Raw genomic sequence first — 72,089 nt, 5'->3', positions numbered from 1 at the left:
ACCTCTTCTTCTTCTTCTTCGTCATGTGATGATGACTCCTGATCAGATTCTGGACCGGGTGGTGAATTCATTGGTTCTTCATCTCGCTTCACCCTTTTTGCCTCCTTTTTGCTTGTTCTCTTGCGTACAGGGGCAACTGATATTGGTACGAATTGGTCCTCTGGTTTGGCTGCAGTGATTATCACTGTGGTTTGAGTAGCAACTGTACTTGTTGCTGGGGGTGGTGTAGCTGCTGTGCTTGGAGATGGGGTAACCGCGCTGTCTGTTGCAGTTGAAGTTTGAGCAGCTGCTGTACTTGCCACTGGGGTAGCTGTGCTGTTCATTGCAGCCAAAGTTTGAGTAGCGACTGTTGCTTTGCCCTCAAATCCGCCGACATTCTTTTCCTTTTGAAGGTGCTGGATAGTGTTGAACAAGGCCCTGTATGCATAGGCCAAGCCCCAGCACGTTCCCGTGATTTGTCCATCTCTGGTATGGCCAGAATGACCACACACCTCATTTAAGTGTTTTACTAATTCTTCTGGATTTTTCAGTTGTTTGGTAGTGAAATTCCAAAGTACTGGAGGGGCCCACTGACCTAGATACTTCCCCATACTATCCCACACACGCTGCCACTCATGGCTGTCCAGCCTCAGGGAAAATCTCTCGATCCTCCTACATCTTCGTTTGACCCCAGACAAGACCCAAACCTGACTCTGCTTAACTCTTGAAATCAGTAGTGGGCAAAACACACTCTGTATGCGTGTTAGCATGGTGATTCCCATCACCATCAGCAAACAAGTCTCAACAGCATTAAAAGGCCATTCAAAAAATTCAAAACTCTCAAATGTAAATGGTCTGGGGGGATGACTGGGAGGGTAAAAGGATGTCTCCTTCACAGGTTGAGCACCTGAGAAGGAGAAAAAAGATGTGTAATTGCTAAGCACCTCCATCATATACCTCCCAAAGTATAAAGGTGGTGACCACACTGGGAACATAAGCCAGATCAGTTTCATGATCAATGATTCTATTGTATTACAAGTCATTACCATAAAGTACAATGGGACAAAAACCTTAGCCCAAGCTCCACACTTGAAAAACACTAATACAGCAAATACCGGATGGACGTAAGATACGATATACTGAAACTGTGAGATCAAGAGGAACAACCTTGAGAGCCAATAAATCAACATTGTGACGAGTGACTATCAATCCAGTCAGATCTGTTCTTATCTCAACCCCTCGTGCCCCATGTTGGGTGCCAAAAAATAACTGTCGTGGTTTAAACCCAGTCAGGTAACTTGTTCACTCACTCCCAGTGAGTGGTGCCGAGCTGACAACAATAGAGGTCCGTCCGTGTCCCCCCCCCACCGGGGCTCTCCCCTTCCCCGCTCCCAGAGGAACGGGAAGGAGGATCGAGAGAGTGCAACTCCTACGGGTTGAGACAAGAACAGTCCAGCAACCAATGTACACAAATCACCACCGCTACTATCAGCTACAACAATGATAAGGGAAAATAACAAGGGAAGAGAATACGATACCACCGGCCAAGAAAACGAGTTCCACCCAGAAGCCCGTGTGCTTCCGGGTAACTCCCAGTTACCCCCCACCCCGGGCATGACGTGCTGTGGTACGGAATACCTCCCTGGCTAGCCTGGGTCAGGCGCCCCATCTCTGCTTCCTCACAGCTTCCCCTCCTCCCTGGCAGATCATGAGCCTCACAAAGTCCTTGCTCAGGGTAAACATCACTTAGCAACAACTGAAAACATCGGCTTCACCAACACTGTTCTCAGGCTGGAAGTCAAAACACAGCACTGCACCAGCTACCACAAAGGAAAAAAACATTACTGCTACTGCTGAACCCAGGACAAGCCTGTAGCACTTAAAAGTAATATGTCTTCTTGCAACACATTTCTGAAGACTTTTTTGGGTCCTAGAAAACCCCTCTAAGCATTTTACCCGTTTTAAAGGTACCTTCTGCAGAGCATATGACCATTTTGCTTACTGCAACTGGCACATTAAATCAGCATGACAACACTGCTTTATCCAAACTCTATGAATAAACACAAAAAATGCTAAATTGTCATGGAGCATTGTAACATGCTATATTTCTAGTAAAAAAAACAGAAGTCTGATCAAAGCCAATTAACGAGATTAGAGTTAAATGACTTACATGCTGTAATAAAAAAGTCTGCTACAATGTTCAGTCCTGTTTATCTCCAAGGCTTTCCCATAAACATCTTTTGCCAAAAAGCACTGGAATGACCTCCAAGACAAGCTGCTTAACTTGACTATACTCTTGCTTCTATTTTAATTAGACTTGAAGAGGTAAATATTTACTAATTGCCCTCTGGGTAAACAATTAGGAAGTCTTGGTCTGCTTTACTAAAATAAAGTTCATCTGGCAGTACGTTCAGATCACAATCTAGACAGGTCTATCTTAACTTAATGTCCTCTTCCTGTGCCATTTTTTGAAGCAGAAGTTTCTGATATGTGAAGATTAGATATGTATGGAAGGAATGCACCCAGAAGGGCCTCAGAAAGGGCCACTCCATGCTGAGGGTTCCAGCTGGAATCTGATTTCAGATATTGCTGGTTTATCCTATCCATATGCATTCTCTCAATACCCACTGCTCCCTGTCACAGCCAAGTGTCCACCACTGCAATTTTTAAGCTAAGTTCCTCTGTTGGCTCATTTAACAGTGCCAGGGCACCTTGCAGGCTGAGGGGTAGGGAGCTGAAGGACATGGAGGAGGCATGTCCCAGCCCCATCCAGGAGTAGGATAGCCAGGGGAAATGAGGATAGCCCAATCAGGAGAAAAGATGCACTACCACATGCAACAGCTGTGTGTAACCTTCTATTTTTCATATTCTTTCAGTTTGTCCAGATCTGTGCAGATTTTTTCCGTGATGCCCATGGTGAGATTCCTACAGGAAAATCAGTTCTCTTGCCAAGTGTAGAGACTTGTCAGGCTGTCAGGAAAAGCAAATCTCTTCAAAGGAAAGATCACAGTATATTTTTTTACTACTCACTTCTGAAACAGTGCAATAGAAGAAATTTTCCATATAAATCTCATACTAAGCCACATGCCTGAATTATGGTAAAGCTGTGAGTACATTGAACCATGCTTTTACAATAGTACCTTATCCTTATGAAGAGCTATTGGCCCATTTGGTCTGAATGCCGTAACAGATACAGAACAGATAGATACAGAAGCAGCAGTATCTATCTGAGACATGAACAAAAATTTAAACAACTTGTATTGAGGAATATTTTAAAGGATGTCACAAGTGCTTAAAACAGCTAGATAGATGGGTATTATGCTTGCTTTACAGTTATTCAAGAAAAAGGCATACTTGCATTAGAAGGAGTTTAATAAAATTATTTGCTCAACAAGAATATTGCTTTAAGAAGGAATTGTGAAGTTGATTAAAGGACAGAATAGAATTAAATACTTTCAACGTTAGGCTAAATCAATAAGACATTCCATCTGGAAAATTGCATTAATTTTATTTCTAGTCTGTCTTAAAAGTTCAGGAAAAAGTGAGAGATTATGAGGAAGAATGAAAGGAAGGATTTTTTAGTTTAAAGCAGAAATTAACAAAAGAAAGAGAAGGTAGAAGTAGAGGTATGTAAAGAATAATTGGAGAATGTTACTGAGGAAGCATTGTAAGATTTTGTCAGACTTTATTTTATGGAATTTCTAAGCAAACAGTTATTAACACAGATAACAGGAACTACCATAAAAGACATAAGATTGAATGAAAATCTATTTACCTATGTTTCAGGGAATACCTCAGATAACAATCTAGAGGTGGCAGAAAGTAATTTCTCCTATTTTTTAAATAATCTTTTAAATTTGTAACATGGACCTGATTATAATCGGTTATGATGTATGTATATATCTATACATATATGTATGTTAGCAGAGTGATACAAATGAACAGAAAGGTGTATATCACCTTAGTGATTTAGGGCCTTTCACAAAAAGTTTGAGGTTCTAAGTTTATTTTCTGCTTTCCTGGTTCTTTTTGGATCATTTATATTTTTCTTGGATCAAGTATTAAATTAAATAGAAAGGGGAAGAAACAGTAACAAAAAAAAATCTAGATGAGCTAGGTAGTTAATTTTATCCTACGCTTATATACAATATAGGATAATAATAACTGCATGTTATACTTACAGGATTTCTTTTAGTCTAAGAACAGAAGCACAAGACAATATCTGATGCATCCTAGTATGAAAGACATGCTATTAAATTATCAGTGCAATGGAATCCTGTGACACTGAAAAGAAAGACAAGAAAAAAAGATGACAAGCCTTGTCAGGGTTTCTCTAGTGACAAGGGATTTCTCTCCCTGATGAGATAAAGACATAAAGGAGATGCTAGTGAAGACATTGTCAACATGATTTTATTAATACATTTAAATGACTGATCAGAGAACAGAATAGTGTGCTAAACTGTATTAGAGTCAAGTAAAACTTTTACTTTCTTTTCCTTTTCAAATATCTGTTAAATGCAGGTGCAAATAAAATCCATATTAAAATATTTACGTACTTGTTCCAGAATAACCTATCATCTTCTATATTGTGGCTTCTGGTCACGTTTGTATTGGTTTGGGGATTTTGGGTGCAAGGGGGTTTGATGTTTCTTTTCCTAGAAGCATACAAAAGCCTGCAGCCAAAACCAGTGCTTGGTTGGTAAAAATGCATGGAAATGGATAATTTCTCTCTTGACACAGTTTAAGCAGACATCTGGGTGGAAATTAAAAAAAGGAGACACTAAAAAGGATCACAAAGCGGGTCAGTAACAAATCTTTGAGGAGAAACCAAGTGTCAAGTCACCAATGCTAGGGCTTCTAGGCAAGAACAGCCTACTTGGGAAATTTCATTGATACCTACATACTTTTTATCAAAATCCACTCAACTGAAATAACATTTTACTCTAACTCTCTTAAGCCAATCAGGCATGCCAAGATACTTCACAGCTTGAAACTGTGGTAGAATTCTGCAGCTGCCTCCAAAAAACACCAGGGAAGTGTCTATGTGTTGAGGAGTATAGGGGCAGTTACAGTTCTCCTGTGTGAATATGAAAAACGTCTCATGATTGAAGCTCTTCCCTTGACTGCTGATCCAGCCTGTGACCTGCTCTTTGAGTAATCCTGCCTTCTGCCATCCTATTGCTCATTATTCATCTCCTGCCTGGGGTTTTAAAGTTTTGGTTTGGACAAGTGATCATGTATCAATAGCCAAAGAAACATATCTGTGGTAACCCAGGCAGAGTTTGGGTTCATTTTCCTTAAATAAATTGTTACAGGTCTTGTGGAAGGGAAATACAACTATCTTCATTATTGGACTTCCTCCATTTTTTCTAAATTGTTCAAAGCAAAATCTTGCATCTGAGAGTGCATGGGAAATTACTGTTGAAGTCAGCAGGAGATTTGCATATGATTTCTATATGACCCAATAAGGGTGTAATGTACTTGTGTTCTGGTTTTGATTAGTTAGGGATGGTCCATTTATAAAATGAATAGCAATTCCAAGGACAGAGGTCTTTACGCATGCAGAGCAAAACTTAAGCCAAGTTTTCAAATGTGTTTTATGTCTTTGCTTTTACCTTCTGTATTTCTTGTTCGTCAAAAGTAGAAGTGCCATATTTCATGCGTTGTGTATTTCCAACTGTGCCCCAAAGCAGGCACATGAAGTCATGAAGAAATTTGTTCTTAAATGAATAGTTATAGAAAAGTGTGCCATTTTCATAGAAATATTTTCTCCTGATATTGTAAGAATAGAAACTCTCATTCCAGGTCTTAAATTCAAGATGCAACTCATATTGTTGCTATAGAGCATGAATCAACAAGCATATTCATTTATGGTGTTTCTTACCCAATAATTTGATACATGGTATGATTTATATACCAATCTTATTACACATAAGTGCTAAATGTAATTCATATGATACATGTTTCTCTAGTCTCCTTAAAAAAGAGTTGAATTGACCAACTGCTACAACAAAAAAGTGATATTTTTATATTCATATAGATATTTTACAACTGTTTACCCTTTCTCTTGCCTTGCCTGTTTTGAAGATGACATAGCTAAAAATACTGGAATGGGAATTATAAATTGAGCAGTAATGTCATTAAGGGTCTACATTATTTTAATTAAAATCTTTCATCTTCAAGAATTTTGAAGTAATACATGCTTTTTATATATTTGCATCTTGCCAGTAGTGCTCTCATCAAAGCCTGTGTCAATATTTTCTTTGATGCCAAAAAAAATGCAGTGTTTGTCTTCAGGAATCCCAAAATATTAAACTTGTGTGAGAGAGGGAGGTGAACAAGGAAAACCGAGTATAAAGAAATGTATTTGCAATGGAAGGAGCAGAAGTTCATCATGAGAATTTTTTTTCTGGGCTAAATGGCCTATTATAGAAGCTTAAGAAAAGACTTAAAAACAAGGTAAGCACTGGATAATCTTTTTGCTCTTCTCTCACAGTTTCTGGGAATCATCAGCCAAATGTCTTCCTGACCCAAAGTCTTTGTCCATGTTCCTGTGTTAATATCCGCTAATGGATGTGTTCACCACTAAACTGCAGTTCATTTTGAATGCGTTATACTTTTACCCTCGATTATAAACTGTAGCAACAAACTGCACTTTGAAGTAATGCAGCATGGAAAAGTACTCCTTTGCTCTTCTTTTGGTTTGAAGGGCCAAATCTGGGGGGAAAAAATCATACGTACTCCTGTGAGAAGGTTCTATAACTGTACCTCTGCACCTTAACTTTATACCATAATCTTTCTTTTCAAGATTTGAAGCAAATGAAAACAGTGTGTATTTGGTCTGCTGAGATGGAGTTAATTTTCCCCATTGCAGGCTTCATAGTACTGATAGCTGGAAAGATGTTGATAATGCACCAGTGTTTTGGTTATAGCTGAGAAATGCTGTGTCTCCAATATTTCCCCCTCCCAGCAGGTCTTGGTGAGCAAGATCTTGGGAGGTGACATAGGCAGGCCAAATGACCCAAATTAACCAAAGGGATATTCCATAGCATATGATATCTGCTCAACAATAACAGCCAAGAGACAGGAGGAGAGAGGGAGAAAAAATTTATTACGATGTTTGACTTCTAGAGCAACCACTCTGTGTACTAAAGCCCTACTTCTCGGGAAGTGGCTGGACATGGCTGATAGATGGGAAGTAGATAATAAATCTGTTCTTCACTTTCATGCATGGCCTTTGCTTTTGCTTTATTAAACTGCCTTTATCTTGACCCATGAGTTTTTTTCCATCTTATTTTCTTTCCCCAAGTCCTGCTGAGGAGTGGAGTGACAGAGTGGCTTGGTGGATACCTGGCATTGAACCAAGTTCAGCCCACCACATGGTGATATATCCTTACTGCAGCTTCTGTCATGAATACTGCAAATAAGAATGCTGGGTTAGAGTTCAAACCTGTCAAACCACACTAGTGGCATATGTGCTTAAAATAAAGCATCTCATATCAAGCCACTTAAAACCATGACTTATGCAAGTTTGAAGTGAGTTAGATTCAGTAAATCTAATAAAAGGAGATAATATGGCAGTGCATTGCCTGTTACAACAGAATTTAGCCTCTTAGTTCACTGGTGAGAAAGGACTTAAGATACATTTTTTGCTATAATACTGTAGAATTGGAATAATTGTTAAATTAATAATGGCCTAGCTACTGTTCAGAGGCACATCCAACATGACCACCATTATTTTTCCAGTTCTGAGGCACATCCAACATGACCACCATTATTTTTCCAGTTCTGAACTCCATATCAATGTCACCACATCTTGCATTTGTGGAACAAAATAAAAAAACTGCAATCCTTTTTTCCTATCTGACTACAGTTGACAAAGTCCTTTTTTCTTTTCAGGCTATTAAATACTGTCTCAGTTGGTGGAGGTATCAGAAAAGATTAAACATCTGATTCTCTTTTTAATTTTTTGCATCTCTCCTTCTGGTATAAATCTGGTCTAATACCTGTCTCTAGTGGCTCAGGTCTGAATTATTTTTTTATACTATTCTTGACTGAAATCCTCTGTTCCATACTGCTCATTTAGTGGATCAGTTTCTTTCCATCTGAATGCAAGATGGTTGCAATTCTATGGCATTCTCTATTTGTAAAAGGTAGAGCTTTCAGAGCTGATAGAATTTTTAGAAACCTAAATATGTACTATGATAAATAGAACAGTCATATCTCTCATTACTAGCAAAAGGGTGGCATAGAAAAAATGAAATAATTACAGATTAAATTTCCTGTAAATCACTGTTCTTTATTAGTTCTGAAGATACCAAATGTTATAGTCATAAATTTACTTCTCACAGAACAAGTCAAAACCAAAAAAACTTGTACCATTAATATATTAGCCTATACTTTTATCCTTATAGACCTATTTAATACAAATTTGAGGTTAGCACAAATGACACCATTCTACAGATGTAGCTCTAACTCAGTATGTGGTTTATGCTGAGCCATTAGAGCTATTAAAGCACATTAAGTAGTGTAATAACATGAGCTGTGCCTCCTGCATTACTGAAATGCTTCTCTCCTTAATACTTTTATGGTGGGATTCTGTATAATTTATTACTGTGAAGCTGAGCTCATTTCACCATTGCATGTCCAAATACTTTGGCCTTGTTTGGGCTGATCCTAAGTCTCTGAATGAAATTTGTTTTGATCAGATAGCTGTCTTTGACGGAACAGGTGAGGACATCTGAATTATGAAAGCCCCTGTTACCACTTTACCAGGTTGCAATCTAAATAAATACTTTATTATTGCTGTATTGAGTGATCTTAGATTAATAATTCTGAAAAAAATATCGGAATGCTTGTAACTGATTAGATTCTTTGCTTCACATGTTTTCTGCATTTTGTTGTTTAGTTTGTTTCTTAAGAGAGGCCATGACTTACACTAAGATCATGGAGAGACAGAGTGAGCTTAACCAGAAAAACTGAATTGATAAAAATTTTCCTAAAGAAGCTTAGCAAAGAAGTGCCAGCATCAAAATGAGAACTTCCCAAGTTTCAGTTCAATCCTCTTCAGAACTGCAGCTGCTTTTTTCAGTGGTGTACCTGCCACTTTTATAGTTGAGCTTTTTGTTAAAATTGATGAGCTGTAAACTTTCTATGGAGTGCTTTACTGGGAACTTTAATATTGGCCATTTTTTTCCTGAAATATTGTTGAATGTCTGAGATAAACTACTGACAGATAACAGTATATTATACCTGTCTAATGGAAAATCATTTCATCTGTAAGGTCATGGTGTTTTCTTCTGTTAAATAAAGCCTCATATCCAGCCTTAGCAATAGTGTAGCTGTTATGTTCTATTTTGTCATAGAATAATTGCATTACAAAATTGGAAAATATTCAGTTGCTTTCCATTTCAGCACTGGACTGCACTTAAAAGTCAGTGAGCAAAATGATTCTTAGTGAACTGACATTCAGTGCCCAGGATAAAATGCTACTTTATAGATTTCTTCTTAAAAGTATAGAAACAATGTAGCTTATAATATGTCTTAGGTTATCTTGGCAAACTTTTCAGTTTTTTACATTTTTGGTGCTGTACACTACTGATTAAATTGAGACTACAAAGGGAAATAGGCCTTCCTGTGTCCAGCCTTTCATGTCTGTTGCTCTTTCACTTAAAAGGCAGTGATACCAAAGATCATGTTTTAAAGAATGACATAACATGTAACAAGAAGGAGCTTATTATGTGTATACTTTATCCACCTCTTTTGTTCGTCAAGAGAGAATTTACCCTATTCATAGTTTACAGGGTCAATAAAAAGCAATTTCCTTGCAATGCTGTTTATGTTGAATTCAGTAATTGTTTCACAAAAACTCAGAACTCTGATGTTCTAAATATACTAGGCTTTATATCATACCTTAAATAGGTATAATATACCTTAATAGTTAAACATAATATTAAAGGGAAAGCAAAATATCTTCCAAAAAGAGCTTACCAACAGTAGGTCATGGAAGAGATTTTCTGAAAAAAAAACAAAACCAAAAAACCCAAAAAAACCCCAACAAAAAACAACCAAACACAGACAAACAAAAACACCAAACCCAAACCACAAACCACAAACAAGCAAACAAAAACAAAACCAAACAACCCCCACACACACACAACAAAAATACACAAACCCCCTAAAAAACCTAAAACTAACCAAAAACAAAACAAAACAAAACAAAACTACTGCATTTTCACACAACGAATGCAGCAGTTCTCTTCCCCCAGATTGTCCTGTAGGGGATTCAGATGTGCCACATAGAAGACCATTAAAGAATATACAAGTTAAGGAAGAATTGTAAGGTATCTGGGGAGCTAAGAAAAAAGGAGATGGCTCTGGGGACTGTTGAAAAGAGAAGCATCAGGCTGAAGACTATGTACTACCTGAGTTCCTCAAGGAATAGGGTTTGGTTTCATTAATTATTTCACAAAGATATTAAAAGGAACCTGAGGAAAGTCAATGGTGTCATAAAGCTGGGAGCAGTGTCAGTATCAGAGAGAATTGAGACTGTATATGCAGAACGTGTCAGACAACCCTGAAGACTCATGCAAAATGCTAGGTCATGCACTTGGCAGAATTTTATGTTACTGTACACTGAATATAAATGAGTAAGAGGAGGATGGGTTAATGACAAGATGTAGCTATGAAATACAATGTAGCTATAAAAAGGCAAAAGCAGAATAATCAAGGATGATGCCAGGAAGCTTTTAAGGCATCTTTGGGGTGGGAGAACCATTCCTTTTTATGATTACTGGTAGAAAAATGTTGATGCTAATTTTAAAGAACTTTCTGAGACTTCATCTGAATTACAGTTTTTTGTTCTCAATATACATACTTAAGAACAAATAACTCTATCTGAACATGTGTTTATGGTCTATTTGTGGTCTAATGCTTGACCAAGGTGAAAAACAACTACAAACAAATTAATCAAGCCTGAAAAAAAAAAAAAAGTGTGCTATCTTGATGTTTTGAAGATGCTATGCAAGTAAAGGAAGAATTAAAGTTACTGGTGCAACAGTATGTGGAAGTGAGCACTGGTATATTTTAACACAGAAACTAGAAGGAGATTCATATCAGTCACAGCACTTGACTAACCCATGTCTTTTAAGCTGCATGTAAGTGAAAAGCAGTTTAAGTGCAGCTTTCTGCTGGAGCTATAACGTATAACCTGCAACAAGGCTATTCTGGTGTGATGACTGCTTAATACTCCAAATCCCTAATTGCCCATTCCTATAAGACAGCCGGAACCTATGGATCCAGCACTGCAATGATAAAACTGTGTTCCCAGCCAAGCTTCAGCTCACTAATCAGAGCTGTTTTTTCTCTGGCCTGTGAACAGTCTTGGAATATCTTCTCCACAGAGGTTTCTGAGGTATGCAGGGAAGAAGAGCTATGATAAAGTTACACAGTCTCAAAACCAAGACATCTTATGTCCTTTGGGATCTAATGTAGTGAAATGAAATATATAAATGTTATCTGGTACTGAGCTAAGTTACATATGTGTTTTGCTGTTCCTGAGCAGCGACGTAACTGACTGCAAGTGTGACTGAAACAGGGTAATAAATAAAATAATAGGAAAAAAATATTTCAGGAGGTTCTGAGCTTTTTCAGTCATAGAAAGGATACCATGTAATGATGATGCATACCCAGACAGGGAAAATTCCAATCTGCCTTTTGATGTTAAGTGGGGTTATACCTGAACTATACTATACTGATGTGAATAAGAGCTGGAGTATTAAAGCAGGTTTTAGTATTTGAATAGAGTAATAAACCAATTCATGGTACTAGTAACTGGAACTGGAACTGGTAACAACATGTAAAGAGGACTTTGCATTTTCCTTAGTTGGACTACTGAATGATTTGACCCTTCTATACATTATCTGCTCTCTATATGTTTGTATGTGCTTTGTTGCTTCATATCAGTTATTCTATTAATAACCAGGATAAATGACAGCTCTGGTGTACAATCAAATCTGTTGTTGAAAGTATCTGATTGAAAGCCCTTGTGCATGCAGGAGACCTTCTGCAGAAGGCTGGACGCCTAGTTTTTAAATGTCTAAACATAACTGATCTTACTAAATCATAACTGATTGACTCTGGGGGTTGTTTGCATTCTGGAAACAACACAGAAAACAATGAAAGACAAACAGAGATGAAGAGAAATACCATTTAAGCCAGTGTGCTAGGTTTTTAAAACAATACATTCTTTTACCTTTCATTTTACCAATATAGTCTAACTTTTAACCAGTTTTTTTATTTTTCCTGGGTGCAGTGGAGTACTGCGCTATGTTGTTATCCTCTAAGCTTCAGAAGGAAAAGAGAAAAGTAGTGAATATCTGACAGCAGCTACACTTATTTTTGATAAGGAACCCAAAACCTATGGAAATAGTAAAAAGCCTTATAAAACAAACAAACAAACAAACAAACAAACAGGAATTCATCATCTTAAAGTGTTCTGGTTTGAGCTATTCTACATCACATACAGTCCAGATCTCACTAGCCTGGAGTCTATGATAACTTTGTATATTCTGAAGAATTACAATTTCCCATACAGAGTTTAATGGGCTTTAACTCCTTTATCCACTGTAAGTTTTCCTCACACTGCAGGATCATCTTACATTTACAGTGATCTGGCGCAATATCCTCACCCACACCCAGTGCTCTCCTCAAAGCTAATCAAGAGCTGTTATTTATTGCAGGACCATACCTACCACATGCTGTAGGAAGATCACGGGGGGCAGACAGAATTAGCAGTAAAGCTAGACCTTGTGTCCCTCCTATTTTCTAGTGGTTCTACCAGGGGTGAGGAAGGAACCCAAGGAACACTGGACATGGTCTGATATACCAGCAGACTCTTACAGCAAACTGGAATTTCAGTAATGAGGCAGGGACACCTGCTATAACTATGTAGCCCAGCAAAATCTTAGCTAGCCTAAATGCTACTAATCTCTGTAAGGTTTGTTGCCTTGTAACTGCAACATAACACACGTCCTAGACATATATTTGACACCTGCAAGCCAATAGTGAAGGAAAAAAATAGGAAATGTAGTTTTCTCTGTAGTTATAGAAGCTGGCTTTTTTTTTTTTTTGCCAAACTGTTAAATCTGGCAAATTTACCTTAGAATAAACGTCTATAATACCTACACAAACTGTAATAAATCCAAGAAAAAAGTCATCGGAGAAGGAGGAAAAGTACATTTGCCAACTATTTCATTTTCTCCCCATGCACTCCTCATAAGTGAAAAAAAGCTAGTATCTTGAAAGCTTATGAGTTAAATGTCTGTATCCCATCATGAATGCTGTTATTGATTCTTCTTGGTAGCAAAGTGAGTGAAGCAAAGCAAGGATTCGAATGTAAAACAGGTGAAATAGTTTTTGACACCTACTTCACAGTTTATTTTACACCGATTCAAAAGTAGCTGGGTCTCCAATGCCATTAGTGTTGCTTAGATGAATGGGCATTGCAAAAGCAGATGGAATTCTCTGATGACAAGTACAAGGTAATGGGAGGGAATAATTTGAACTGCTTACGCACATTTCTAGATTGTAAATTAACTCTAAGCAATTACTCAGGAAAAAAAAAATGGGGATCACAGTGGAAATTTCTGGCCAATATAGTGTACGTGTTAAAAAAAACAGGAAGTAAAATATTGATATGTATGAGAAATTAAATAGAAAATAATTTAGTTACTTGTTTATGGGCCTGGATTTTTCCTAGTCACCATGCTATTTGGGAATCTTCCACACAAGTCATTAATATTAAGAATTATCTGTGGAATAAAATGCTCTATTATGTGCCTGGGCTTCAGGTATTTGTATGTTTGTGCTTATTCACATGTTCATCATATGCTCTCACAGTTATTTTGCAATGAAATAAGGGATAAAAATTTCACTCTTCTATCAGTCTGGTTGGTATGCCATATGCTGTGACAATGCCATATAAATTGTGCATACACCTCAGCTTTAAATTAGTTGTTTGTTGTAATTTTAAGGACAAAAGGGAATCAAATGTCTATAATTTGTCAAGAGAGTGAACCAAAGGAAGATTTACACAGCAGTGCATACTGCAGATATAGTGTGAATTACAGAATACAATATTTTGCACATTTGGGAAATATCCAGTAACGTATTTGTTACAGCTGAAATTGACAGATGTATCTATTTTAAAAAAGACTTGAGTTTTCCTGGGTTACCTTAAATCATCAGTGTAAGAAAATAGTCTCTATGGAGATATTCTTGTTACGGCATCATCTGCCTCTTCTCCCTCTTTCCCCTTACTTTAAATAACATGATTTGTTTTTTTTTGGTGTTTAATAAAAAGAAGAAAGACAAAACTAATTAAAACAGGATAACTTGGTACGGATGCAAGAATGAAGGGGACCTTCTATATTATCAAGTCCAGTTCCTAGTTACACAATTATGATCAGAATGGTAAATAAAATATGTCCATAACTGTTCAGTGTTGCCAAGGAATCATTCATGCTTATTTCACGATGTTTTTTACTATCCAAAGCAGACTGTGTAGTAGGAATAATCCTCAGTTGTTGGAAACTCTCCAACTGTCCTGGGAATTATTTAGGAGTGTGCTAGAAGGTCTGGATCAAAACAGTGCCAGGAACCAGTTTTATAGTGTAGAAAAGTTACTTCACATGCTCAAGAGAGTTTCTTGTTATTGTATCAATAACTAGGGTACCAGTAACATCTTTATAAACTGATTTAACTGTATTAGAACTACCAATTGTTTGCTCTTCTCAGGTCTGTTGTGAGGTTGTTTTAGAAGTTTGTTTCTTGAGCAAATAAAAATCTTTGTTTAATTTCCATTATAAATTTATTCCTATCTAGTATATATTCCTTAGTTCTTGATAACAATGCTATACAACAGTAAACTAGATTATGCTTTGTTTCAGCAAAGTCCGGATTTATGTAAGATAAAAGGAAAATCAGCAAGATCACAAATTCAGGATCAAGTTGGTCTACGTTACATATTTGACTAAGGCTGCTTCCAACACTTCCTGTAAGTCAACATAGTAATAGTTAATGGGATGCTTTGTATCATTATGGTCAAGGAGAGTACATTATCAAACCCTGTGTTTTTTGTCTGGGCTTGGGGACCCTAAAGACATAATGAACAATGATGAAGTTAACTATTTACTAAAGAAATCTATTTATCAAATCTATTCATGAAATAGTTTCATAATAAATGATCATTGTCTTTTATTTTGAACAGATTTAGATTCCAAATTATTAATCATGGCTACATATAATTTACATGGATTTCAAAGTGATAAAACTGAGTGACTGAGTCCTAGCTTGAGCATTCATTGCTCATTTGAATACCTCAATTAACATCACTGGGACATGGATATGATTAAATGCCACTCAGTATGTAGAATCTTGTCCTTTGAAACTTTGACAGAAATTCGCTACAGTCAGTTTAAACTGGTATGAAAAAATGTGTAAACTATCAATTTAAAAACTAACTGGTAATCAAAACTGGTCATAATTTGGTGAAATCATTTTCCTCTCTGATATATTGTACGATCATTCATATATCAGCATCTGCTGAAAACACACTGTCTTGGTATGTGTTCTGACTGTTCCATTTTCTGTAATATGAAGAAAACATGAATATTCACACATATTCATGCACATAAATAGCTTTACCTTGGCCTCTGAGTTAAGCTAGGAAAATTTGAAACATAAATCTGAAACTTAATCAGAAGCAATTCTTCTGGGAGTAGGACTCATGGCTCAAAAGGTGCTATCCCCATAACCACAGAATTAACTCAAATTGTCATTATATGCATGTAAGTATAGATTTTACACCACAACAGCTGTGACATTTTGGTTTAAGCAAAAATAGAAAAAAAATAAATTTAGTTTTGAAATTTAAATTTAGTTTTCTTTTCCAAAGGAAGCTTTTTCTAGTTTCCTTCAATTTTCCTTCAATTTTATAATTTCATCATTTTGCTTCATTATACAGATGTAGGAGGAAAAAGGGAAACTTTTTCAATGAGCTGAAAATTAAACTAGCTGCTGAGATCCTCATCCACCACCACTGGAGATCCAGAAGTCCCTGCCAACTGAAGAAAAAGGCTGGAACTGTAAAGCTGACTGGGTACCTTACAGTGCAGTATAATAAGGTCAGGACAGTGGATATTCAGATTCTCATCTCCCTGCATGTCGATGCTTCATGTTCCCATTATTCCTATAGCTTCTGGTTATTATTTCTGCTTGCTTTCCCTCTGTATCTCTCTCCTGCTGTGTTACATTAGAAAACGAAAGTGCATGCCAAGTTCTCACAAGGCCCTCATCCTCTGGTTTTTGCCTCAAACAAGAAAAAAAAAGAAGTGCTTTTCATAGGGATGTGAGAATCATGGTAGCTACAGCTGAATATTTTTTTATGATGATCATTTTAGGGGCTGCAAAAGAACTGTGTATTTTAGTCACGGAAAAGGAAGAAAAAAAATCTTGTCTTCCCTCAGTGTTTTAAGACTTCTGGTGATTTTGTAAAAAAAAAAAAAAAACTAAAACAAAGAAAACAAAACCAGTTCCAAAAGGACTATCTATCTTTACTTAGCCCCTGAAGAAATTTCAACTTTATTACAATGTAGTTTTTCTGTTCTTAAAAAAAGAAAAATCTAATTTGATCATGTCTAATTATTAGAGAAGTTTAGCAGAGTGGAAGCTTTCTGAAATTACTTGAAGATTTTGGAAAAGCTATTGTAAGGATTGAAAGCTGAAATAATGTAACTTCATGAAAATTATCCTTATTTATCACCCTTTAAAACAAAAGACTGAATGTAGATGTGTCAAGCATTTTAAAATACTGATCTTTTTGAGAACTATTTGTTCTCAATTGTTTAGAGGGTAGCATGTATTATGAGGAGTTAATTTGGTATAGCAAGCGATGTAGACCATGAAGGTCATGAGTCACCTTGTAATGTGCCTATTCACATTCTGATGGAAACTATCTAAACTGTGTCTATAGAACCTGGAGTGCTGACCCTGTACCAGCCTTTAGCACTTTGACACAAAATGGGATTCATTTGATGAAATTTACTGTTCTGAACTGATCAGCCCATGATCTTTATAGTCTGTGAAGATCTAGTCAATATACTCTGTGCAGTCCCAGGTGCAATTCATCTCCTAGGTAAATATCTGTCTGAAATAGGTCAGATGAATCACATCCCTAAGGCATCTATTTCTCTCCTTTGACTATTAAGAGAGATTTAGGTCACTGGCTGTGATGTTAACATCTGCATTGTGGGTGTTGAAAGGCGGGTGAGACAAAATCCAGCCAATGTTTTCTGCATAAATTAACTTACCAGCCTGTGTTCCTTTTCTGCAGTTGAAAAAGTAGTTGAGATAAATGTTCACCTACCTGCCAGAGAACTGTTACTCTTTGATTGCCACAAAACTCTTATCCGGCTTCCAAAGAATAAAGCAAATTCTTTTTACAGAGGACATTTCTCAGACATGCTGGATAGCAATTCATGCTTGACCTTACTTTAGGTCAGTTCTGATTATTCGTGTATTTTATGGGGGTGATGAACTGAATGTTCATGATTGTAGACTTGATGAACTCGAGCAATTGAGTGATATGATAAAGCTGATCAAGATTCAAGCCCAGTGAGCAGCTTGCTTCTCAGGTGCTCTTGACCTTGAGGGGAAAATATGTGCTGTGCAAGAAATGAAAGTAAAAAATAATCTGAGTGACCAGTGAAAAAAGCTGATTTTCAGGTCTCCTGAGCACAAAATTCGTCAATTCAAGGGAAAAATGCAGGAAACCAAATGAAGATGTTTTCAAAAGTCTGTAAAATGTGTTTCCACAGTCACTGAAATGCCATAATCATATAGCTATTGGCTGACATATTACAAAACACAGTCAAAATTGTTTGCCTACTTTAATTACATAGTTCCCACATGAGTTCTTTTACATAAAAACTTAATTCTCCACTTCATCTACTCTGATAATCCTCTCTAGATATCTGAGAGATTTTTATCTTCATATTTTTCAGAGAGAAACCCTTTTCAGTTTCTATACTGAATAGTGGTTAGTTAATTTCTTAGAAGCATAGAGGAAGTTCTGCTGGGAAATTGGAATGAACAGGGCATAATGACTCTCCTGACCAGACCAAGCACAATTGCCTGTATATAGGGAGCACCAGAAAAGGGGAAAAAAAAGAAAAGCTTAGAAGAAACGGATGAAATAAAAGTTGTCACCAATGTGGAAAATCAGTGTATTAAGAACAATTGTTTTCCACAGTTCTTTCTTGGAGGCAAGTAGGTTGATCTCAGTGTTAAGATTTCTTGTATGCATTTATCACTCTCATCACAGCATAGTGGATTATTTACTTGAGAATAGCTACTGGGTGGTATGGTTTGTAACCTGCACTACTAGTTTTCTTTATTAACACTACTGACTCAATGTAGATACAAAGAATAATGTAGTTATGAATAACTAACAAAGATCATATTATTACCCTTGGCCCTTCATGAGTTTACTATGACTGTCCTGAAAACCCTCCTATCCTTTTAAAGATGTTTCTGATGTGACCTTCAAACACTAAGAATGTACAGAAAATTGATTGTAAAAATAGACTGAGTTTTGATAAGAAAAAAAAATTTTTTTCAAGTAATTTGTGATTTTCCAACCTCATCTTTCTTACCCTGTTCCGTTTAATTTTGATCAGTTTGTATCCTTCTCCTACTCTGTGTCACTCTTATTCTCTACTGCTCTCTCATTGAGGTCTTACACACTGGATTTCTAGACAGAGTAAATTTTAGAGCATCTTACAAATCCCTCAAGGTGTTTTTTTACCAGTGAAAATCTAACAGATCATTCATGACAGCAGCACACAGCAGGTACCACCAGAATTAAGGGAACATTTCAAAAAAGCAAATTGCAAGTCATGATATTCAAAGACTCTAAATTACTTAGACACATCACAGAGAGGTGTGTGCGTTGTGAGGAGAGGATGTTTGTTTCTCTTTAAGTCATTTTGGTTTTATAGGACCAGAGACTGTTTTTTGGCTCCTGCCTTCTCACTTCGTACTGTGGGGTCAGTAGATATAATTTATGATGTGCCTTCACAGGTAAGAACACTAACTGTGGTAGAGTGGTCTGATCCATATCATTTGTTCTATTTTTAACATATCTAAATGTGATCGTTACATTCCTTCAGCTGAGATTTCCTCAGATTTCTTTGCCACAAGCATTTGGCTGTCTTCTGAACTTTCAACTAACTGTTGAAAGATCAACTAACTGTTTTATATGAAAAAAGTCATGAAACACAAAATTACTATAATGAAGATGCATTGCTTCTCTTTGGGATTTATGTCAGCAATTTTATCCAATTTGTTTAGACATATAGTGCTAAAATGACAGCACACCCCCAAAGAGAAATTACTAGAGAAAAGATGATCCTTACATGTAAAAGATGAAAATAGGATAGCTAATTATCTAAACACGGAGTCACTTCTTACCCTTCAAAGGGAGGACTTTCTCTTGGTTTTACATGATAGCATCATGCCTCTACAGTGTACATTATTAATACTAATGCATTGATTTTTTTTTTTCACAATCTTTCATTCAAGAATCTCAAGAATCTTTGGTAGCATTAAAAGTAATCTTCAAAGCATCCTTAGTGTGCAGTTAATATTAGAAATAGTCACGCAGGAATATACAGTAGCTAGGTCTTCCTCTGGCCTTCCTTTTAGGATGTCATCTTTTCAGTGTAAAATGCAAATCAAACAGGAAGATTTCTGCTGGGTTTATCAAAACTGAAAATAGCTCTTTGAGGCTCTTGTTATTGCTGAGATTTGCCATTTCTAGGAGGGAAAATATAATTTATGATATTTTTTCTGTTTCAGGATTTATCTTTATTCAGATCAAGTACATTTTCACCTGTCTCTTCTTCCTAATTCCCATGGCCAAAGAGCTGCAAACAGAGGGCAGAAGAGGGAGATGGAGGTGGGAAAAAGATGGGGAACAAGATAAAGGTTAATCAATGAGATTAAGACAACAAGGCAACATTTCCTTCCTAAATGATTAGTACTTTGCCTACTCCCAGGACATGTGAATGACCCAGCTACTAAATTCTTGTGGTTTTGCCATAATGTCAAAACGAAAGAACAGAACAAAACAAAGTTTCATTGTTCCTTATCAACTTTCTCTCTTAAAGTTCACCTTGTTCATTCCCTGCAAATGACTACACTTTTCTACACATTGCTTTGTTTTGCCAGTTGTGGCTAAAGCTGGCCATTCCTTTTCTTCTTTCAAATATCCAAGTCATCTTGCATCTGCTGGATTACTTCCTTACAACAATTGGACAGTTAATGTAAAAGTAAAATAAAGATACTGCCTTACAACATTAGGTATGTTCCAGCTTGGTTGATGTCTGAGCCTACATGCTATTTTTGCTCATATCTTCCCCAGGAAGAGTCTGGATGTCACCTTTCTGGGTAAAAAGCCCAGATAAAAATAGAAGAAACCAAGCAGAACAAGAAGGTTGCCCAGAGAGGCTTCTCAGCCTCCATCGCTGAGTGTTTTCAAGGACCTGAATAATCTGGCCTGGGCTCATGGCAGACCCTGCTTTGAGTAGTTGGTTAGACTAGAGACCAGCTGAGGTCCCTCCATACCTGAGTTATCCACTTATCCTAGGAGCATTCCCAGGAGCCACAGTTTTGAGAGCTGCTATGATGTCCTTTTGCAGATTCTTGTGCATCATAAGACATAGCAGAGTGATAAGAGAATCAGCTGGGACAGTGCCAAAGGACGCTGTAAGAAAAACAAACACAAATATATTCCACAAACTGAATATGGAAAATAAAGGAGAGGACTTAATGGAGCAGAGAAGCACATTAGTATCCCCTGGCCAGCATGGTCTTCCAAAATTTCCGCTGAAGGACAAGGCATCAGGAAATAATACTGCATTTTGACAAAAAGTGAAAGTGCTAAAGTTTAGTTGTCTTCAGATTCAAGCAGTAAGATTAACCCTTCCTCTCCTGCCCACTTCATCTGAGAAAGATCCAGCTTCCAGTGTCTGGAAAGATCCACCCACTCATACCTGACTTGTCTCCAGGGGCAACCTGAGAATAAATGAAGACAAAATTTGACTCATTCTGAGAGTGTGAGAGAATTGTGGTGCTTCAACATGCATACTACTATCCCCTGTTAAAGTTAAACCCATATTTCTCATGTATTTTTCACACTTTTTTTTTTATATTTATATGCATAAAAATATAATTGTGTTCCACTGCATGGAGCATTTTCCTTTTGACCTTTGGTAGGAAATGCTAGCTGTGCTGGTGAGATCCCAGCCAGCAGGAAACCCCAGCTTTCTGTGATCAGTGGGCAGTGTCATTGCCAGGTAAACCACAGGAAAACCTCCTGCCAGCAGCTGACCAGGTATTACCTTGCCACGTTTTAGACCTCTAGCAGTCATTTACATGTGTCACGCAGCAGGCTGGAGCCCACTCTTGCCTCACCAGAGGAAATCCAACATAGCTACTTAGAAGCAAGACTGCATGTGAAATACAGGAGCCAGGAAAGCAGTAACTATAAGAACAGAATAGCCTTTCCTGATATTAAAAGTCTTCATGCAGCCTTTGATGCATGTATCTCAAAAGTGTTCAAGTGGGATGAAAGCACTGCAAGGTGCTGAGCTGTCTCTCTTAGCTTTATCAAACAGTCATTTCTAATCTAAATGGGTAAACTGAGGCAGATACTGGTAAACACAGCAGATTAACATCTTAGCTGGCTGACTGCAAAAATTTGAAATTAGTTTATAAGTGTATATAGGTTATCTGCATGTGGATATCATTTGATCCACTTACTTACATATTGTGCCTTTGCCATCTAACTGCAGGGGGGTTTATCGTCATAAGACAGAAGGTTTTTAGGCAGGGACTATGGTTTATTTTGTAGTGAACACTATCAAAAAATCTCTTGCCATCAGTGGCTATATCCGTGCAGTTAATTTTTCTGCATAGAGTTGGGATAAATAACCTTTTCATGCCTGAATAGTTATTATATCTAATGGTTACATCATTTAACTGTAATAACCAAGGCTGAGAAAATAAGTCATAAATAGCCAATCATTTACCCAATTCATTTTTCTTGCAGTGTTTATGAATTGCCAACAACATTTTCATGCACATATTAACCTACTGGAAATGAATCATCAAACAAATTTCGCAGTTATTTTTTGGTCTGTAATTTCAGGAGTAAGATTGAAGTATCCTTTGCAACTACCTCTACCTTATAGTGGATTTTTTTCCCCATCTTTTTTTTCTACTGATCAGTGTATTTTAGAGTTTTATGCATGCAACATCTACTGTAAAAAGAAAAATGCTCCCCCTCCAAATACTTCATGCAAAATTCAGTTCTCTATCTTCCTATTAAAAGATTTATTTTTCACTTTTCAATAACAATTTTTTACTTCCGTGTGCATTAAATTCTGACTAGCTATGATCACCGTGGTAAATACTAACTATTCAGGTGATGCTTAGGTACATTTGACAAACCACATGAAAACACCCTCTACATCTTCAAGAAACAACCATTTTTCAAATGGAAAGCATACGTTTATTCCTTCCACATTGTCTTCTTAGGTAGAATTTTTTCATTATGAATCTAACAAGTTTCTGTTTCCAGGTGCTCCAAACAAGAAATAAGTTCTTTAAAGCAGTCACAAAACCACTACAGCAAATTAATTTATTCACTAGAGCAATTTTGTTCAAATTTGTTCATCTAGCATTGGAGTGGACTCCATCAAGCTGGAGAGAAGGCCACTATCTTTTAGGAAGCTGCTATAACAAGAGGAACCAGAAAGCATCTCCTGTGTCAGCTGGGACTACTGACTAAAGCTAGATGTGAGGTAAATATTAACAATAATACAAAGAAGAATGGAACTTTTGCAATGGAAGCATTCCTTTTCTTCCTGTTAATTCCCAGTTTTGGCAGGTATGTGAATTATCTTATAAGCCTGATAACTGTAACCCACAGAGTTAAAAAGGAAAGAAAATGCTCTTGTATTTGTATGAGGAAGGAAAGTCTATTTACAGCACAGCTGAATAATCATGGTTGCCATGCTACAGGTTTGTTGACTAAAATAAGCGTATAAAAAAGTGACTCTGTTACCAATGATCATTGATCCATCCTACAAGCAAAAATCAGCTGCTAAGCCTAATAATCTCCTATGGTATTGTTCAGTGAAAAAAAAAGGAAGCAGCAGCCATGCTGCTGAGTCAATATTTACAACTCAGTGGGATTTAGTTCCACCAGAGGTACAAATGTGCTGCGTGTCGGTGGTCTGTGGCCTCTGCTGTGGTGCTCCAACCAGACCCATGCTGCATGTCAGCCTCCTGACACTGCAGACCTGCCCTGTAGGGAACAACAAGGTGCCTAGTGTCTTGTGGAGCCACATGTCTCACAGAGAGTTGTCAATGGTGGAAAAGAGAAATAGCTTTGCTTTAGGAAAAGAATAGCTCATGTTTCTACTGCTATGCTTGCAAGGCAGAAATATTTCTTAATTGATGTAATCAAGTCCATTCGAATGCATTGCCCTGGCAAATTTTTTAACTCTTTCCAAAGCCCTTATTGGTTTGATACACTGCAGTGGAATGTCAACATAAAAGTACCCTAACGGCGTTTCTCCTTTTGTTTGAAACTACATAATTAATATGAAATTCATGGAATAATCTAAATGTAGTCACTAGAACTACTGTGTGAAATCTTGTCACTTCTTGCACAAGCAACACAGCTTGTACAAGCAACTCAGAATTACAGTTTTGCTTGTGCATGAAGATTAGCAGGACCTGACAGAACTAGTGTATTCCTGTTAATAGGACTGAAGTAACAGCAAGGGATTTGGGTCATTTGGTGGTAGTTTTATGGAATAAGAAAGTCCAGATTCTGACAGAAATAAGTCTATAAACCATGATCAAAACCACATTATGAACAGTATTACTTCAAAGTAAGGACAAATACTTTGAAAGAACAACGGCTGACTGATCTTTTGTAATATGAATAGCAGTTGTTGAGAAAGCAAGGATGAGATGTGAGCAAGTGCTGAATGAAGCTTGAGGGTAGCACCTCAAATAGAAAGTAAGAGACCATGGTCTCTTATTCTGGTCTCCAGGAAAATAAGAGACCATGGTCTTAGAAAATAACCCGTGGTTCCTAATTCTTGCAGAACTGTACCTGTTCATTTAAACCTGATTTTCACCACCTCATGGAGGAAGAACTGGGATCTAATTAAGGTCAGGATTTTTCTACTGACATAAAGGGCAGAGCATGATCAAAGGAATATGCAGGGGGTTGCAGACAGCTGCAAGTGCTGTTGCAACTGACACCAAATGAAGGGGTGACAGGAATTGTGTCTTTTGGGATTTGCCATCTCTTTAAAGCATATTTTCTAAGCAGAGGAGCAGAAACACTGTCTGGATGCATGATCACTGCTAAAATTGCATGCCCAAACCTTGTATGCATCAAATTATTAGACTGCAAATAAAAGCCTAATTGCTAACAAGTCATTTGCCCCTACTCCATTCTCTCTATTGGGATTCTAACAAATCTCCTTGATGCACTTTCAAGGTAGAAATATCAAATGCATGCAAACATTTCTAAGCTCTTTGATCTACTGCCTGTGTTGCTCCCACCTGCAAAAATGGTGGAGGTGGTGTGCAGCACTGTTTGCAAGCCCTAGTGCTCCGCCTTTGAGAAATGGGGTAGCAATGGCTTTTGCTTATCTGTCTTCAAGACTAATTCAGCATGACCAAGACACAGAGTTAAAGTTGGGCTTCTTCGAACAGCCACAGTAGGAGAGCCTTGACTTTTGGCTCAATATTCCCAGAGGATATGGGTTAAAATCACAGAATCACAGAATGGTTTGCGTTGAAAGGGACCCTAAAGACCATCTAGTTCCAACCCCCCTGCCACAAGCAGGGACACCTCCCACTAGACCATGTTGCTCAACAACCTGGTCTCGACGACTTCCAGGGATGGGGCATCCACAGCTTCTCTGGGCAATATGTTCCTCTATTTCACCACCCTCACAGTGAAGAATATTTTCCTAATCTATAATCTAAATCTCCCCTCTTCCAGTTTAAAGCCATTCCGCTTTGTCCTGTCACTACATTCCTTTGTAGAAAGTCCCTTTCCAGATTTCTCACAGGCCCCTTGCATCTACTGGAAGCTGCCCCTAAGGTCTCCCCTGAGCCTTCTCTTCTTCAAGCTGTACAAACCCAATTCTCTCAGCCTGTTCATAAGAGAGACGCTCCAGCCGTCTGGTCATCTTTTTTGGTTTGTTATTCTTTTAGCGTTTCAGCCATTTTTATATTGACTAAGTTGTGCTGTCTCATTAGACACAGTCTGAACGACTAATTTTCTGCAGCTAGTAAAGGTGCTGACCTCAGGCATCAACAGGCAGAAAAACACTGAGGTTAAATAAAGCAACAGCAGCACAGAACACTTGTGGGGTTTTCGTGTTTAGGTCTCTCACATATTGACAGTGCAGTTGCCTTTTTATCTGAATCTGTTCCCATTTCTTTTCTTCACAGACCTATGAACATTCCCTGGCACCTTGGAAAGGAAATTGTAATGAATAGTGAAATTTGAAATTATCTGTTTCTTGGCCAAAGGCATAACTGGAGGTTGGTTTTGCTGCAGAAAAGGAATCTGATAATTTCACATAACATAAAGTTCATTTTAGTAAAACATTTTTCCTGGGAGATCATCACCCCATTTGCAAGTGGTCATGCTATATCTGCCTCACAAATAAGGCATACGATTTTATGAGGGGAAAAAAATAGGGTAAATATTAAATCCATGATCAAATAAAAGCTTTCAGGAAATTGCTACTGGAATTCCTTAAAAAAAAAAAAAAAAGAAAGAAAAAAGTGCAAAAAGTAGGATAAATCACTCAACAATTTTTTTTTAATTATATATGATAATACCCACTCATGCCTATTCAAGCCTATGGACAAAAGACAGCACACAGCAAAACTCCTGACATATACAGAAACTGAACACCAGCACCAGCTGGTATGCTCTGTGGGTCCATTTCTGCTTGACTGCACTACTTGCTAATATAGACAAGTTTTAGTTCCATTTTAGCATTCATTTTGTGAGCCCTGACAGCTCTGCAGTGTGAAACAAAGCATAGTAAGTGGGAATAACAGGAAAGTTTACTTCAAAATCTCACTCCTGATCCAAGCATAATCACTAATACAGGCATGCCCAATGAAGAAATACAAATATCTGTGAGTTGCCTTTAAAACTTCATAAAGGCTATTAATATTCACCTAATATTCTTTTAAGGCCAAGTAACTCTCATTTCCAGTAATTATGGTGAGGCTATTCAAAAGCAATTTTAGTATTCCTGGCTGTAGGGTTTCTCTGAACTGGAAGTTATGTCTTCATATAATGATAGCTTAACACATATGAGTTCAATTGTAATTTGTACGGTTAATATGTAAGTGAAGAATATACATATATCTCTCTCCTATTAAAGTTTCTGCCTCATGTGTATATAAAAATCTCTGTTTGCTTGCTTATCAGTTTAAGGCAAGAACAGCTCTCCACCAGACTGTTGTAGTGATGTTACCTCTAGGTGCAGTATTTTAAAAGCTGCAGACCTTTATAATATATGGAAAATAATATCAGGCTGTCCTTTAAGTTGCCTGTCACACTGACCTGAACTGGGAGAAACTTTTAGGTGACACATATCTTGCCTGGTGACACTGAACCTTTGCTGTCTTTTCCAAACACCTGAGATTTGTTGCAGCCTGTATGATGCAGAAACAAAACTTTCTCTGCCAGGAGCACCACACCTTGGGAAAATAACCCAAGTTTGATTTTAGAGATAATAACCAGATGTACGCATAGTCTGACTGAATAAAATTTGTACTTATTCTGATTTCCATTATTAGCACAACAGGCTGTAATCTGGAAATGAAGATGATAGAAAGTTTTGAGCGTTCCTGAGTTGGAATGGGTTCAGTTACACAGGAGATGACTTGGAGCTCAACCTGAGTGAGAAAAGTCATCATGGCTTTCTAGGTTTTTTTCTCATACATATACATATATATATAAATGCATGTGTGCATATATGTATTTTAATTTAAACATCAAGATGAAGAAAGGATGCAAGAATGCATTAGCAAATGTCCTCTGGCCAGAATGATATATCACTTAAGATAAACAACTGTGGTCATAACAAAAGGGAAAAAAAATATGTCACCTCTGCTGTGGAAGGAAGAAAAGCACACTGACTGTTGCTAGGTGCTTTTAAAAGCACGCACAACATTAAGAGAGGTTGACCAGAGACTGTCTGCTCACTCTCCTTCAACTCCAGAAGGTGACCCACCCCAAGTGCATGCAAACAGAGGGTATTACAGGTCTGTGGGTAGGTGCAAGGTTACAGTCCTACTGGTATAAGAGAGATGTGGTGGGACAGTTGACGCAACTGAGAGCTGCCATGGAAGGACAGGCTGGGAACGCGAGGAGTGGGAGTTGCCTGTTACATGAAGTTGCAACTTGGTGTGCTCTGGAGTGCTTGGTACAGTGCTGGGTTCCCCAGTACAAGAGAGACCCGGACATAGTAGAGTGAGTACAGTACAGGGCCACAGAGATGCTTAATGGATTTGGAGTATCTCTTCTACAAGGAGAATCTGAGAGAGCTAAGACTATTCAGCCTCAGGGGAAATTTATCCATGTGTATAAATACTTGGTGGGAAGACATAAAGAAGATGGGGCTAGCCTAATTTCAGTTAAACCTGAAGTAGGTAATGTTGTCAAAACCAACTATACTTCACAATGCATTTTAGAAGGAAAAAAGAAAAATTACTTGTTTCACAATATTTTCTTTCCTAGTTTTTTAAAAAAGCAAGTCTCAGAGAATCCTATCCCTACACAGTTTGGGTTTTGTTCCTTTTTTTCCTAAACTACTTCAGACTGAGGGAAAAGGGGATAGAGAGTGGGGGTAGAGGAGAGAGAACATATGGCAGTGAGACTATGCAATAAAGAAAAAGAAAATCAGTGCTTTCTAATCTTTTTCCCTCTTGCTCAGAGGGGAAAAAGAAAACACTAATAACTTTTTAAATTCTGATATACCTTTCTTTGACATTGCAAGGTAAAATGTGAGTGAAAGAGATAATTCTTACAGCAAGATGAAAAACAAAACCTTAAAATTTTTTAGTTTTGGCATTTTATTTAAAAGTTGGACATTTCTGTGAAAGAACATTTCGACTGTAGAGAAAGACTACTTCAGAATAAAGTCTTTTTTAATGAAGGCATATCAGCAGCCTTTAGGATACAGAAAACTTTATTCTTTTGAAATGATACACACAACAAATGAGTCACTGAATGACCTTAAAAAGAATTTGGAATTTTGTTCCAAGTCAGATTCTGAGGGCTTTGAGTACTATGTTGTTTATGTAAACCTAAAAGATATCATTTAGGGTTGTCAAAATGTCTTGCAGGTTATTTTGTGGAAAACATAAATATTTCATCTAAAACAGCAGCAATGGTACAGAAATTATTTAGATTTTTAAAAGGATTTTCTAAAACTAATTTCCTGAGTCTAAAGAGAAAATCTTAAAGACACACAAGAAAATCTTATGTGAATGAATTTGAAAGAAGCAGTGGAGTCAGAGAGCAAACTCAGAGCTAGGGAGTAGAGGGTACATAATTTTGAATAGCCTAACCCATGAGGCCTCAGGGAAGGAACTGGAAACTAGCCAAAGAACAAGGAAGGAGCAAATCGCTCACAACCGAGCAACACTCTAAACGTCGCAAAAATATTTGTCATAGTTATTGGTTGTGGTAATTTTTAGAGTCCTATAATTCCTCAAGATATACAGAGCAGGAAAATAGCTAAAGGAGTGGGTTTTCGCCACACACTGCAACTTTTTAGACATTATAATGGGGTACTGTGATCGCCTAATTCATATGACTTAGGAACAGAAGAGACTCAGCTGTGAAGAAAAAGGGCAGGAGAGAAACATTCGGGTTCCAGCATGTACTCTGATTACATCCTCCTGCTCTGTTTGTCTCCCTAAAACATCTCTCTGCAAACACTGGTGATGTTTTTTAAGGCTCTGGAGTGGGCACAGTTTTAATCTCATGCTTATTTTTTTCATAGAATTATCTGTCTGTCCCAAATCACAGAGAGGGAAAAAGCCAACACACACACTTGCAGTTGTTTGACTGAATAGTATATCTCTCTAGCAAAGATTAACTCTTGCGTCTTAATAATGAAATTAAACATGTTGTAGAAGTCTAAAGGAAAGTGCTTTATCACAAAATGACCAAGTAGGCACTACATCTCTTTCAGGAGGACCTCTGCACTCAAGTAATCACAGAGCTCTATGTGACCATCATATAACCAAGCTCAGTTTTCTGTATTTACGAACTGTATTTTCTGTAGAAATATACACATACATGCGCTGTGCTATTAAAAATATGTTTTCACATATTTGGTTTTTTTTTTGATCTCACAATTTTCCATTGTCCTGGAATTTCTTAATATAACAATAATAATAATAATAACTAGTTAAGAAGGAAAATTCTGAAATTAGGAACTGGTGACCATTAGTTATGTTCATTTACAAAAGTACCTGTCCATAAACTTTCTGTTGATTTGTAAATATAGATATATGAGTTCAGTGACTGCCTAGGAACATTGAGTTAACCGAGACCATTCTTGTTTTCCTAATTTAACATGACTGATTAGACACCATTAATTGTTCTCTGTTAGCAATTTTTGTTTCATTGATTAGGTAACTCAGTGGAATCCAATCATATAATGACATCTTTTCAAAAAGGCTAGATTGCTGCAATACTAATTAATATGAAATATTAGCCAATGTGCAGTACTACAAGCTAGTAACTCCTTGAAATACAATTGCATATCCACTGCTATTGGATGGGACATAAAAGATGATTGTTTTCACCTTTATCATACGTAACAGCTCATGCATTTCTGTAGCAACTGGTTTGGTTTGGTTTGGTTTGTTAGTGGTTTCTTTTTTCTGGCTTAGTGGTTTGTCTATATGTGAAATAAAGCTTAAGTTTCAGTGTTACAGAACTCTGGGATCTTAAACTCATTGAGCTTTGGTGTTAGCATACAGCATAGTGAAGCAGCAGTTACACCACTAATTAAATGCATATTTATTTGTTTGGCCTAATCTAATCATAGTCTTTATAATAAATCATAACGTGTTTTGCAATTAGGAAATCCATACTAAATAAGAAAACGACTGTTATCTTTGTAACGTTATTAATGATGGTTTAATGCAGACATGTCTTTCATATAGACACATTTCATGACTCCTCATTTGTGCCCCATTCAGTGCTTTAGTGGGATATGTCAGTCTGCCAAAAGTCACCTAGAAAGTACAATCCAAATACAATGGCATACAATTTAGTATAAAATGTGTTTGTGTCCTCAGGAATTTTCAAATTCCTAGTATTTCCATTTACATGTTTTTCCTTTGATTGCCCACTGCTACAAGCATCACTAAAAAAGAAGCTAGTAGAATGAGTATCCAGACATCCATCTTAAACACGAATATATAGTTCATGCATAAATACATGGAACATTTGTTTTTGCATGTGAGACACCGTTTAAAAAAAAATGTCTTGTATACTTATATACCTCTACATACCTGTCATCTTCTAAAACTCAAAAGATAAAACCAATGTCATTGCTGGGCTTGAACACACAGTGCTACATCTGTTGTAGATGTCTAATGAGTAAAAAAGAAGAGTAAAAATGAAGACACTGAACCAGAAAACCCTTTGCGCTCTACCAGCTATACCTTTCTCTTTCTTAAATGTCTGTTCACGTTGGATAATTGCATATGTAGAATCATGATCCATGTTTGTTTTTCATGCAAAGCATCTATAAACACTAAACTGCTCATAACTCTGAAGCAAGAAAGTAATGACTTAATAAAAACTATTAATACAAATACGGGGTTTAAAAGCCAATTTTAGAGCAATTCATTAAATCGAGATTTATGTTACAGAGTAAAAAATTACTTGTGGCATTGGAAAAAATACTTGAAAGTAATATAAAATAAGGTACCATATCCTAACCTGAATTTATAATTCTTCTTAAAAAGATACAGAAGAAATGTTCTTAAATGGTTCCAGTTAAGCTTTCATTTCAGTTCAGTTTTAATATATCTGAAGGCAAAACTTGTCGCTAAGGGGAGCCTAATTCTTATTTTCACTTTGTTAATCCAGCACTGTAAAAATGGTTTGATCATGAGTGTAAAGTCAATTTGCCAGAGAAAAGTGTAAATTGGAAACAGGATGAAAATTTCAATATTGCTTATTGTGTTGAGATTCTTATATGTTCTACACCAGCAAGTAAAGAGAAAAGTAAAACTGAAACAGCCTTTAGACACTCAGTAACACCATCAATTCATTCCATCGTGCTTTAATTCTATAACTTAGATGTATAAAGAGTAGTCTGAGTCCTTTGACAGAAGATATTATCACCATTAATACATATGGAAGGCTGAAACTGCTCACTTTTTACCTCTAAATATTTTGCTCTGGTAGATTAAGTCCTACCTTTATCATTGTTGTAATATAAGGGGTTTGTTGATTTAGTTACATACTCAAGGGTGTATACTCCCTTTCAATGGAACAGATAACTTCCATTAACAGTAGTGGCAGTTGTGTGTACATGTCAAGAGGAGAATATTTCCCTCTAGAAATTATACATTAATATCCCTAAGGGAATAATATTTTCTACAACCGTGCCATTATCCTATCAGAGACTAAAAAGTTGGCATGCACAGTAATTAAGCAAGCACAACAGGCAGATTCAAATTTTGGGAGTCTGGATTTTTATTGTTACAGATGTTTTTCAGAGCAAAGTCTGCTCAGCAGTTCCTTGAGTCATAAATGTTTAATTTTTAATTTGTTTTTTACCCAATTTGAGTAATGCAAACTCCTTGTAAACTAAAAGATTTTTTACAAGAGTTTTGAATATCTTGGACTTTTAAAGTAATAGTGGGGTTTTAAAATTTTTCTTCTAAAAAAAAAACCTGCTCGATAAAACAACAGTGTTATTTTTAATGTGAAATATGGATTTATTTGGGTTTGACTAAGGCTCTGAATTTGACAGTGAAGAATTCAATTTTTTATTTATTTATTCATTTTAAGGGAACCTGAATCCACTAAAAAAAACTACGTGACCTTAAAAACCTGTCAAATTTGAAATGATTCTAGGATTCTAACTCTCATTGTGAAACTACATGCTTTGAAAATGTCCTCTTATAGTGCTACAAAAAGAAGATAAGGGTACACAACACCCTTGTTGTGTACCCTTGATGAGCAGGCACATCAGATGTACACTTCCCATTTATGTTTCTGTTTACAGATGGTAGTCTGTTTGCACAGATTGAATATTCTCCTGTGAAAACCATACAAGTTACTTTGCCAGTGTATTGTTGGATTCACTTTGGATTACATCATTTACTTGCATTGAAATATCTATTTAGTAGACTCAGGAACTCAAAACAATAGCTGTTTCAGGAGATATTTATCTTTTGCGACTCAAACAGCTGTCTTCTCATATTTGCATGAGGATGTGATGTAGTTTGTTAGTTAACAGCAGCTGATAAAAGGTAAACTGTTTTTTGAAAGACTGGATATATAGGGGGGAGGAGCTCCCAGTAATTTAAACATATTTACATTTTATCTTCTGCCATCTGGTATAAAACATAAATATGCTCAGCCACACAGTGGTATGTGCTCCAGTCACTCAATCCACCAGACAGGAAATTACTGGCTGTGACTTTATGGAGTTAAATATTACTCTGGCCACTGCCTGACCCAGTACAGCTCACTTTACACTACATTTTTTAAGAGAAATAAATAAATAAATAAATAAATAAACAAAACCCCCTTAACTTTTAATCTATGGACAACAGATAACCTGTTATATTTCATCCAATGCAGCTGGCCCCTAGCTAACTGCAACACAAATAACAACCTACAATTCTTTATTGACTTAGATTAAGTTTGGGAAGGGCACTAGTATTCACTTAGTTCTCAAAAGTGCTTTAGAAAACAATAATGACGATAGAATCCTGAAGAAGTGGTTGAATATTTCAGAAATACACTTTGTTGTACATGGGATTTGGATATATGACTAGTTCTTGATCTGAAATGGATGTTTGCCTGTCTTTATGTACCCAAATACCTTTACATGTTAATCTCTATATCTCACTAGCTTGCAACATGAATTTGGCACTTTTGAAATTCACGTTGTCTAGAGCTGCAGCTCCACGTCTAGAAAAACAATTAATAGCAAAATTTATTCTTGTGGTTCATCTTTTTGCAGCAAATTTTGAGGACAATTATTCTGTGTCGGAGCACTCCTGAAATCAGAGATCCCACAACTGGAATCAGGGGCTGGTGATGCAGACACAGAAGCAGCACCATGCACAACCCTGCACTCCCCATACCTAGACATGGGGGAGCATGGGACCACACTCAACATGCCTGCTGTAACATGACTTTAACTTGAATTGAGTGTAACAGCCCTGGACTTGTTTTCAGGCAGGGAGGCAAGGTTCTCACAGCAAGCATGTGTGCCAGAGCAGTCCTCATGGAAAGGAGGGGAAGGAGGATCATGGAGCTCTCCCTGTGCAACTCTTGTAGCTTTCAAACTTGAGGTTATGAGATGAGGTGCTGGAGAGCTCTTCTTTTCCCTCCAGTCCATGCTGTAATTTCCACATTATGAAACAGAGAATGCAGTCAAACACAGACCAAGCAAAAGTGCATCCTGCTCCTGGGTGAAATGGTACCCAGGTTTAGTGCCACACTTATTGCTTTCAGGCAAATACATTGTTGGAAACTTTAATGACATTTTAATATTCTCCAGTTATTAAACAGAGAGGAATAATCCTCCCTGGCAATACAAAGCATTCAAAATTGACAACCCCAGTATCAGAAGATTGGTTTAAAAATTATAATATGCAATAAGTTTTGGACTTTTTTGCATTCTCATTCCCCCTTGCCTCTTCACTGCTTCCAGAGTTTTTCGAGTATCAGGAAAACAAAAAGGAAGAGGGAAAAGGAAATGGGTAGGGAAAGGGAGAGGGAGAGGGAGAGATAGAGGGCGAGGGAGAAGGAGAGGGAGAGGGAAGGAAAATGGAAGGGAAAAGAAGGGAAGGAATATGGAAGGGAAGGAAAAGGGAAGGGAAAAGAAGGGAATGAAAACGGAAGGGAAGGAAAATGGAAGGGAAAAGAAGGGAAGGAATATGGAAGGGAAGGAAAAGGGAAGGGAAAAGAAGGGAATGAAAACGGAAGGGAAGGAAAATGGAAGGGAAGGGAAGGGAAGGGAAGGGAAGGGAAGGGAAGGGAATGGAAGGGAAGGGAAGGGAAGGGAAGGGAAGGGAAAAGCAGGTTCTGGCATGTCTCCCTCATTTCAGTTTCTAAGTCAGTAAGCTAAAAGCTAAAATTCCAGGAGACTTTGTAGTAAAGTCACAAGGGATAGCAAAAACATCACCCATAGTTCCCTTATAACAGGATAAATTCTCCACATGACTGCATCAGCTAGTGCAGCTGAGGTCAGGGCCAGTACTCGCAAACCCAGACAATTTGCTGATGAAGGCTTCTTTGTCTTGCTGGTGTGCCTAATCTTAGAAATGTTGAAAGAATACGAATGTTTTGTTTCATTTTATTGGCTTTCTTTTTTTTTAATACCCCAATCTAGCAATTTATAGATAAAACCCCAAATATTCTGAAAACTGAATCATCTTTTCTTGAACGAGAGTATTTTATTGGTTTTTGAGAAGAAAGGACCAACAATATAGACACGTGGTTTAGATAGATTGCAAGGCAAAATCCATTGCTACAGGGAATACAGCAAGCATAAAACACAACCTGAAACCTCCTAGGACACCTTTTTTTCCTCTCTGGATCTTGGATTCTTGCTGCCTCGAAATAGAAAATGAAAGCATTTGTGGTTGTGGTTATGGAACAGTTCCCACAAAATTTCAGACATTTTTTACCCTATAAGAGTGAAGACTTCTCCCCTCACACACACACACAGATACAGTGGCTAATTTTACTTCAGTTTGTGTGTTTGTTCCTCTGACACTCAGGAAGGATCTGCTTCCTTCCTTTACACTTCTATTGCCACATTTTTATGTAAATATTTTTCTAAATTCTCCTTTACACTCAATTCACTTGCTTTCTGTGTCACATTTAAGCTCCTCACTCCATTGATAACCATCACAGTTTAATTCCTGACTAACCCTTTACACTAGTTCAATAGCCAAGAAAATCTTCATCCAGTTGTGGCTATGGTTACTAGACAAGCAGTTTCTGCTTTCTTCACAGCTTTGCCATTTCTTGGTGGATGGCAGAATATGTCCTAAAATACATTTGCAACATATTTAAATCATTAAGCCCTGTATAGCATCAAATTTCCTAATTAACTGAAGGGTTTTCCCCTATTTTTTTCCTAGACAAAGGCTCAAATGCAGATAATAGATCTCCTAATAACACCTGAATATCTTTTATGCAACTGAATGTATACAGCTGGACTCTGCAATTCTTTGACCGATGGTAGTGGAAATATTGACTGGTAGTGAAAGATGAAAATACAATATACAATAACACAATACATCCTCTGCTTTTAGAAGTGATTTTCAAGGCTAGATATTTAGTAACTGCTATAAGAGCTGTTTGTTGACCAATTTTTTTTTTTGTTGCATGTCCTTTGGGAAATGACCTTGCTGCTAAGAATGAATAAGACAGCATATATGCTCCTTTAGACACATATGTTACCTTTATTTTATTATGAAATAAAGGGAATATCCTCACAAATAATGTTGTTTCTTCATGGATATTTCTATAGAGCACTATAGCTCATGCCTGTAAATCACAAGTTTATTGCCCATATGGATCACATCTTGCACCCACTGAAAATTAGTAAAAGTTTTCACTTCAGCAGAAGTTTCATCTGATGAGCTTAGGGACAGGTTGTAGCTGGTAATTGAGTGCACAAAAATGAGCACTGTGTTAGATACCTCGTCCCCACATCTCCACTGACCCCAGGTGACTGATGTAAAGGCTCACCTCAACAGTCACAAGCTGGTGAGACCCAAAGTCTTGGCTCAACCTGCAGCCTTTGGAAAGTGACGCAAACACCCCCGTAAGGTGGGATAAATTGCTGAACTGAAATGAAATACCTGAAGTTCAGATAGTCTGTTTTCAGGCTTATCTCTGTATTCACTGTGTTAAAATGTATTCACTGTGAGATTGTTGCAGCTGTCTAACATGAGTTGCTTATTACTTCAGTTATCTCTGTCTTATTCTGTCATATTATGTCCTAATAGAATAAGGTTTAGAAATAGGATGTTTATGGATAAAATTGTTGCACCTTCAGTCCTCTTCAGAATTGGTTTGAAAGAGAAACAAGCAGTTTAGGGGATGTAAAAGAATGGGAAATAGAGCATGAAGACATGAGGTGCCTGAAATCAGAAAATCAAGATTCTTCACTCAGGATGCGGTCTACCTCAGCTAACCTTATGCATCGATATTTTGCCATTCTTACTGGGATCTCTTAACATAGTTGAGTGAAAAGCATTTTAAGGAATGAGTCATCTGACAATAGAGATATCGAAATAATTTTTTCATGTCATAAATACACCTGTTTTTTTCTCAGTCACAAAGGTGGAAGCTAATGTGACTAGCTCAGATATGGATGTTTCCATTGTGGAACTCTGCATCTGGTTAGATGGATCTCCTCTACAGCAGGAGAAACACCTGCATCTCATAGAACCAGAACGTGTAACTTTTCATGTGTGAATTTACATTGTAGAATAGAGCTGATTGTGTGTATAAACAGCTTTATTTTATGTAAATAAATAAAAATTAAGAAAACCAGATTTATTTGAAAAAAGAAAAAAAAAAAGAGAGTAAAAAATCAAAAACGTTCATTCTTCTAACTCTGATCCGTATTTTTTTTTTCAGGAGTCTATTATTCTGACAGTTTTCAGATGTCAGTGGGGGTTTCAGGTACTTTCAGAATTAAGTACCAAATCTCTCATGCTAATCAAGGTCTGTGCCTTTACTGCTTCACTTGATTTCAGGTTTACAGTTAGACTTCTAATGGACAGAATGTGAGAGACACTGAGGACTGAAGTGATTAAAAAGAGTAGGAGCAGTTCTCAGGGCATCAAATAATACAACAAGAACATATTTCCCCTAATGACAATATAGTAAAGCTGTTTTCAAAACGCAGGTATCTTCAAATCTCTCGTTTTCTGTTTAAATTTATTTCCTTAAATATATTAAATATTAGGTCTTTATTACTTTGATGAGGCTATGTCTTCTGCTCAATGCACAGAACTACATAAATAATGTATAAATTCATTTAAAGTTTATCCTCACCCTTTTGTATAATTTTTTTTAAAAAATGATTTGTACATTATAAATTGAAAAAACAGAAAAAATGTGCCCCCCCCCAAAAAAAATGTTTTCTTATCACAAAAGTATTTTCTGTACATAGATATTCTGCTCGATTTAATTTTTTGAGCAATGAAATTTGGTAAATACTGTGTACTAATAAGCAGATAGGTGATCATGCTTTTCTTTCATGTATCTGCTTAGTCATAACCAATACTACCAAAATCTAGAGGCACAGTTTTGTCATAGAAGTAAAATAAGCACAGGAAAATGAGAGATAAAATCCAGTAATTCAAATTCCTTCTTGGAACTGATTTTGCAATGGTAACATATTAAACTACAACTACTGCACACACATGGTCATAAACTTACATTATGCAATCTATTTCTTTAGAAAAAGAGCATATGTATAAATATATAGTTACTACATAATTTTATATAAACTATAACAGTATAATTATATTTACAGCAATTTTATAATCTGTGGTTGTTAACTGTAGCATGCCTCTTGGTAAAATATATCTATAAATCTACAGTAAATTTTTTTTTGACCTATGTTCAATTCATTTTACCCATTCCATCTACCTAAATAGATTATATGCATTCACACTCTAGTTAGTGGAGCGAGAGAGGTGTTTCCAGAAAATTATTCATATCACTCAAAGATGTACATGAAAAATAGTTGTACAGCTTTTCTCTGTAATTTTGCTGTGGATTAACCTGTGAATTAACTTGTAGGTAGATTAATTTAGCTAAAAGAAGCAACTGTAGCAACAGTGACACTATAGCAATTGATATATATAAATGAAAAATAAATATTTCCTTTATAAATGGTAATCAGTTCCTTTTAGGTAATCTTGTGTTTCACAGTTTTTTTGATGTAGCAGCTGATGATGCTTTGGGCACTATCACCACAGTAACTAACTAGCCAACTATTAGACCAAAACTTCAAAAGTCAAGATGCAAATTTTCCAATATCATAGTCTACAAACATTGCTGTCTTTTTAGAGAACAGCTAAGACAGGCTTTCAACAGTTTGCGTGTGTTCCTTATAAATAGGAGAGTTAAACCATACCTTTAATGTGCAAATTTACTCAGATCACTTGCTTCCAGAATATGGTACTTTACTGCAGAGAAGTCTTCAAATTTACAGTTAATCATTATAAGTTTTTTATGCTAACATTTCTCTTTTTACAAGGGCATGTAATGGTAGGACAAGGGGGGATGGCTTTAAACCAGAAGAGGGTAGATTTAGGTTAGATATTAGGAAGAAATCCTTTACTGTGAGGGTGTTGAGACACTGGCACAGGTTGCCCAGAGAAGCTGTGGCTGCCCCGTCCCTGAAGTGTTCAAGACCAGGCTGGATGAGGCTTGGAGCAACCTGGTCTAGTGGAAGGTGTCCCGCTAGGCAGGGGAGTTGAACTGCCATGATCTCTAAGGTCTCTTCCAACCTAAACCATTCTATGATTCTATGATTTTCTAACTTTTCTGGGACAGTGGTAGTTCAAATGACTGAAAATGACCTCCAGACTTACTAATAATTTTACTTTTTTCTCTCAGTAAATATTCTAGATCTGACTGATTCTCACCAACTGTATTAGTTGTTTCTTAATGTATTCAATTTGGTCATTATATTCTAAATGCTTAGTGATTCTGGATGTCCAAGCATACCAACTTCATTTACAGATTTCTCCAAGGTTTCCAATTTTCAGGATGTGCTGAATAAATCATAAGTCATAGATTTTGTATTGCTTTTCTGTATTTTATAGGCTGTTCATGACTTGCTTGCTATGAGAAATGGATAGTTAGGATGAATCAAGGTGGGTTTTGGTATCTCTGTTTAGGCATGTGTTTCTCTTCCTGTAGAAGCCAATGAAAGTACAAGCCTTCTGACACTAGGCTCTGAAGCTTGATTTGAATACATTACTCATAAGCCTTCGTATATAAAGCTTCTTAAGCTTTTTATATGCGATTCATGTTTCCTACACACATTAATAGGATACCATAGAAGCATTCTATGATTCTATACCTATCCAGAGCTGCCACATATTTACATATTTTCCGCTCAGACTTTACACACAGAAATGAACACTTGCCCATGAAGTACATCTGCTTTTAAATTATTTCTTATGATGCTCAGAAGGCTAGGGTCAAATATGACATCCTTTTTTCCATTTGAAGAGGAGTGCAACCCAGGTATTTGCAGCAAATGTACTTAGAAGAGAACTGCATATACCCCTGTTTGTCATATATGAGAAATATGTATTGGTCACCCTGACCTTTCAGGATTCTCTTCGAATGGATGAGCACAGGATGTAGAATAGGCTTTTCGCTCTGGGAGTGATCGTATTAATTCTGGGCCACCATCCTGATAAACATCCATGGCACGGCCATAACTAGAGTGACTTTGTTTAAAGATTCCCATGCCCCTTTCCACAATAACCAGCTGGGTCTGCCAGCATCCACAGCAGTGAAGACACCCTGAGGGCTCCACAATGTTTTCTTTCTACTTACTCAATTACATGGGGATGGATAAATACAGAATGAGTTTTACAGCACGGTGCAGCTTTGACAATGTCTATAGGACATGTTATTACATGTTTAAAACTAGAAAATTTTCAAATAGTTGTCTGAAGGATATAGCAAGGACTCTAACACTAGACATGAGCTACCAATGCAATCCAGGGAAAGATAACGAATTGTATTGGGTTTGAGATTCTTCTGCCTCATTTATATATTAAAAAATACTATATATTAAAAAAATTGATTAATCAATACAATTTAACCTTTCTAACTCTAACTATGCTAAGGTTAAATATGAAGCACACTTATTTTTGTATATTTTTATTCTATGAGCATGTTAACTGGTCATCAAATACACTGCTATTTACTGTAGTCTAATTAATCATTCATTGTCTTCTCATTAAAGCTTTAATTTACTGCAATCTTTTTCCATCTATTTAGAAACATATGAATTTCACAGTTCAGATTCTTCTTTTATAAATTATTCTTACCCTGCTATAACAGAGAATTTATTAAACAAATTAAAGCTGAATAAATTATGCCAGGATTTTCAAAGAACCTAAGGCAGGTGGGTATTGCATTCCTAGGTAAAATAATTTAGCTGTTTAACTCTCCTTGTCTCTGCTGAAAGCTTGAAGTCTGATTTTCTAAATAGGAAGCCTTACTGCACAGAATTATGTTCTGTAAGCCTGCCATGTTAACCACAGTTTAGCTTGTGTCTATCTGGATTAGTATGTCAAGATATGAAATAGGAAACTGCAGCCAAAATGTGAATCAAAACCTTTCCACAGCAGACAATACTTGACTTTGCAAAACATGGAGAGGAACCCACAACAGGAAGGCACCTTGTCTCTTTTTCACTGACATACATACATTAAGAATAGAAATGTTTCCGAGGAGAATGAGATCTGCATAAAGGTAACCATCTCAATGAATAAATGAAGCACAAATAATATTGATTCAGCTTGGATCCAGAGAAGACAGAGCACCCTATCACAGCTTCAGTTTAAGAAGGTCTAATTGGGTTTGCTGGCCGTATATGAGGTCAGGTTTCTGGGTTTAATGTACTTCACTACATGTACTTGCCTAAATTTAAATCAGCATTATGACTTGACAGTGTGAAGAGCTGGGTTCTTTCTTCTGGACATATGTTTTCAGTTAAGGTTGAACTTTTCTCCTCTTCATGCTAAAGTCCTAAAACATCTTATCGAGGCAGTAAATTTTTCAGTCAGTGTTTATTAAGGGAGTATATGGACATTCCATGTGATGTGAGCACTTTAATAAAAGTTGTCATTTGTTGACAAATGGGCCATGATTCTAGTGTGTGTAAGAGCATTTAAAGTTCTTTGTGCTGACAAGCCTAATTACATAATTTTCTATATGTATTACTAAGTAACTCAGAGGGAACAGCAATGGTGGATTTGGATCAGCAAATGAGAAAATTGAAGGGACTTCATTTAAATTATAATGGTAGAATGTTCATTATGAACAACTGTTAGGTAATGAAACATATTTATTTGATTTTTGTGGTACAAAGCAGACCTCATACTGAAATGCAGATGGCTCAGGGCCATTTCACAACATACAATAGCTGTCCGCATTAGGGAAGGAGTTTTGCAGGATTCTGGTTGGCTTCCAACAGGTCCAATACAGATATCTTTCATTTGTCTGAAGAAAGAGAACCATAAATAATATTACATATAATTATATAATCCCCTAACTATTGTCTTGTTGTTTTTGCACTTCATCAAGAAGATATTAAGAATTTTCTCTCATAACCAAAAGTCAAATCAAAGAAGAAAGATTTCATGTCTGGATTTAAGAACTCCCCACATGGTGCATTGTGATGGCTTATGGAGATACTGCCCTTAGACAAACTTCAGAAGTCTTTATTTCTTGAGGGTGTCAGAAACATCACCAAACTCAGAAGCTGCACTCTAAACATAGGGTTATCCATGTGTGTCAGCTGAGATTCAGGTTCTGGTTTTGGTTTAAACCACTATGATTCCAGATATACTCCAGTGCTCTCAAGAGGTTCACGTAGATGTCAGTAAAGGAAGGAAACAGCTCTGGAGTCTGGCACTGAGTAAAACACAGAGTGACCACTGGCCAGACCTTCTACAGAAGAAGATACATCCTCTTGCTATGCAGATGTAATTTACCATAGCCATGATGGCAGACTGGTCCAAATAAATGTTGAGTATAATTCGCAAAAGTTAATTCCTAATTTGGAAAAATGTTTGTGTGTGTGTTTTTAATTAGTGCAAAGTACTCAGATGTCTTCTTGTTGGAAATCCAATACAGTATCTAAAAAAATTGATCTGTTTCTGTGCCATCCAATTGGCATTTGAAATCAATGTTGCAAAGATTTCCTAGACAATTGAAAGAGCTATGAGCTAAATAAAGTTCTGAAAATGCTGCACCTGAGGCAGCTTCCACAGAAGTCAGTAAGAACTTCCTTAGTAACTTTCCCAGAAATTATACTGCATTATATGTTCCCAAAAATTGACGGGGACATTTTCATGAGGCTTTCTTTGGCTTTGGAAAGGATCTGTGAGAATAAGTGTGCTGTTTGGGAAAGCCAGAGTAAACAGGTATGCTTTAATTTTAGTCTTTAATGTGGCAAGTAGTCATTCTTGTTTCTTCTTAACAGCAGGAAACTCATATAAGCATTGTTTGATATAGCTGAATGAAAATACTAACTTATATTCATAATATCCAGAATAGCCATTTTATCTGAGAAGTGAGCTTCTTAAGCAGTTGCAGGATCAGACTTCAGTCTGCCTATTAACTGTTTGCATGTTTTAAAGTAGGTTTAAAATCTATTTTTAAGTACTTAAAATGTGACTAGTCATTACCTAAAAAATAAACATTAAGCATAAGTTTTTGATTCAATATGAACTACAGATAAGTGTTGTACAGATTTTATAACGCCACTATCATGTCAACAATATATTGCTATATGAAAGGTGACATTAACACTGGAACAAATACAAAAAAGACGCCTTACTGGAGCAGATCAGATATTTTTGCTCCATTTGCACAAAGCAAAAATAGCCTAAATACATTTTTAATGCAATCAGCTGAATTCCGTGAATCCAAATTGTGTGCTAACTGCTCATGCTGATTAGTGTGAAATATTAATTTGCACTAATCAGCCCGAGGCAAGGGAAGCATAATAAACTTGACACATACATTTCACGCTTTACAGTGTTGGAACTTGTTTACAGTGCAGTGCCTGTAAACACTATTGATGCTGTTAGTTGTGTCACAGGAGCTGTATATTCAAGGTGTACTTGGAAAAATTTCCTTAGCCAATGCTTCAGCTGGTTCAACGTTGTGAAAAATCCTGGTCTTTGAGAACTGATGGTCTGAACCAGCTAAATGTTGTCAGAAGGATTTGTCTCTGCAGTGAGCCAGAGCATCTAACTGCTGCTCTAGCTGTTTCAAGACTAAGTCTATTACATTCATGTTCCCTCTGCTCCTGGTTTACCAGGGTGTGATTAAACTCCACAAGACAATGGCTTCATGCTTGCCTTTTATCTGAAATATGTGCATATACTTACAAAATAACACTAAACACTATGCCTAAAGAAATAGATCAGCTATTAGGCAAACACACAGGGGAATATCAGCGTGTCAGGTTTCATATATTATGTCTGAGGGCTGCTTGTTGCATCCTGTCTCCCTCTTCTGCAGAATGATGCTTGCAATTCCTGTGTTTATAGGTTAGCATTACCTGCAATCAGCATCTGATTTAGCAAGTGCCCGCTCCCAGGTGCTATTTCATGCCATAAACCCATCCTGCGATTTGATAAATGGGGTCTCCTCTCTTATACATGACTAAATATGCAGTATCTTAGATGCTGGGTCACAGTGAAAATGAGAGTCTGACAGAATCCTGGAGGCAAAAAGAGATCTGTTTAAGTGTACTTAAGACAGCCATGTGCATGAATGAGAAGGGATAATCTGTACAGACAAATCTGTTGCTAATTGCTGCCTGGGTTGCCCATGCTCCATATTTCCTACTCTCTGTGCCCTGTTCTGCAAGGGTCTGGCTGAGACCACAGCCCTGCAGAATGTAAGGGATAGACATCAATGAAAATACATATGATGAAAGCCAACATTCAGCTAAACTGCAATATTGCAAAGACTTGTAATTCTACTGGCATTTCACTGACCTCTGTCCTCCCATATTCTTCTCTTAATTTTAAAGAAAAATTACTCCAGCACACAACTACCTGGATGCTGTACTCTGAGCTGGTTTTTCATATTGCCTATCTGAAATGTGGGCCACCAGCTTTTAATGAAGAAAAGGACATTCCTCTTGTGCCAAGAGGCAGCATGGAAAAGTTTGAAATCTTTAAGTGTGATATTTTTATATGTGATTAAAATGACCCAATTAACCAACATAATTATCTTATGTGTTCTGCTGCCCAGGGCAGGCAAACAAGTATATTTCTGAGCACAAGCCACACTGCTTAGCACAAAGGTCATGAGGAGCTCATTGACCCCAGTGAAACCAGTAAGTGCCATTTACACATAACTACAGTTACATTTATTGTGTTATGCTATCAATAGTACAGGTTCAATTACAGTCATTTACATTTCCTAGAGGCAAATGGAATTTGCTTTTTACTAAGAAGGAACATTTGAAACTTTTGAAACAGGTTGACAGTGTCAGTTTCAGTAGTGAATGGCCACATATATCAGTGGCCACATTAAGAGTATTCCTCACTTAATGGTTCTGTTTGGCTTTTGAACAATTTATCTAGAGTTGGAACAAATTTAATTCAGTTTCCTTCCCCAATCTCTGAAGATTTTCTTTCTGTATATATCAAAGGAAATTAAAAGAATCATTGGTAATTGTATGTATACAGATGTTCTGTTTGGAATATTTTCCTTATGTCCAGTGGTCTGTGAACAAGCTATAGTACTATCTTAAAAATCTTTGGAGCAATCATTTATGTGTGTTTCACTCCACTATATTGGACTACAGATAATCAAAAAGTGAAGCACTTATGATACAGAGTGGTTTATTAGGCATGTTTAGGCTGAATGAACACAACTCCATTCTTTCGTTTTTCCCAACTCTGTTAAGTTTCATAAATTAAGTCGAGAGTGGCAAAGTCAGCTGGATGCAGTATTTTTAAGAATACTAGATCTTGCTACTTTTATCTTTTCTCACACGAGTAAATCCCACTTAAATCCCTGACAGCTGTGTGAGGGAAAAAAAAAAAAAGAGGAAGGAAAAAAGGATGACTCAGATCCTGGCCCTTAAAAGCATTTTTACCTCTGCACTAGGGAGAATTCTATTCTTGAAGAAATTGAATATTTTAGTCCTGACCACTCATAATTCATTATTCCTTCTGAATGTCTCACATGGTCCTGTCAGAATTCAGCTTGTGTGATTATACCTAGAGAAACTTTAATTCTCTTTGTAGTTTCAACTTATCACACCTATATGTAGCTATATTCTTCCTTTTTAATTCTTTTTCATCAAGTAAACACTTTCTCTCTTCACAACTATTCTAGCGCTTTTTATTTTTTACCTTCTGTTTTAATAGGAGCTAAGTGTTAGTCTAAACAGAATTTCAACACTTCACTGTAAGATTCTTCTCTAATGTTAGATGTATTTTCATTTACTAAGTTATCATTGAGATGATTGAAAATATTCAGCTTCTTTCACTTGTTTCATGTGGGGACAAAGAAACTGAGTTTTTCAGTTTGGGGATTTACATCACTGTGGTTTATATAACAGTGTATGTTCACTGTATAAATGTATTTGTATGTCAAGGGAAAAGATAAACAATATATCACACAAATTTTGTTAAAATACACTATTAAACCTTCTTCCTTAAATTTATTAATATTCATAGGACGGTCTTCATTGTTTTAGCTTTTGTACAAACACTTAGGAAGAGACAACAATTACTCCAAAGCACTTGTAATCGCACTTACATGTAGTTAATTAATTAAATTAAATCAACAAGAAATCATTGTAAAATAATCTATCTGAATCCACCAAGGCTTTGCACCATTTTAACTTCATCTGTTGAGAAATAATGCAGTGGCACTGATGCAGATTGTGTTTAAAAATAGGATATCATCCAACAAGATCAGACTCTTGAAAAAATCCACATTTGTATATTACATAAAGTAAAGGAAGAGCAAGTAATGGGTCACTATGTAGAAATAGTTGTCTAAGGCTTCAATCATTTAAACATCTTGCCTAGAGAAGGCAAGTTCAGTTCAAAGCAAAGAACAATGGAAAGAATCACAAAGCAGGAAATATCTGTTACAGACATTAGAAATGCAATAGATGATCCAGGTGCAGTCGTATACTGACCAGGAAGGAATATTAGGCTTTGTTGCACAGAATAACAAATCCCCAAAGCATTCAGCTTGATATGCAGCTGCAGAGCACAAGACAAACAAAAATTATTCCATCAATATAAAAATACAATAGAAATCAAAGAATATAGTTCTGCTTCTAAAAATAACACTGCTCATTACACTTCACCTAACTGGCAATATGTGGTCTACTTACTATGATTTAAAGACTATGTGCATGCAAACTATACCAGCGCCGGACGGTATGCAGTGTATGGAAGGACGAATATAAATTTTGGTGTTTATTAGCACCAGAATTAAAGAATGAAATGCTGAGAATGTAATGAGCCAATATAATTATTTCTTAAATGTGCACAACAGACACAAGGAGCAAAATAGGTTCATGTAGTAAAGACAATGTGAGTAGCTTCGCATTATCAGGAGGCTTCAGAGACTGCTGGATCAATTGGCTTTACAGGTTCAAAAATGCACACACAAATCCCTTTCCATGAAAGCAGAATTTAGATCTTGCTCAGCATTTTGCCTAGTAGAGCAATGAGAAATTTGCAGGAAATGAGCATAGGTCTTTGTCGGGGTGCAGAAATAGAAGCTAGGTCTTTCTTCTGATTCAGTGACAGAAGTCTAAGACAAAGCAAATGTTTTCCTCCAAAACGCAGGCTGGTGGAATGAAACAAACTTGCATAAAGTAATCACAAGGCTGCTTCCAGTAGATAGGGAAAATAAGATACGGGACGTATTACCAGAGTCAAAAATTCACAAAGAAAGAAATACTACTGGTCTTAGAAGGAAAAAGGAAAAAGAAAGGGAGAAAGGAAGGTCATGGCTTTCCAGATGTACAAGAAAATTCAGCTAGAATCCAGCTTCTCTGAAAGGCAAATAAAAGTCTTTTCTATTGGACTGGCCTGAGATGGATTGAGTCAATTAGACACAATGCAAGAAGAATGCCAGATTATTGTTGCCATATGTAAAGCTGCCTCTCCCTCTGTGACTAGTCACTAGAAGCCAAAATTCTGACTGAGTGAATTTGAAGTTTGCCACAGCAGGAATGAAAATCTCATCCAAGGTTTCAGAAACAGTAGTCTAAATATAGGTACTTAAATATGTGTAACCTGTTTTTCAAAAATTTGGAGTTCTGTCAGCTCCATATGAAAATCAGGACAAGTCTACATCATAGTTTTAATAGAGATTCAGTAAGCCACATATAAGCAGCTTCATCTTCGTTGAAAACTTCATCTGCATTGATTTCAATAGTTTTGCCCTTTCAAGTTGAACATTTCAAATTCAACCTTTGAATAGAATAAGCAGACATTTCCAGGTAGGCACACAGGAAAAGTACCAGAAGGCAGCAAGAGATAGATGCCAAGCTGATTTTAATTATTTTTTTTCCATTCTTCTAGAGAATAAATTTTGAGTTATCTGGCAGCAAAATACTGCCTTCTACCATGCTGGTTGATCACCTCTAGGCAATCTAAACATGAGGTTGAGAGTTCTGGTAGTCCCTTAGGCTATTCCCATCCTGTCTGATCTGGAAAAACAGTGGGGGAAGAGATTTTCAAGCCTCAGGTCTACCAGAACAGAAGTTTTGGCAGACATTCCTTCTCATATCTGTGGTCCTGAAGTGCTTTGCAGACGTTAACATTAAACAGGTTGAAAAGTATACAGCATGGATACAAAATGCTCATAAAGCCTAGCCAATCAACCAACGTTTCTGACTCTAGTGTAAATTTGGATTAATCCCCTGAAACCAGCAGAATTAGTTCTAGTACAAGAATTGGTGCTCAGGAGCTTGTGAGCTTCATTCTGGCAGTAGTATGCTGAGGCTGGTCTTGTATTACTAGGAAAACAGGAAATGAAAAGGAAATTTCAGAAAGGATTTCCTCAAGGAAGGGAGATTCTGAAGGGTGCGGGAAGCAGAGTCTTCAAGGGCTGTTTAAGCTAGTGCCAAAATCAAGCAAATTGAGATATTACTTCCAGCTAAGAAAGAAAATTAAAATATAACTGGTATACACTCCATTAATTAAATGATAAATCTTGAAATAAATCAAACCTATTATAAACAAATTAGCATTAAGTAACTACTGTTTATAACCCCAATGCCACTTCAAACAAGCAAAGGTACTTCACATTTCAGCTTTAGATTATTTACATATGCAGAAATAAATTCTAAATGATACACCAGATTGCCTTTACTGCATCATTAAAATCCACTGGCTTTGTTATGCACAAACACTGCATTTTAGCTTTGGCTAGAGGTTGCTATTTTTGCAGCTGTGTGTAAGGCTTATTTTACTTCTCTAAAATATAATTTGTAGTTGACTTCATTTATAAAATATAACATCAGTGACTGACACATCTTTTTAAACTAGCCTAATTCGATATTCAACATATAGTTCTGCAGTGAAGTGTATGTATGTAATATAGTGAGGGGTCCCATTTCTGCCTGCCTTCCCTTTTCACTCAAGACTAGGAAGAAGTTTATGTTACGCAAAACTATAATAGCACTATTTTAAACTCTTTATCAGCCCTCTAATGGTATTCATAATGTTTTGTTCTAGAATTCACTAGAAACTAATCAGGGCATGCAGCCAGGACTAAATGTACATGCTTAGTAAATATAGTTATTTGTAACCCAGGAGTACAAGTGTATTTACACTGTTTCTGCTAGGCAGAATAAAACAGACACAGTAGTGTTTAATAGTGTCCATAATTTTAGAACCGTAATTCCAGTGAAGTCAATGGGTTCTCCCTGGTTCTTAAACAAAGAAATATGCAGGGATTGTTTCAAACTCCTTACAAAAACCCAATCTTAATATTTAAAGAGACTTCAGAATGTCTATATTTAGAAAAAATTACTCTAAGAGAAAATGATCCAGACAGTACGTGCTCTTAAATGCTTAAATGCAGGTTTATTTTTTTATAATTGTTGACTGAGTTCTGAGAAGATGCATCAATTACTAAAAATAGACCTAAGGTAAAATATGTAGGAATAAATTTGACTTCCAATGGCAGTTTCATTTCCATAAACACAGCACCATTGAGGGAATACACCTAAAATTAGGGAACTTATTTATGATTCCTTCAGGTTCATTTGCATAATACTGTATCAGCTCTGTTTGCTCCTGTTAGTCAAAACTACATGGCAATTTAGTCTGATTTGGAGGCCTGAAGCAAAAAAAGCCAAATTCAAATTTAAGCACCTGGGAATTTTCCCTTCAGAGGTATTTATGTACCTTACTCTCCCTGAAATAAATGGAATTCAGCAATTAAAAATGTTCAGAAATGTGGCTTCATCACTGCAAAAATTACTTTCCCAAACTGATGAACATCCACTACTTAAGTTCTTGGAAACAAACATGCAAAGCAGTGGTATTCCAGCATGAACGCATAGGTCTAACTCCAATCAATTTTTTTAAGTATTTTGAATTCATGTTTTTTTTGACCAAATCAAATGACTCAAGAGAATCACAAAAAGATAGAATAGTTGGAGTCAGCAAGGACCTCTGGAGATCATCTAGCTCAGCCTCCTGCTTCAAGAAGGATCAGCTAAATTAGGTTGTTCAGTTGGATTTTTAATGTCTTTAAGGATGGAGACTCTACATCCTTTCTAGGAAACTGGGTCTAGAAGTGTTTGACTCCCCCTTTACAGTACAATTTTCTTCTTCTTTTTAAACTTAACTGCTTGTATCTCAGTTGGGCCCATTGCCTCTTTTGCCACTGGGCACCACTGGGAAAATTCTGACTTCATCTTCTTTACACCTGTCCCCTAGATATTAATACACATGGATAAGAACCCCCTGAGCTTTCTCTTCCCGAGGCTGGATAGTCCCAGTTCTCTCAGACTCTCCTTTACAGATACTCCAGTCCATTAAACATCTTTGTGGCCCTGTGCTGGACTGACTCTAGCATGTCCAGGTCTCCCTTTTATTGAGGAAGCCAGCATTGGACCAAGCACTCCAGATTTATTAACACCAGTGCCGAACACAGGGGAAGGATCACCTTTTTCAGTCTGCTGGCACTCCTTAATACAGCCCAGGAGGCTATTGGCCTGCTTTGCTGCAAGGGAACATTGCTGGATCATGTTCAACTTGGTTTCTACCAGAGCCTATAAGGTCTTTCTTACAAAGCTGCTTTCCAGCCTGTCCAGCTGAAGATGGTTTCTCCTCTGCTGGATCAGGCCTTAGGTGTTTCCCTTTGCTGAACTTCATGAGGTTCCTGTTGTCCCATTATTCCAGTCTATCCAGGCCTGACTGAATGGCAGCGCAACTATCTATGTCCCTTCTGGTTGGGTATCATCTGGGTAATTTTGCTGGAAGGTACCAAAAAGGTTGGACTTTATGAACTTAAAGGTCTGTTCCAACTTAGTTGATTCTATGATTCTGTCCCATCATCCATTCCTCTGTGATCTTGATGGAATCGAGCCCTGCAACTGCATAAAGACCTCTCATTCCTTCTGTTCTTCCTTGTTGTGCACTGATTTCCAAGTGCTCCTCTCTGTAATGCTCTGCTCTTGGCATTTCTTTATTTGTGTATATACAGTTGCAGTGGACTGCCTTTTATCCTGTTCTATTAATTTGGCAGTCTCTTCTTCTACATCAGCCAGTCTACCACATCCCCAGTTGATTGTGGATTATCATCTCCTTCCTTCCATCATTCTAGTTTCAAGCTCTCCTCAGAAGGCTGGCCAGCCTATTGGCAGTGATATTTTTCCCTCACTCAGTCAGGTCCGTCCTACCTCTTCCTGGCAGCTCTCAGTCCTCAAAAAGGACTGTGGTTTTGTAAAGTAAATCCCTACCACCAACACCAGATGCTCAACCAGTTGTTGATTATCAGGGTCCACATACAACAGATGTGCATGAATAATCTCAATAATTATACTGCCTAATTGCAGTGCTGTCTCAGGGCATAGGCTTATGGGGCTGATCCCTACTCTGAAGAAGACTCTGGTGCTATGAGTCTCAATACATCATTTTTGACTGAATTCACTTTGGTTGTAATAGAAAAGCAGTCTTTACAAGACAAAAATCTTCCTGTAAGTTGTGATATGCATGCCTACCATTCAGGAAGAAGCTGTTCCTGAGGACTCTTGTATGTTCAAGATAGTAAATACAAAGTGGTCTAGTGGTTTCAGGAATATTTCAGGAATATCTGGTAAATAGTTGGTTTTTTTTTTAAATGGAACAATCTTGATTTTTGAAGAACTTTGGACTCAAGACAAAGCTTCATAAAAATGCCAAAACCAGCATTGCTATAAATGTGTCCATTTGAAAAGAAATCCATATCCCAAGCCCAATTTTTCAAACTTGTTTCAACTTTGCTGATTGTAAATTTATTGTTATTATTAATATTAATATTATTTCTAATCTGAATGTAATTGAAACGGAAAAGCAGCTGTAGAACTTCAAAATGTTTTCAGTTATTATCATATTATCAAAGTTATTGCAAGTAGGTTCTCTTTCTCTTTGTGGCTAATCTTTATTGATTAGGGATGCACAAGCAGCAGTAAATTCCCAAATGCCTGTATTTGACTAGAAATAGCAATTACTTGATGCCTAATAATATGCATTTCAAATGTGCTTGGCATTCTTTCAATATTCATTGATTACTGTTATCAGCTCAACAAATTAAAATGCATCCACAGGTATGAGAGAATATAGGATTTTATACTGGTTGAAATCCTGGTCATAGAGAAACCATTGACTTTGCCATTGACTTCAAAGGAATGTTGAGTCAATAGTCTCTCAAGTTAGGTATTTAGCCTCTAGCAGCGGTCAGTGGCAGATGTTTTCTTTTTCTTTAGACAGGAAAGAAAAAGAATTACCTTAGTTTTTTATTATATCAGTATGATAATCATATTAGGTTTGACTTTGCAGCTCTTCCAATAACCTTAAGGTGCACATCCCATAGCTGTAAACTGAACATTCCTAAATATTCATCATATCAGCCTGGAGTATTCCTAAGTACTCTAGAAACCACTGTTGCCACAGGCTATAACGTAAAATCTCTATATTGTGTAACCAACTAGTGGTGGAAACAATCTACCCTAAAGCAAAAAATGTAGCAAAGAATCTGAAGACATACAAATTCTGCTGGTTTTCTGCTGCCTGTCTTGGAAAAGTCAGCTTATATTTTCAACACAGGTGACAGAAAAAATTCTCACCAATGGAACCTTGTGCAATGAGAAACATGCCCTTCCCACAAAATGGTGAAATCAATGCCTATTAATGCTGTGCTGCAAACCCTAAATATTTATTAATTGATCACAATACTCTGATCTGAAGGACATTAAGTTGGGATAAACACAAGTTCAAGACTCATTTTAATCACCTGAGCAAACCTCCAGCAAAGAAAACTAAAATCAATTAAGAATTTTAAAAAACTTAGGCTGGGATTCATCTTTTCTAAATACAGATGCCTCCACTGAGACAGCTAATCAAATGAACTGCTCACTCTATGATGCTTTTACAGCCAATAGACACTGAGTCAAGGAAGCCTAAGGCTGACTCATCACAATCCAAAACTCCTATAAATATCCACTTTGCTCTACCTTTTTCAAAGCAGACTGAGTATGGCTTGTTTAATTATGTATGTTTATGTCACAAAAGTCTCAAGGTAGAATTCCCTAAGATATTAGTGAATAAAGTCTTAGCTTCTTATTGGAGTTGGTCAGTTTAATAAACAACATAGATCGTCGGCTGCTCTGGCAAAAGCCCTGATCCCTTGACAATCATTTTTCAAGCACATGTCTCCTGCAAAGAATAGACAAATTTCATTTAGAGAAATCTACACTGATGAAAATTTTTTTAATAGAAAATTCTCTGTCATCTTTATTGCATGTGCCTTTATATTCCACAGTAAACTAGGAACAATGGTTCCATTTTTTTTCTGGAGTGCTTTGGGACTGAAAAGTGTGTAAGAATTAAAACTAGATATTATTGTACTTAAGTCCCATTAGAATCAGTAGACTTAGGCAGTAAAAATAAAATTAGGAACTAAATACCTTTGCACATCTGGGCTTAAATAAAGGGAAAAACATCTATTTCAGTCAGGCCTGAATTTCAACCCTGAAAAATGTCATATTACTGTCTAAACATAAGCCTGGAATCCTCACTGTTTTTTTTTTGCCTAGTTTGTGTATTATGCTGCTGTCTGGCTGAGTTTATATAAGAACATACTGATTTTCTCTTCTCTCTCTTCCTGCATCTGTGCCTCTCCAATACAAAGAGCCTGGAAGTATCAGCACTTAACAAAAAGAAAGATGCCATAGGATTGGGCCAGCTCCTGGTTCATGCACAGGGAAAATCTTTTTGCTTTCTGACAGGACATTCTGGAAACAGCAACTTTTCATTTCAGGCTTTTCTGTGACAAAACCAAGTTATTTCTGAACCTATTAAATCATTTCAGTTTGAGGCCACTGACATGTTACATTTTTCTAATGCCCCATATTGTCAGTCTTGTTCATCTCAGGAGAGAGTTAAAGGTAGACATTTACTTTTACCTAGTATCTCTCGTGGATACTAGTCAAATGTGTAGGGTTTTAGGCCAGGTTTTTTTTTTTTAAAGTAGGTGTGTGTGTGTGGCAACTTTTTTTCCAGGAAATGTGACTGTATGGTTGGATTTACATAACTACAGGCAATTTTATCAACCCACATCATCATTGTTATTGCAATATATATCTCATTATTTAAAGATTATAGTCAGGCTTATTTTGCAAGGCCCTATGAAGGAGCCGTACTTCACGTAAATTTTGCCATCTAGAATTCAGAATCTAATTTAGTGCTTAAGTCAATAATTTAGGTTCCCTTTAAGCGTCACCAAATTGCCCATTACAATTTGTCTCTTTGGCCCCTCTGGAAGAAAAATTTAAACAAGCTACCTTATACACAGAGACTACCTCCTGATTGCTGACGGAAATGGGGAAAGATGACGAAACTAAATGAAATTTAGTGTTACTTGGAAACACAAGAAATGAACTTCTCCCTCTCAACTGACTAAGGAGAGCAAGAACCACCATGTCCTATGAATCAGCTGTAGAAAAGGGTGTGCTAGTAGGCATGGCTGTTACTCAAATCCTGGCCATAAGAGCTGGCTGGCTGCATAAGAGAAATGTGCCAAATAGGATATTACAATTTATGTCTATTTTCTTGTTCAAGTGGAATGCTACAAGGACAGGTGCTTTTCTAAGTAAGTGTATGGCAGTTTGTCCATGAACAGGTCCACAATCTGTTCCTTGGGGGTACACAACATGAGAGCATAGGCCGGTAAATTTATCTTCCACTTACTTACCCTAAAAGAAAACATAAAATGAAATGTTTCATTGTTCCTCTATAAACAAAAGTGAAAGACTGCCTTCTTTATCCCATAAACATACACACACAAGTGTCATTTTAAATCTTTGCTACAAGGTGATAAAGCAACATACAAAGGTCATGCAAGGGTAAGGTCAACTTCTACTGCTCTTGGGCTTTGTTTGATTACCTTGGTTTTGAGCCTACATATTTATTTGGTTTTTATGTCTCAATTTGCAAGTCTTAAGTTATATTGCTTACAGTTCATGAAGGCAGACATAAAAAAAAAAATCAAATGAGTGTCTATTCTGTTAACTTACAGATGTTCCTTTCTGAAGATACACTAATTCAGCTATCGCTAGATAATCCTGACACTTTATAGTGAACAAAGTAAGTCTTCGTTTTATTTATCTCTGAGCTGACACTCAGGTCAAGCTGAGGATTTTGGTTCCAACTTTCCAAAACAATTCCTCTTACAGCCAAATTTGGAGTTGTTATCCACGGATATTCCCACTGATTGCAATAGCACTATTTAGCAAGTGTTGAAAACTATGAGTAGAGGTGCAGGAGATTGACATCTAGAAAGGATCAGCCTAAATTCTGAATATATGAGGAAATTCTGAGAGGAAAAAGGTAAAGGTCTACCCTGAATTTCCAAACAGGGTGATGAATCATGGCTGCTGAACTGAGATTGACACTATACCACATGCAGCACAGATTAGACAGAAGTGCTGGAGGAGGCAGTGAATAGGTCTTGCCCAGAAAAAAAGAAAAGAAGGAAAAACTGCAATCTCTGTAGATGCAATAACATAAACAATTAAAACATATGCACCACTGGTCTTTAGTTGAATTAAAAAATGCAATTCCATGGGGAATTTCCTTGTACAGGTTACTACATGGCTAATCCTTAACATGAAACTCATTAACACCTTCCAGGTTTTCAAGAAAGGGTAAATTGGAGCTACCTGGAGCTCCCCTCTGCTTCCTTGCTGAAGCTGTTTTGCTTCCCCAGCTTGCCTTAAAGCTTGGCACCATATAATCTTGTAATTCCACCTGTAGTTCCTGAGCTGTTGCTTCAGAGCATTCTGTATGACATTCTCTGGCAATATCCCCAGAATTCAGCTTTATTATTCATTCTGTCTTGCCACAAGGCTTCTGCTTCTGAAGCTTCCTGCTTCAGTGTTTTCCAGACAAAGAAATAAATTGGAGACAAAGAAGGGTAAGGTAAGAACAATGGTTTCCTTCTAAGCAAAATTCACCATGATTATTATGAAAACATTGGTACCACAAAAGTTCTGATATTGATATTGCACTGATATCATTCAAGAACTTTGTTTTTTATAGGAAAACAACCTACAGGGCAACAGAATCTACCATGTTACATGGAAGATGTTGGTATTTAATTGAGCTTTACCATACAACATTGTAATAGCTCTTAGGGTATCACTACATTGCACAATATCATGCCACATAGAGATAGCCCAATGATCTATAAAAAGGCCCTACTGAGAAACTAATTAGTCAAGGCAGAGCTCCATGTTAATTCTACTCTACTGCTTCTGGTATCGCACTAGCTCTTTCAGAGAGACAAATAAAAGGCAAACTGAGATGAAATAACTGGCCTGGGGATACAGAGGGTGGGATTCATCTCACCTGATTTTTGACATCAACAATGTAGACTTTTAAAACCAAGCTAACCCCTAGGGCTCCATTTATAGTCACTGGAGATAAATATGCCCTTTTAGGGTGCCAATCATCTGTTCTATTTCAGACATGTAATTTAGAAGACGATAAATTGCCCCTGGATTCTATTGACTAGTTCTTCACTGACTCTCAACTGAGCCAGAAGTCAGATGCAGATGTCTTCAGAACAGACATCTGCATTTAGTCAATGTAATTCCACCTGCAAAGCCAGTGATGAAGCTGGAAATAGTTCCCTTTACTCCCAGACCTGTACACTATTCTGCAGATTATACCACCACCTTGTTGCCTCTCCTAGTAACAGAGAGACTTGCAGTTATGCTGTATGAGATTTAGAGATTGTTCAATTATCATATAAATTAAAGTTTATTTAATAGACTAGTCAAGTAGCTAAGCAGTTGGCTGGTTTCAAAAAACTAATATAATAAAAATGGGAAACCTAATTTTAGTATAATTAAAATCCCTTCTAGGATTTCAGTCATATTCTCACTGGTCAACATCACAGTGGATAAAACCTTTAACATTTTGTTTCAACTGTAAAAACAGAGATATGGTTTGCATGCAGTTAAAGTGTCAGGGTGGAGCTTATCCAAAAGGAGCACCAGGGCAATCAGACACACCGTCATGCAATATAGCCCAGTCATGAGCACTGCAAAGAGAAATATGTCTCTTTGTACAGTAGGAGATCCATTTCCCTGAGATTTGAATATGTACTAAAAACTCAGTAAGTATGGGCAGTGTTTGTGAACAAGGAAATCCTTTTGTGAATAAGGACTACAGGATGAATCAAAATGTGCCTGTAGTTTCAATTTACTGCAGAAAATGGAAGGTATTGAAGGGTAAAGGAAGAATATTGTAGAAAGTATAACATTTCATCACTAAATACACTGAGGAGTAGCTTGGCTGCAGATTCAGGCAAATAAATTGGTTGTCTGCAAGGTAGGTGTCTGCACACCAGCTATGTGTCTGTGTTCCCAGTAGAGTCAACTGAGACCTAGTCAATGCATTTGGTAGAGCACAGTGGAGTGCTGGGCTGATCAGATGTAGGTGTCTCCCAGGGAGAGTGAATGATCAGCTCCCCAGGCTCTGTTGGCACCAGTGAAAACTGAGATGCCAAACTCACTTGTAGACACTCACAGAATAAACTTCTGCCTTCAGCTGCTTCAGTACAAAGCTCAACTTAACCCTTAATGGCATGTAAGGCAGCTATCTCCCTACCTCTGCCACAGTGTTCATTTTGGATTAGAGCCAGCCATACACAATTGACTCTCAGCTGTTAATTTTTTTTATTCCCAGCTTTCTGGCTGTGATTTGCCAAAATTCAGAATGTTGAAACAAACAGATAGATGACTGGAATGTCGATTATCTGTTTAATATTATTGCCCATGAGAAATTATAGGCTAGGTGTCTAAACTTGGTCATCAAAAATTAGTATAAGGTTTTGACAGCTTTGCCTATAATTTATCTTTTCTTCAGTTCTCCATCTGTAAAATTATGGTAATAATACATCTAATTGCTAAGGCTGCTGTGAATATAAATCCACGATGTTTGTGAAGAACTGACAAATTACAGAAAGAGAACCATAAAAAACACATGGGAAACTTAATAACATTGTAATCTGAGGCTTTAGATTATGATTAATAGGGCTTGGAGCCACACATTGAATGAAGGAAATAAAAAGGACTATTTAATAATTATCCATACAGAGAAATAAAAATAATAGATGCCCATGCAATTAAAGTCTGTGTCAAAACACATGTACAGGGGGCTGAATGAAGGTAGCAGATGAAACTTCTAACATTTACAGAGCAACACCAGGAAAATGAAAACATAAGAAACTCTCTAAGTACAGTTGAAAAATTTTGTCTCAGGGTAAGAGTCAAAGGTGATAAGTCACCTCAACATCACACAGCCTTATGTGAACTCATTAAAGAAACATAAAGGTGCTTAATACCCTTTCTTCATCATCTCTGTATCTACTCAGCCATAATTGTAATTTCCTTTGCTCTGTGGGGATCCTATTCCCTTTGTTTGGTTCATTGCCTTCTCCTTCCCTTTTTAGGCTGTGGTTATAAAGACATTTTCTTCAGCAACTATTCCACCTTCAGCTGCTAGACACTTCTTGTTGCCTACAAGACTGTGCCCATGGAACTACTTCAGGAACCAGCAGGTCTCTGCTAGGATCCAGATTTAGGTTAGAAACCACCTTTCCTCCACACTTTTCCTTTTTTGTGTTACATTTGGGGTTACTTTATTTCAGTCTAGCCTCTGGTCTTTTTTAACACAAGTCCCTACAAACCTTAGCAGGGGCAGAACTGATGAGGAGATGTGGGGTGAGAAGAATCACCCATAGGGTGAGAAGGAGCATCCAGGAGTGAGGGGGAACAAGGAGAAGGGAGAAGGGGAGCCACATAAATCAGTGGGGAGAGAAAAGCCCATGTAAAAAGCTCTGCAACCAAATGCCCCTCCAATCAAGGTCCATCTTTAAAAAAAGCCCCTAAGAATGACAGGTGGTTCATGCAGGAAGCAGTTTGCATTTTAATCTTTTTTCTTTCCCGAACATGGCATGAAAGTGCTATCCTCAGCAACAAAAATTCCCCTGAGACTCCACCTCACTTTGCAGCTCTTGTGTACTGACTTCCCCTGGTGTGAAGGAAGGTTGAAGTGCCAGCTGTTAGAAGAAATAATTATTACAGCACTTCCTGCTAGCACTTCAGATTTTAGAGAGGAGGAGCAGAAGCTACCTGATTCCACACTTTTTTGTGGCATTTTCTTTTGCCTTTTATTTATTCCCTTACTCCATTACAGCCTTTGCCTGTAGTTAGTGAATGAGCTTTTACCCTGGGGATGCAACATGTTGCTAAGGGCTATCATTACAGTGAGCACATTCCTATAAGTCATATTCACAGTGTCATTTCTAAAGAGGTATGGGCTAACCCTCTCCCCTTTACAGATATGGAAATTCTCTCACAATTAAATCCAGTCCACAACTTCTGAGCATTTAGAATGATGTGGGTGAGTAGGAAATGGTGAGAAATGTGTCCATACTCAAGATTACAGAATACAAAGGCAATAACTGTAATGTGCATTGCCATTGTTCACTGCCTGCTTGCAGCTCGTAGTTAATTGCATAGATAGGGGCCATTATTTACTGCTGTGCCTATGTACAATTCATTCTCACATAGCCACCACTTCCTTGTCCTTATGTTAATTGTCTGTCACTAGCAGTGTGGCAGCTACCTCTTTGTGGGCATCTAAGCATGCTGTTCTGCTATCCACTCTGCACTTGCTGGTCCAGACAGACGGTTGCTGATCATCTCTGAAATAACAGCTATGTGTATTGGTTTTACAATGGGCTGAAACCAACTGAATTAACAAACCTGCTTCAGTTGCTTATCCTTCCAAGACCTGTTTAAAGCCTAATTGAATGATGCTGTGTTTTCTCCTGTTGTTGTTTCATTTCATTTTGTAAAATGTTGGCACTCAGAATAAAAATATAATTAAACTATGGCACAGAAGCAGATAGCTTTGATCCCACCTAGCTTAGTAAAGAAGACAAAACAGGCACATTTAATCCACTGTTTGTTCAGTTACAATGTGCTAGTTTTAAACTATGCACATTCCAGCAACTGAATGAATATATGAGGAATGCCAAAAATTAACATATGAGTTACAATTATTGCTACACAAAGGCTCTTATAGTGTACATCAAAAATCTCAAAACAGTGAGGTCGTGTCACCATAAAGCAGAAAGCATGGCTAAATCATAACGTAAAAAGAATTTTGAAATACTGTATTTTCATGTGCACAGCCTGTGGCCTGTGATTCAGTGAAGCTTATTCATATGCATATGTAGAAAAAGAGACTTTCCCTCTCACAGATTTCACCCCTCACACAGTGCTGATTCTCTCTTTTCCTTCTTCGTACCTCCCCCTGCTTCTGCTGCCCTCTGCTTTCCTGCATGTTGCCCGAGGGCTATTTGAGCATTTTTATTTGCCTGAGGATTTATTTACATAAGCAAGCTGCTTATCTGATGTGCAGGTTTTACCAGTGGAAATATAGCATTCATTTTGCACACAAACACACAGAGAAACACAGCCAGGTGCAATAATACCAATATTCAGCATTTTTCATCCTCAAAATACCCTACAAGTATTAACTAATTAATCCTCAGAACACCTCTTTTGAGGCATGCTTATCCTAATTTCTTAGAGAGAGACAGGAAAGCTGAGAGATTGACTGCGAGAGCTTCCACTGAAGTCAGGGGGAAAAAGAACACCTCATCAGCTTTAATGGGACTTGAATCAGGTCTGAAGTGATCTGTCTAATGCCACCAAAATGTCAGGATTAGAGCAAAGTCACCTATAGCTGGGAGTTTCTAAGACTGACTGTAATCTTTTGTCAGGCAGCCCTGAATTGGTGAGGCAGTTGGACTAGATGGCCATGGTAAGTTCTTTCCATGTGAAATATTCTATTCTATACTATTCTATTCTATTGAATTCTATTCTATCATGGGGTCAGCTCATGCCCAGGTTAAGCACATGCAGTCCCAGACCTCCCAGAGCACAACGGCGGCATCAGTGCCTGCAGAATCTGGCTGCTCTCAAGCATGCTTGCATTTGCATTACACCATTTCTGCAGTATTTCTTCATCTCTTTACCAGCAAAGCGCAACAAGACAAAAAAATGACAGCGGGTGATAAGTTGGCTTTTCACTTGCGACAGGGCACTGAGCCATGCAATGTGTCTCTGTGGATAGCCACAGCATGACATGCTTTACACTGCAGGGAGAGGTCAAAGTGCTGCAGCCTCTCTTGCCATTTTATGAACAGCCCCCACACCCTGATGCTCCCTCAGTCATGACAGCTGAACATAACAAAGGCTATTTCTGATTTATAGCTGCAAACTGGAATGAATTATACTTGGGTGGTTTATTAATATGAAGCACGTTAACAAGAGCGTACTGTATGTCTGCCACAGATGGAAAAACTAACTCTATCGATGTCTGTAATCCATTCATTGTTTCATTAATCCAGCATCCTCTAGAGAGCACCAAAAAACCCCACTCAGTGCCTCTGAATACTACATTTTACATTTAGATTTTCTGGCTTAGAGAAAAGATGTGCAATATCACAAGCAGGCATAGCATTCCCCACTGACTAGTGCATTTATGAAGTCTTTTGTGGTGTTATTACAGCAAGCATATGAAATGCAATGTAAGTGAAACTAGGAATAGGGGAATAAATACATCTGTATTTTTTAAAGGAACAAGAGGCTGGTATTTCTTCATTATGAGGGTGGTGAGGCACTGGAACAGGTTTCCCAGTAGCTGCCCCATCCCTGTCCATGCTCAAAACCAGGTTGGATGGGGCTTTGAGCAACCTGGTCTAGTAGAAGGTGTCCCTGCCTGTGGCAGGGTGGTTGGAACAAGGTGATCTTTAAGGTTCCTTTCCAACCCAAACCATTCTATGATTCTATGACATCCAGGTTTTATTCGCTATTTTAGATTGGGAATCTTGTGTTCTGTTTTCTGGCTATGAAATCACAAACCTGAAAATGACATGAAAGCAAAATTTCCTTGAGAGGTCTGGGATAAGTTCGTCTTTTTGAGGCTTTTGGTCAAAGTTAATCATGAGGTCCCCCAGTGGACTCTGTATATATAATCTCATGGCTCTGGGAAATTACACGGGTTTGAGCCAACCCTACGGCATTAGGAATAAATGCATATGGAGGTGTGTCCAGAGGGATTTTGAATTGCTGTGGGTGGAATCTGACCAGAATCGTTGTAAAAGGTGGCCCCCAAATGGCAGGCCAGATGGATTGTGTCATTCCTGACCAGAAGTTGTCCTCATGCCCTCAGGCTGTACAAATGCTAGAACCAAATCCTCTGTGTTTATCTGACAGATAGTCCTCTGGGTTTATCTGAAAACAAATGTGAAAGGATGGACTGAAGTGTTACACTTTAACCTGCTGGACTCATTTTTCTACAGTATTTCTCATGTATAAACTTCTGCAGTATCCCAGTGTATTCCTGGGTGCTAAGAGAGCCTCAGCAAAAGTGCACCAATGGGTTTGGTACATTTCTTTCTTCCCTCAGAGGGCTTTTTACACTTAAAACCCATAAAACTTCATAAGGCTGAGCTTTCAAAGCATGTCTTTCACAAGACATTCAACACAATTTGCTGCTCCTCATTTGATTGAAAAGTGCCATAGATTTAACTAAACACTCACAAGAAAATTTCTGCCAAAACAAATCAAACTTCACCACAAAGCTTCTTCTCATAGCCTTGCACCTCCACATCTTGCTATAGTGTTATCACAACAGGGTCTCATGGGACACAATTGCTGCTCACCTGAGACTCAGCCCTTCTTCACCCTTTCCCAACACCTGGTTGAAGCTTTGGTGTGCATAAGGGGACCCAGTAAGACACATATCCAAACCTTCACAGCCAATGGGCACACCACATCCACATCTTTTTTTAGGGAGCCATCCCAAGTCCTCCAAAACCACTCCAAGGATGACTTCCGCACCAAACACCACAGAATGGTCACTTACTAGCAGATTTACTCCTACAAACGTCCATTCTGAATCCTGTAAGTTCCCTTTTGCTCACAGGTGTAATGCTATTTACTTACCTCAGACGTAATAGGACTTGCTTTACTATGCATGAAGAAAGATTTGTGAATAATAGAAAAGAATTCAAAGCAGTATTATAATACATAATTAATCAAGCCTTGTTTTCACATCCTTAGTCAGTCAGACCTGTCACTGAAGTCAGAGTATTATTTTATGGAAACATGGAAAACTGAAATCTCAAAGTCCTTCAAAAATCTCACTAATTGCAGCAGAGGTTTTACTAGAATGAAGACAACAGAATTCAGCCTGTTGCAGGTGATTCAGTCTTATGCAAAGGATGTTTATATTTACTGAAGCAAAATGCTCATCACAAATAATAGCTAATGGGAAAACAATCAGCTAATTTGCCAGGTTTCACTGTACTCTAAAAAAATTTGTGTCGCCATTCAGGAATGACTAATGTTGTGTCTTCATGTGCATGAGAAGAATGTGTCTCTTCAGTGGTTCTTATAGACCCAGTTTTCAAGAATTTTGCAGTCCTTTTCATTGCCTTTTTTTAAATGTATTTATCCTTTCAACTTTCACTCTCCTTCAAGGTAGTTTACAAATGAGGTATAAATCTCAGTCACATGACAAAGATATTGCAGTTGAACAGTTCAATATACATTATCTGAGACATGGTGACTGTCCTTGTGCTAACTCAGCCTATAGTAAATGCAAGGCTATACTATTTATCTTAAATTTCCTTCATTCTAAGCTAAGTAAGCTGGATTTGCTGTGGGCTATGAGCATGAGCACAGACAACTTGCATGGCTGATCCGATGCAGAGGAACTTACAGAACTTAAGTACAAGCTTACATTCATATACAAGCTTAACTGTGCATCTGAGCCCTCCAGAAAGGATGGAGTAATTTGCCAGCAGTTGCACAGAAAATCTGTGGCAGGGAACCCTACAATCCTGAAATCAGAGGATAACTGTCCTCTTCTGAGCGATGCATTACCATGATGAAAGTAGCTGTGGTCCTAAGAGAACATTCACTCTACTCAAAATACATACTTCTTTTAAAAGAGGGGGCAAATACATGCCTGATGTTGGCTTGATAGCCTAACACTGTGCTGTAAACGCTGAAAAGAGCAGCCCTACTTTTGCATACAGTTCCTCTGAAAGGCATTTTTCTTTTTTTACTTTTTTTCTTACTTACAGTTGACTGAACTAACATCTCTTATCATGGTCTGGAAAGAAAAGCTGTAAAAAAATTAAATTGGAAAAGCTAAATTATTTATACAATTTCATGTGCTGGATGTTTTGGTACAGTTGAGCCTTGCTTCTTCTTAATAGCATAAGACTATTAGGAACTGTAATACTCCTCAGGGGATGTAAGATTTATCAACCCTTGCAGAATGGGATGGAAGCCAAAGCAGGAGATTAAGGGATACTAGTTAAATTAATCAACCTTCTCTCTGTATATTGGCCAGGAGAATGCAGTAGGTTCTTATTCATACATTTTACACAGTAGGAGCACAATTTGACCACAACCATATGTTGAATTTAATATTAAACGTTGGATCTTTCCAAAAGCAACTCCATAAAAATGCTGATACTTTTTTTTAGACAAATGACTCTATTCTTTTTTTAAAGGCATTTACATGAAAAAAAAAAAAAAAAGAAAAAGTGCTTTTCTTTATCAGCTTTGAAAAAATGTCTCCCATTTTAATCCCGGTTCAGGACCCTACCATGCTTGTTATGAGTCAAAATCTAAAGCAAAAACTAATGGAGAAGATGCATAAGTTACAAATATTCTTTTTTTTCTCCTCCTTTTTTAACTATACAAGGGTCAAGAAGACATTTTCCTTGTTAAATTGCAAACCTTGAAATATTATCTTTTGCTTTATGCACAATGTTGAAGTTTAAATTTCCTGAAATTAATGCACACTATTATTTCTGTCTCTGTACAAAATAAAAAACATCATTATATGAGCAATTTTTGGAACATATTAGACCTATGGATTAGTATTTTCTTAAAATCCAGAAATCGATTAAAGAATTATAACATCAAAACTTTAGAGATCATCAGATTAGACCATCCTTAATCCTGAGCAGGTAAACTAGTAAAAAGCATCTTTATGAAACATCTAAGCATTTATCACAGGGAAGGAAGTAAATAGATCACACACTCTGCATTGCAGTCAGTACCTAGGCAAGACTATAAATATATATTGCTGATCAGGTGACTGTAGCTGGCCTATGAGTTCTACTGTAAGAAGGTTTCTAACGTCTTGCTGGACCAAAGAGCCTTTACATAGTGTTGCACCCCCTCCCCACCCCCTGTTTCAGGTTGGTTTGTGCAGCCTTACAAGTAAGTAAGTTCCTGTGCTCTACCAGTTGCTGAACACCAGAGTGACTACCTGGTCTATGGCCATCAGGTCCTCAAGGCAAAGTATCTGGTTGCTCAATTAGCTGTCATGGTTCTATTCCCACCTGTGAACACCAAAAAATAATCTATGATGGCAGTAGGTTACATGGCAGCAAATGCAACATTGCCTTGTATATTCTTTGCTCTGCTTGCTGAAAGCCCCAATTCAGAAATGCATTTAAGCACGTGCCTGCAGTAAAGAACAAATACAAACATGTTTCCAAAATTATACATACTTAGGGCTGTGAATCATAGTGGAAAAACAGAATTTCAAAAACCCTTCAGAGTACCTCTCACCTCGGGGTAACCAACAAAGACAAAAAAAATCAAAATATTTGGCAGTTCAGGTATTTGGCTTTTATGGGTAAATGGAAGGAGTGAAAACTAAACTTTATCCAGTCAAATATGTTTCAGAACTATGTATTTTTCTATTCACTGTAGCATTGGTGTAACTAAAGGGCTCTAATTTTTCAAGCCAACAACAGGGTAAATGTGTGAAACAGTGAATATATGGAAATTAATTGCTAAGGTATGGGAGGATAAGGAAAAAAAGAGAGGAAGACTGGGTTTTTACTCCTTACAGCAGGAGCAGTACATGCACTATGTTGCACAGAAAAATGACTGCTATATCACAAAGAAATTCTCACCTATCAGCTGAGTGTAGAAGTGGCCCCTCAATAATTACCATTCTATTCAGTTTTTACATGAAAATGATCAGCATTGTAACTACATTAAAAAAAACTAATATATATATATTTATTTATATATATATTTATTTATATATATTTATTTATATATATATATAAAGCAACATTTCTTAAGACAATATGAAATCTTCTTATGAAAACTACAGAGGAAAAAATATTCCACTGAGAAGATAACAGTGTTTGCAATGGCAAAATAAGTCAATTGAGAGTGTAATGACTTCTATACAATGTCAACAAAAGTGTTTGGTTCACGCATTCATATAATGCATAAGCCATTCGCCTGGCATTTTATCCAGCTGCTGTTATAGTTTACATGAGTAAGGGGCTGTAAAAAATTGTTTTTTCAGTCTATTATACTACCAGAAACGTTTGTTGTGAGTGAAAACCTTTCTAATGCTCATCTATTATAAGTCAAAGACAGTAACACTGACATTAAACCAAGTAACCTTATTGCTTTCCAGTCTTTCTCCACTATGTACTCTGCATTCATATGCACTTTCACAGACCATCTGATCTGAAAGGGGGTTATATAATCCTCTCTTGGAGGTACATAAACTCTGCCTGAAATAAAGCATGTGGTTCAGCAGTCCGCAGGCATTTTATTATAACAACAGCTAGGAAAACCAGTCATAAACATTCATTTCATTGTGACTCAAAAAGTCAGCCATTGGAATTTACTGATTTGAAGACCAGTTATGACTTTTCTATCATTTATCCTGACGTTCGATGTTACACAGACCGTAGAGTTCATGCATTTGCCTCAGAACTGAATCCAATGCACCGTTTTCTCTGGTTGAGGCCAAATGCAGCTGTAACATGGACAAGGAGCCCCTACTGTATCCTCAGATACTAGTTGTATGCACCTCACAGGACTAATGGAAGGACTATACATTTAGTTATCCTTTTTCCCTCCTTTTCCTTGCCCTTTTCCCCTTAAAATCTGTGCTGATATTTTTTTGCAGACTTTAAGGCACTAGAATTCTTCTATGGACAACTTTTCCATAGAAAGAGAAGGAAGCAAAACGTTGGCGCATATCTGCTCAGAGTTCAGACAGAGAGCAGAGTGCAGCAGCGGAGGAAAAGTGTAGTGTTCCCATTTAGGAAATGTGCATAGCACCGTGATCCAGGTGAATTTGTTTAACTGAACAGCATGAAAACAAATTCCCACTAACAAACACAGTACACACAGCTAACACAGGAAACAGCTTGCAAGGAATCCACAGGCAACAATACGTTTGTATAAATGAGTCAACTAATGCCTGACTTTGCCAGCTGTATTCAATCATAAATTTACTCCAGAGTGGTCCCAGATTAATTAATAAATAAATAAATAAGATTGAAGTTTGTACACAAATTATTTTTTTAAAACACAAACCAGCTATATTTGAGGAACAAGTTGTTTGGTGAGAATAGCTTCCTCTGCTCGAAATGCATCTGTACACAATATGCTGAAAAGTGCTTGACATTCAGAACCCTTTTAATGAGAAATAAATACTTCAGACCTAAATGAAGATCCATTCAAAGACTTGGTTATGCAGTGGGAAACCCTGGTCAAGAAAGTGAGGTTCCCAGCTGGCCATCCCTGCCTTCCAAACTCTTTAACTAGACAAATATGTATGACTGGTCCACAGATGGAAAGAATCATACCTGGAGAATCTCTTTCAGCCAATTTTCCTTCTCAGACTCGTAAACATATAAAATAATACTTAGTGAGGACAGATGTATTGTCTTTACAAATTTCAAACTTTCAAAAAAATGTCTAGAGTATGTTTGCTGGCTTGGTTGCAAATAGTTTCTGTATCAAAGTAGCAACTTAGCTGTCCAAAGGTTAAAGACACCAGTAAAACTCTCAGTAATTGAGTGTGTGAGTTTTTAACTCAAGTGTCCGCAGCTGTGACTTTCTCTTGTGATGGCCATCCTTTCTTTCCCAATCTTTCCATAACAAAGGCAGTGGTACATATACAGGTTTGAAACCTTTGAGAACTTTCCTGGTCTACTTCATTGTGAGCTCTTCTTTGTATAATGAAATTAGAGGAAATTGAAAAAAAAATGATTTAATTAATTTAAACTGGTTTACAAGCCCTCTCATTAGCAAAACATTAAGTAAAAGAAAGACATCTCTGTGGATGAAATATGGCACATGTCAAGGAAGAGCAATACATCTTTCTTTCCAAGAAGTCTTAAGAGTTTTAATTCCCAAGCTCATTTCTTACAGTTTATTAATCCAGTGTTGCTGAATCTCCTTTCCTTGTGATATTTTTACCGTTTTTATATTCACAGCATGGGTTTCCCCTGTGAATCATCAGAATTTACTTTATTTATATTTGCCAGACTCCACCTATTTCTACAGATATGTCATACCTGGGTGTTTATTGGGCCAGGGAAGTAACAGTGCTATTTTCTGTGTGCATATGGTATCACTGATTGCTTTTAATCACTGACCTATGGGTTGTTATCCAAAATCAGCAACATGAAAAGCGTTCTGGTGTGCTGGTAAGACTATCAGGAGAAGTTAGGCATCTAATCTGCAGAGATGCTTCTGTAAATCTTGTTTGTCACCTTTTGCCTTCTAAGGTATCTCAATAGCTACATAAATCTTTCCTTTGATCAACAGCTCTTCCTTCATATTGTATTACAGCAGCACCTACTCACCCATGCTTGAGGCACCACCATACAAATTCAGCAAGAGATTCCTCCCATCTTGAACAGCTCAAAAGATCTTTTCTAACACTGTGAAAGGAAAAAAAAAAATAGATAAAAAGGATAAAAAAGAACTGGAAAAGGCTCAAAGTAGCACACAGGTGACAGAATTATGAAATGTCATGTGAAGGTAGAACCACCAAATACACGCTCCCTCCTTCAAAAGAAATCAGTTAAGATGCCCCAAAGGAAAGTGATCTATCAAATCATGAGTTACATGAAGAGGATAAACAGAGAATGATCAGTCACTCCTCACTGTGGCAGTAAAATGACATCAAATCAAACTAGTATTTGGCAGACTGAAAGCAACCGAAAAGACTTAGTTCTCACACAAAGTGAAAATAAGACATGGACCTCATGCTGCAAGACACTGGGGAGATTCAAAGGTTTACCCATCTTCACAAAGAGGCAAGAGAAATCTATCAGGGAGCAACTGAATACTAATATAGTGCTTTTGCCTTGGGCAACCTTTGAACTCGAAATCACTAGAACTGAAGAGAGAATTCTTGACAAGTTCTGCTACATGTGTCCAGTTCTTAAACTCATACGTAGGCTTTTTGTCATTGTCAGGGAAAGGTTTTGGACTAAATAAACCTTTAATTTGACTGAGGAAAAACTTTTTATGTTCTTATGTTACAATAAATAGGCAAATCAAGGACACAAAGCAAATTCTGACTGATCTGAAGCATAGGCCAGCAAAAAAAATGAAATCAAGTCTTCCAAAATGGCTGTGCACCATCAGCAACTGCATCTGTTGTAGTAAGTAAAAGTGACAGTGGCTTTGTCCATAGAGCTGAACTACCTACCTGCTGAAACCAGAGTTACTACACCCAGATTTGCCATTGGGAATGTTTGCTGGCCCATGCCAATTCTTGAGAATGACCATAAAGCTGAGAAAATCCTGATCTCTTTTCTCCATTGCCAGTACTTGGCTGTGAAGAAAACAGAGGCAAAAAAATAAAAAGTCCTTTTTACATTACGTACTTTCTAACCAAAGGGCTCTAAAAAAATAGGTGTTTCTAGACATGGGATTTTTATCATTGCAGAATAAACCAGGACTTTTATCTAGTAAATGCTTGGCAGGACTCATTGGCCCTGGACTGTTGGCAATCCTGAAACAGTGCTCATGGTGATAATTAGCCAGTGTCAGTAATAATGCCTGTGGTCATGGTTAATTCTATTACACAGGAGCACTCAGAAGATGCATTCATGTTTTCAGTGTCATTTGAAATCCTTGTATATACACAAAGATAACAAAACAAGTGAACAAATGTTCTAAATGTTCTAAATATTCCAAAATCACTGTGGGGCTCAAGGTGCTGGAATTAATGTCTTGCTACACGAACACATATGAGTTCCCAGAGAGCTGAATAACAGGAAAAGATAGTAATTTTGTATAATTTCTGCTGCTGCTTTTACCAGACAAGATTATGATATCTTCTACTATTAAGTTGGAGGAGATAAAGAATCCTATGGTTTTATTTTCCTTTTTTTTTTTTTTAATATTCAACATCTGTAGTAAGCTAAGAAATATGGTTGTTATGTCTCTCAGTTGTACACACACAGTAGTGTTATTTGATATTCCTGACAGTGGGAACATACCGTTTAAAAAATGGAACAAACCAATGGGAATTACTCCACTCTCCCCATATTTTCTGCTTCTCAATCAAAGAAAAGTACTTAAAAAGCATGAACATTAGGTTTAAAAATAGTTCTGCTGAAACATGCCCAGAGATCAGAAGAAACTTCCATATTTGGAAGAACCTACAGCATGTTCTGCCAAACTATTTGGCTTTTCTTTAGGTCAAGGCAACCCCAGGCTTTGCTGCTGCTCCCATTATGTGCTATATACAGGGTGAAAGTGCTGTCCTGTCATTTCCAGTTTACAGTACAGTTTGTGCTAGCTCGTATGGGACATGCCTTTGCAGCTAGTGCTACATTGAAAACCTCAGTAACTACAAAAGCACATTCTCTCCTTCTGTACTTGTATTTTTTGTGGGTAGCCATGGAAAGCAGGCAGAATTTTATCCTGGAAGGCTACAGGATTTCTCTCCTTTTTTCTTGTGGACTCCCCTCCACCAAGCCATTCAAAAATATTCTTTTTCATTTTTTTTAAAGCTTCTCTTTATAAGACTTGGTAGGAACTAGTGTAAAAGTTATGCTGCGTCTATCTAGATTTTTTCTTCCCTTATTTTTAAGAAAACACTTACTTACACTATTTTCTTAAAATTTTGTTTACTATAAAATATTTCATTTCACGAGTATTCCTGTTATCAGTAGTCATAGTGAGTAAAACCTCCATTGATCTTAAATTGGATTCAGGCAGCAAAGTGGGATTTCCCTAAATTTTTTTGCCTAGTAACACCTTTTTGAATATCTAAAGAGTGGAGTAATATTTCAACACTTCCAAATCACTATGTGAATTAACTCAAGAATGAGCTTATATTCCCCTTGCCCTGCTCCTTGGGTAGTTAATTACCCAAATGGTATAGTACATTTGGTTTGTCTATTTTTTTGCCTTAAGTTTACTGTCTCACATGACACTGCCTTCCATGCTCTTTCTGACACATTCATCTCCACGTTTTGAAGATCAGCACCTGAGCTGGAGTGCTGGAGCCATAATACATCTTCAGTGTCACTGTGTTACCTGAGTATTTAAATCTTGCTCTGCTAGGATAAATATCCCAAACCTTCAGAAAGCAGGTTCGATTACAGTGTTACCTCTGCTCTCCTGTGCTGCTATTCCAGGAAAATTGTGACCACCTGCTAAATAAAGGACTGTTTACTGGGAAGCCCTGGTAATAAGAATGTGCCATTTAACATCTCAGCATTTCCTACTGCTCAGGCTGCTCGGTTGCCCTCCCAAACTACCTTAAAGGTTGGACAAAGTGCCTTCTCCTCTTATCCTCAGAGAATTGCTGGTTTGTAAATTTATCCAGTGTACAAAACTATATATTGCAAAAAAATAATATAATGGTCAGGGCGGTCAACAACAGTTAATGTCCAAAAACAATTCTTCAGTACTTCCCTGTAGCTTGAGCCAGAACACTTGACGAGTAAATAACAGCAAGCAGCCAAAGATTACTATTTCTGACCTAATTATTTTTGCAATCCAGTTCTTTGCCACTCTCAGTCCCACTATTTTGGAGGTGCTGCCTGTGTTCATGGGACTCTTTGGCCAAGACAGCTTAAATGCAAAAAACACTGAGGCTTAGCCCAGTACTGAAAGATTCAGATGATCTCAGTCCCATAAAATGCAGGATAAAGAGTTAAAAGATTTGCTTTCAAGAAGGAAAAATATATCTGGAAATCCTACAGCTGGGTTTATGGGGACTTTGTTTTGTGGGAAAATCAAAGT

The sequence above is a fragment of the Pezoporus wallicus genome, unplaced genomic scaffold (genome assembly GCF_028554395.1).
Source record: "Pezoporus wallicus isolate ANWC-B61680 ecotype Strahan unplaced genomic scaffold, APGP_CSIRO_Pwel_v1 contig_7866, whole genome shotgun sequence".
NCBI classification, from domain to species: domain Eukaryota; kingdom Metazoa; phylum Chordata; class Aves; order Psittaciformes; family Psittacidae; genus Pezoporus; species Pezoporus wallicus.
The sequence above is the reverse complement of the archived record's forward strand: the minus strand, read 5'-3'. Positions refer to the sequence as shown.